At 39.1% G+C, this 72,089-nt stretch overlaps 2 protein-coding genes and 1 pseudogene across 2 annotated transcripts; 1 reads left to right on the top strand and 2 right to left on the bottom strand.

The window, feature by feature from the left end:
• Nucleotides 1-20,752: 20,752 nt before the first annotated feature.
• Nucleotides 20,753-21,763, top strand: LOC127122301 (uncharacterized). The gene is made up of 2 exons (XM_051052661.1): nt 20,753-21,043; nt 21,086-21,763. The coding sequence occupies exons 1-2, from the start codon at nt 20,753-20,755 to the stop codon at nt 21,761-21,763; spliced, it is 969 nt and encodes a 322-aa protein (XP_050908618.1).
• A 20,750-nt stretch (nt 21,764-42,513) lies between these two features.
• Nucleotides 42,514-43,350, bottom strand: LOC127122303 (expansin-A20; the record flags this gene model as incomplete). The annotated part of the gene is made up of 1 exon (XM_051052662.1): nt 42,514-43,350. A coding segment is annotated over one exon (837 nt), but the record flags the coding sequence as incomplete, so codon positions are not given.
• A 23,281-nt stretch (nt 43,351-66,631) lies between these two features.
• On the bottom strand, nt 66,632-67,653 carry LOC127122304 (expansin-A20-like; annotated as a pseudogene).
• Between the last annotated feature and the right edge of the window lie 4,436 nt (nt 67,654-72,089).

Raw genomic sequence — 72,089 nt, forward strand, 5'->3', positions numbered from 1 at the left:
TTCTTTTAGTAAGTAGTACATTAAATAAACATACACGCTTTTCTCATCCCTTATATCATGTTTGCACAAATAAATTTTCAAAAAAAAAAAACAACAACCTTTGCAACAAATGTGAAAAGGGCTCCCTAGGAGTACCTAGGATGCTTTGGGTGCCTAATACCTTCCCATTGCATAACCAACCCCCTTACCCAGATCTTTGACATTTTTACTAGTTTTTGATTCGATAAAACTTTTAGGTTTTTGTTCGCTTTCTAACCACTCCTTTAGATAAATAGAAGTGGGGTGGCGACTCGACTTGTATGATTTACCTTGGATTTAGTCAATATCTCTAATGGTAACGAATACCCCGCTACATAACCTAGATAGTTAGTAATTTACCAAATTACCCCCACACTCCGAAAATACTACAGTTCTCATATAACCACTAAATCACGCAAATAATTAAATAGTTTGCTTAAATAATAAGTTGGGGAATTACATTCCTTATCGCACGTAGAGATACATAGGAGCGAGATTAAACGTCTCGTTAAGCATCCTAATAAAAAAAACGTATGTTTAGTCTTTATCCTTTCATCATTTTAATAATTTGAAGAAATTAAATAACGTACGCTAACACTCTTATTCGCAAAGCTGGCTAAATGTTTCCAGTTGAGTACAACGGATGTGCAGGGTGTTAATACCTTCCCCACGCATGACCGATTCCTGAACCAAAAATTGGTTGAAGACCATATTTTTGTTTTTTAGGGTTTTATCTAGGATTTCCCTTTTAAAAAGATAAACTTCAATGGCGGCTATGTTGTTATTTCAAGCGTCTGTACGCTCAGGTATTTTTCGCGCCGCGAAATATATTCCTTAAACATTAAAATGCACCAATTATATCTACAAATTGGAAAACAACAAATCAGAACTATATTTTTTCCACTTCTATGATAATGAATTGTTTTTAGACAAAAAATGTTTCTAAAAGTCGAATTTGGGAAAAAAGAACAAAAGTTGAATTTATCAACAAAAAAAAGTTAGAGACCAACATTTATACTCTAATATTTTTTATTCTCATTGTTTCAAACCGTTTGAGTAGTTCGCAAGGCCTAAACTAAAAAAGGCCCACGAGCAATACAAAGTGGTAAAGCGTGTATAGTAGGTGATTAGATCTAATGGCTACCTACATATCGAGCCTTTCCTCATGCAGATTGTTTCAATCAATCTCATTATATAAAGAGACAAGTGAGTCAATTCAAGTATTCAAATTCATTCTCACTCACACATAACTTCTCATTCTCTCACTGACATGGGTGTTAGAGTGTTAACCTATAGGTTGTCCCATTCTCTGTCGTATAAGAAGCTTACTTCTTCGTATCAAGATCTTATTTCACCAGTCATCGGACATCCTGGTTCCACAACTGAATAGTGGCGCCTTATGTGGGAAATGACATTTGATTCCCGCAAAATTCCACGTCTAGAATTCTTCTGATCTAGAAATTCAAATTTCCTTTTCTAAAAGATTCAGATCTCCATATCTTGATCTTCTTTCTTGAAGTTTCAACCTCCTCCTCCAACATATCCATCATCAGATTCATCAATAATGGTGACATCCAAAACTACTTGATATGTCATTCAACGGTAAGTTGCTTTTGCAAAAGACGATCTAGCTCTACCACTTCCTTCTCCTCAAGAAAAATACAATCCAATTTTGGAAGTGTCTCTATCTAACTCTACACATAAAGATCTTGCTCCACTGAGAGTTAGTCAAAGAGAATTCCAAGCTCTCTCATTCTTCGGATCTAAACTATAAATTCACTGAGGTGAACTATCATATCATCTTTCTCAACTATCTGTTGCACCTGGATAAGAAATGCTCCTAGATCTTCAGTTGTTACAGGTCAACCTTGGAGTACAAGGATCCACCGGTATGCGGAACAACATCTATAATTTGGTGCATCAGTAGAACTCATGATTCTTAGAAGAAAATTTATTCAATGAGATCTTGCAACATGTTATGCCAACAAATAACACTGTACGAGAGGCAGTATCCCTAAACAATAAAGCCATTTTACTTAAGACAACAACACCACAAAAAGAGGCCTCAGGGTCACTAGTTATCGACCAACATCGAAGACATAAAACTCATTCACCTAATCCTAGAGGGAAGAGCGATAACCATACTCCACCCGAGGTTCGCAGTCCTCATAATTTACCAACACAACATTCTCAAAGGCCCATAAAAACCGTGGCAATTCTTTGTATGAATCCTCTCAGTTGCCGAATACCTGTTCAACAGCCTTTGTCCTCACAATCCACGCTTTCTTGTAAGGTGGAGTATAATTATATCTTGTGACGATATGAGATATTATTATACTCACCTTCACTGATCGGTCTTTGTTAACAAGCGGCAAAATGTCGTGACATATCAATGTAGCGTTTAACTTACGGTGATCTTGTTCAACATTAGTTGTAATGCAACTGTGAGGTGGGTCTATAGAAGCTATCTCCCAAGAGTCGCTTCTCTTTTTTTGAGATGCAGCCAACTGAAACTTGCAAAGGATATTACGACATTCGATGATATACCTTTTCGAATCAGTGTGTTTCACAATGAAATCAGCAGAGTTATTCATGTGAAATTTTTTGATAGCTCGCACACATTCTTCTTTAGTGTGAAACATGTCTCCCACTTTTAACTCACCCTTTGATTGTGGATACAGGTTATAAAAAAAACAATGTTGGATGTTTCATCGTCATGCAGATCCATGTTTGTCATATGTTGAGGCGGATTATATACATGACTTGGAGGTGATGGCGCTGGATGATCGTCATCTTTAATGTTGTTGTTTAATATATGATCAACCTGTGTCTCGGTCTCTTATTCTTCATCATCAACGATGTTGAAGTTTTGCTTCTGGGTCGGTGTTGTATGAGTTTTTTGAATCAAATTCATCAGATTCAACTTGATTAGTTATCTGAGATTGCTGGGATGGTATACTTGGTTGAAGAGTAATATATAACTCAATAGAGTTGCAACCAGAATATTCGTGACTAACAAACATGTATTCAACATCTTGATATGGGAAAAATTGCATTGACTGTTCTAAAAAAAATTGGATTTTGATATGTGATATGTGACACAAGACCAGATCCTATGCAGGATTCAATTCATTTTTTCAAATGCAATAAATTTGAATTTCTCTTTATCGTAAGTCGGATAGTATCGGTGTTTCAAAAACAAAACCCGTATAAATCAAACTCATATGTCTCACCATTGCAGTGAGCATTGATAGTATATTTTGGTGCATATGACATTGTAATATTTCTTGTGCGGATGAAAAGTAATTTTTGGGTGCAGATGAATTTGTGTCAAGCATGCAAGCTTGAGGGAAGTGATGTGTCAAGCATGCAAGCAAGACGGAAGTGATGTGTAAAACATGTAAGCTAGAGGGAAGTCATGTGTCAATCATGTAAGCCCCAGCGCCAGTCCAATTGGCACTAACTTGTATCCCGTGTACATGGGCGCCAGTCCAATTGACGCTACCCTGTCTTCCATGCAGACCTCGAAACTAAGCATGCAGAGCCATGCATGCGCCAATCTAGGTTAAGATGAAGCATGTATGCAAGCCTAGGAGGCGCCACTTTGATTGGCGCTAGTATGTGATAATTTCACATGGGCGTCATACCATTTGGCATGTGCATGCAATCACCATTATCCATGCATTCATACTTTTGCATGTCATACCTTATAAATAGCAAAGCAAGTCTCACATTTTTTCCTCACCAACAATCACTTCTTCCTCAACAACAACAACTTTTTCATCTGTAACAACCATTGTTTCAAATATTTACTCCGACAAGATGTCTCTCCTTATAATGGGTGAATTGCACAGAGGCACAGTTGTAAACATAGCAACTTATGTAAGCGTTTAATTCTTCTATTATTTGTCTAGAATAATTTTTAGTAACTATACTTAATTTGTTGTTTATCTTTTATAGGATTTTTCTAGGTTTCGAACTCGGGTCCACGAATTTGTACACATGGACCCGATGATTCAACCGTATGTCAAACTCGTCGGTTTTGGATATATAAGTAAAAGAATGTCTTGGTTGATGGATAATAAATTTATTCTTGCATTATATGAAAGATGGCGTCCCGAGACACACACATTCTGGTTTCCAACCGGTGAATGTACCGTGACGTTAGAAGATGTCTACATGTTATTGGGACTGCCTATCAAAGGTAAGGCGGTAAATGGTAAAACCAATTATGCGAATTCAATTTGCATGGACCTCTTGGATGCTGATTTGTTAGATGATAACTCGAGAGGTCAAGGTATACTCCTTTCACGCCTTAAGGCATATTATAACAGCTTATACTTAGATGAGAATTCTATCGAAGATGCTCGAATAATAAAAACTAGGTGTTACATTATGCTTTTAATCGGTTCATTTTTATTTCCCGAAGGTAGTGGTTCTAGTATGCATGTTATGTATTTACCTTTACTAAGACATGTAGATAGAATAGGAAGTTACAGTTGGGGGTCCGCTTGTTTGGCTTATCTTTATAGCTCTTTGTGTAAAAATGCATACAAAGACACATCTACATTTTCTCCAAGCATGGGGTTGGTCCAGACTACCGTCCCTAGCGCCCGTCAACAAAAACCCATTCACATTCCCGTATGCACAAAAGTAAGTTCTTAAAAATGGACTATATTCACTTACTTTACCAATTATCATCTCTAAATAATATTTTTACCTTTATGGTGCAGATGGTCAGTACGTGGTATGAGTTATAACAGATGTCCTAGACACTGTATTACCGAGTATCGCAATCTCTTGGATCACCTTCGACCGGCGTTTGTATGGCCATTAACCTAATTATTTTGTAAAAAAAATTTAATTTCTTCTACCAAATTTATAATGTAATATATGTTCATATTTTAGTTCATTTAGCGTCCATATCTAAATTTGGATCATGACCATGAAATCAACGAACAAGACGCAGACGTTTGGACTGCATGCACACCGATCATAAGATTCACCACTCTGGAGATGCACAATAGTGATCGTGTTAAATTATAGTTCGGTATGCTTCAACACATCCCATATCCCCCGAAAATCCTAGGAGAATGACATCTACGTAAAGTTAACGACTAGTGGAACTTTAGCCCATGGCAAAGCTTCGCTAGATCTGAGTGTTGCAAATGGAAGCACCGCGAAGACCATGTCTTAATAGACAATGTGATGCCAACTGAAGAAAAACCAAGTCGTAATTATATGGCTTGGTACAGATCTGTTGATTTGAGTTCATCGCTGAAGATATGTACCTATACGACCCACGCCAGGAAGCTTACACACTAGAAGGCTCAACATCTAACCCCCAACAACATTGTCAGACCGTCTACTCACAACCCCCTATTCATCAAACTTTCTAATCCACAAACACACAAACATACAACCCTAATATTCCATACACCCAACCACAATACCAAGAGCATACCTCGTACCACCGCCAACAACTAGATCATCATCAAGAGACCCAACATTGCTATGCACCCAACACATCACCCTACCATAGCCGTCTTATCCAAAACACTCAACGATTATTTAACAGCAATCGTCTTGCCTCCTACCATAGCCAAGAAGCCCAAACATCTAAAAACCAAAACCTTCAATAACCATATGTCTACCAAACACTACAACAATCATTTCAACCTTTCCTCGATGCATCATTCACACCAATGTCTCCCTTCAATCGTCTCGGTCGCCCTCCAACAACTCAAACACAACCCAACTACTCTGGCATGGGTCATGAAGTCAGCTATGGCGGTACCCCTTTGATGCATACACATGACTATGTTGATTTGTCTGACTATCTGAGGCAATCTCCTGCAGTTGGTGGTGATGTTCCTGGCCCCTCAGATACTCAAACACCTGGGGTGAATCATCAACATGGGTTAGGGCCACGAGTTCGGATAGCTAGGGGATATGGGACCGGAGGTCGGTTAGGTGATCCCAGTCATCGACATTAGTCTTTTTTTATGTAAACGGGTATTAATATTAATATGAATTGGTCCGATTTCGACTTTATCTATCATGTGCAATGTTTTTCAAAAAAAAATGCAAAACACACACATGTACCAGACCAATTGGTGTCTCCTTTAAAGCTTAACACATAGGCGCCAATTGGATTGGCAACAGAAGGAGCACTAGCCAATCCAACTGGAACTTCCACTCTAAGTTTAAGAGCAGTCGTAAATTCATTTGGTGCCTCCTCTTCAAAGTGGGGTAGATTGAGATTTTTTTTTTAAAACAAGGTTATTTTGGGATTTTTTTGAAAAACAAGGATATTTGGGTAAAAAATTTCACTGTTGTTTATGCATGTGAGAGTGAGCGGGGTTCTCTAGTGTATGATTGAGTGGTTATTTTTATACTAAAAGAGCAAATTTACCTCTTTAATTAGAATTAAATAAATAATGAAAGCAAATTAAAATAATAAGAGAAGAAAATAAATATTGACTTAAACACCAATTATTTTGAGATTTTTTTCTTATTTAAGAAAGGCAATAATCAATTTTTCTTTGATTTTATTATTATTATTATTATTATTATTATTATTATTATTATTATTATTATTATTATTATTATTATTATCTTTAATAAATTTGAGATTTAAAAAGAAAAAAAGGTAAAAATATAATAATAATAATAAAAACGATATTGAATAAATAAATAAATAAAAAGTTAACTTTTGACTTTGGATAAAAACAAAATAAAACAATAAAGAACACAAGAGGTACAACATGATTCAAACCAGAGAGCCCAGGCTTGTCATTCTCACACACTGTCAACTGAGCTATCTCATTCATTCCAAATAAAATGCGACTAAAACCCATATAATGGTAAAAATATTTGGACAAAATTGGAGTATGACAGTTACCCCTATTTAATTACCATTGACTCGAGAATGCAAAAGGTGAAGTCTTCGCCCGTTCTTGGTGGAGAATAATTTAATACAGGAGGACTCCGATTTTGTCTCTTTATGAGAAAATGTATGAAATTTAACTTCGTTGAGGATACGTGGGAAAACACCCATCCACAAGTTAATGTTATATACCTTCGACTTTTGATTTTGCCCTGATGACCCTTCGGTAGGATCTAGAATGAAATGGGTCATCTCCTTGAATGTAGCGAGGACGCCAAAGAGAACGGGACAAACAAGTGTCATATAGAGAGTGAAATATTCTAGACGAGGCTAGAGAGAACAAAATACTTCAGACGGACCAGAGAAGACAACAAATTATGGACGAACCAGAGAGGATAACATTTTATGGATGAACTAGAGAATATAGGATGTTCCAGAAGGACCAGAGATAATTGAAGTATTTCGGATGAACCATAGCTGATTAATGAGGAAATATTCCGGACGAACCAGAAATAATGAAATGATTCTGGACGGACTAGAAATGATGAAATGATTTCTGGATTAACTAGAGATAATGAAGAAGGATTCTAGACGGACCAGATGTAGTGGTGATATTCTTGATGGACCAAAAATAATGGAAATATTTTGGATGAATCAGATATAGTAGAGGAATTCCGGACGGACCAAATATTGCAAAAGGGTTCTGGACGGACCAGAGGTTATGAAGAAGTTTCAGACAGACCACAGATAAATCAAAAAAATTCTAGACAGGCCGGATGTATGAAGAAGGTCCAGACGACCCAGATGTAATGGGGATATTCTAGACGGACCAGATGTATGGAAAAATTCAGGACGAACCAAATGTACGGAAATATTTCGGACGGACCAGATAATGAGAAGAATTTTGGATGGACCATATGTATCGAAAATGTTTGGACATGCCAGATGTATGGAAAAATTCCAAACGAACTAGATAGTGAGAAGGGTCCTAGATGGAACAGATATAAGCAGATGTTATGGATGGGGCCAAAGAAAAAAATGAAGTGTCTACCAACACAGGGATCGATGTCTAGGTTGAATAAAAAAGGAGAGGCGACGAACTTGGGGTTGGAGTAAGAATGACCAACACGGGGATTGGAATATGCAGATCATTACTAATGTAGAGATTAATGCACAGATAACTAATTTGCTGAGGATATGTAAGGTCGGCACTTATGATCGAGTTAGTGTGGGGTCTTTTTAGATCGATTATTTGCAAAGGAGGTTTCCAGAAGAATTCACTAGGGAAAGAATCGGTGAGAAGTATCTTTCAAATGAGACTTCGTGGGTCCATCAGGGAAGTTAATAAGCTTATTTGAGATTAACAAAGTTGGTGATAATATCCAACAGAGAGCTATCATCGACCTAACTGGGGATTGATCCAGACCTTTTATGAGGAGTCCTGAGTCTTTAGCCTATGTTATGTATCTAATTTATGTATGCATATTATGCTATGTGATATATGCATGTTATGCTATGTTTTGTATGCATGTTTGAATTATATGATGTAATGCTCCATTTGTATGGATATGTTACGCGTGATATGATGCATGAATGTGATGTTTGATTTCTAGACGAGAACTAGACTTGAAAATGGTTCACCGAATGGGAATTGGGCTTTGAAACGATTCACTTGATGAGAATTAGGCTTCAAAATAGAGACCACTAGATGGGCACCAGGTTTTAAAATAATTTGTCAGACAGGAACTTGGATTTGAAATGATTTTCCAGATAGGAACTAGGCTTTGAAATGATTTTCCATACGGGAACTGAGCTTTAGAGTGATTTGCTAGATGGGAACTGGGATTTGAAATGATTTTCCAGACAGGAACATGGCTTTAATGGACTTACATGGTATAATGTTAGTGATAAACGGTCTTTAGCAATAAGGGCGGGTGCCCCATATGAACTGTGTTATGCATGATGATTAGGACTTATTTTTATGCATGAAGTCAGATGATTGATTATGTGATATATGTTAGAAATGCATTATGTGCGATGGCTAAAGTTTGTCAATGAAGATTGGATTTCAAGGTAAGTTCCAAGTAAGAATGGTCATTGGTGAGGTTCTAAGAAATGTTGGGCTTTTGTAAGGTGTCAAGCCACAATGTTGTGAGCCTGAAAAGGAATTTAGATCCCACCATGCTGTGATATGATATCGATATGGACTACCCCAATATTTGAATCTTGAAAGGCGTGCCTCTGATCATTAGGGTCTAGAGGTGATTTGACATAGGTTGGCCAATCTTTGGAATTTTCCCCTAATCAACAAGATCTTCAGATGATCTGCCCATGAGTATAAGGATTTTCTCTTGATTGGAAGGATACTTAGGTGATTTTCCCTAGTCGAAAAAGTGTCTTGAAGCGGTATTCCCCTGATCAGACCATTATTGAAATTTCCTCGATGTTAAGTACTGATTTGCGAGTAAAAGTGTTCATTTTGAAAAGTAATTCTAACGCAATGCTCATACAAGTTTTAAAATCGAAAATCGTTATAGAAAACATATATGATATGTACGGTGGGTGATATTTATCCATAAGGTTGGCACGAATGAAAATGTGAAATTGTGATAGAGCAATATGGTTAGTGATGATTTAACAAACATTTGGAGTCAGCTTAACAATGATTTTGCTGAGTATGATTTCATAGTGAACCTAACTTCAATTAGGTCTTTTAAGGGTTGTAATGTGACTTGGTTCACGGTTTATAAATAAAGGATATAAGGCTCAATATTTGATTTAACCCACCCTACTCATTTGATTTTCTTCATTCCTAAATCCAATTAACTCAACGTATGCATTCAATCAGCAAGAGAATTTTAGTAGTCATGATGATGGAGGTAGATATAGTGATTCAAGCACTTGATGAGATTCTTGAGGTGACAGACACCTAATTCCATTTACAAGTTTGTTTCCAATTTTTCTAATACTTTTAATCCCTATTTTTGCATGGACCAATTCTTTTGAGTTTGCGGTCCATCGTGGTGCGCTAACTTTTGTCTTTTTTTAGGTGTTTTTTTACTTAGCAAGCTCTTTTTTTGGAACAATTATTGTTAGATTTTGCTTTTTTATTTAGAAAGGTTGTGACTGCCTTGTTAACTATTGTGAGTTTTATCTTTTCTTTGCTTCCTCGATGTTGGATGGCGTGTGCGAGGAAGAGGGTATGCTCGAACCTCTTATTGAAATGATTAGATGGAATAGTTCTCTTGAGCTTAGAATGCTTCATTGAATTAATTGAAATCTACCCCGCCCCAGATATGGAGGATTCAAAGAGCCTCAATGAGGCTCAACTGATCGTCATTCCAGCCTTACTACCTCCACACCTATCTATATCAAAAATGTGATGGCTTATGAGGGTTTTATCTCATAGGTGATAATGTATTTGTTCAGCTGATCCCTAGATACCCTAACCTACTTCAAATGAGTCAGTCTGTCTTTTGATTGAAAAACTCGTATCGCATGGACTTGAAGCCCCAATGAGCTGGTCCTTTATGTTTTGAAGAACTTTATAAATTCTCGTACACGAACCGGCTAGTTCCGATCAAATCATGTTGGACGTTCGGCATTTGACAAGTTAGCCACGCCACTTGAAGTCAGAGATTTTTATTTTTACTTAATGGCCGAATCCGATTAGGCCATAGGTTTTATTACGTTACTCGGACGAAGTCGGTTATGCCAAAGGCTTCAAGTGAACTTGGACTTCAATTAGGCCATAGGTTTTATTAAATGTTACCCGACCGAAGCCAATTATGCCAGAGGCTTCAAGTGCGCTTGGACTTCAGTTAGGCCAGAGGTTTCAGTAAATGTTACCCGGTCGAAGCCGATTTTGCCAGAGGCTTCAAATGCGCTTGGACTTTAGTTAGGCTACAGATTTTATTAAACGTTACCCGGCCAAAGACGATTATGCCATAGGCTTCAAGTGCACTTGGACTTCAGTTAGGCCAGAGACGTTACCCGATTGAAGTTGATTATGTCAAAGGCTTCAAGCACGTTTAGACTTCAGTTAGGCCATATGTTTTATTAAGTGTTACCCATCCGAAGTTGATTATGCCAGAGGCTTCAAGTGCGCTTGTTCTTAAGTTAAGCCAAAGGTTTTATTAAACGTTACTCGGCAAAGCCTATTATGCCAGAGGCTTCATATTACATGCTTTACACAATATATTTCTCCAACCATGGGTGCCTCATTAAAAACCCTCGCTCATGCAAGGAAAAAGAGTGCATTCGCATAATATTATTTATGATATTTATTACATAGACTAATTATGATAAAACTTAAGAATGATTACACTCCAGGTCCCAGCTCTTTCTACACCTTCTAAATCTTCTAACTTGTAAGCCTCGTTATTCACCCTCTTACCGACACTAAAGGAACCTTCCCCATCTGGGATCATCTCACATTTTACCTAAAGCCCATTATCTTCATTATTATCATATTTTCTTTACGATATCCTCCATACCAGGCCTTTACCTCGAACTTCCTGGAAATTCTTTATGTGGTTGTCATGTTATCCATGCCTACTAATCTGATTTCTTCACTCGGAGTATGACGTCCCCAAATCGGCATGGTGTTCCCGGTCCATAACTTTCTGATCCTACCTTTCTCCCTGCTTACTCTGGACAGTATAATTATGCTTGTTGTCTCTTTGTGTCCCATATAGTGAAGTGATCCATAGCCTCTACTGGAAACTTAATATGTCTGACAGCCACGAGTATTGAGCTTGAAATATTCGGTACCTGTATACAAAACCTCCACGGTGTACTTAAGAGGTCATGTACAAGAGGGTGGTGCATAATGCTTAAATTGACTCCAACATTTCCATCTTCATCTTTTGATATTTGAAAAACCCCAATTTGAGTTGGGTGAACTGATCGAACATTGTTCTGCATCCTTCATGTATTTACCCTGCATGTTAGATGGTTCTTTGGTAGTTCATCTCTCAAATCAATATTAATTTAATTTAATTTTAACTTATCACCCTTGATTGATTCGTCAGCATAACTTCTTCTTTTCAATCTTAGACTATCTTTATAACATTTCCTGGCTATTCCTTGATCATCTGTCACTATTCCAACTAAGTCGTCTTCTAGAGGATACTTTAATGTAAGATATAAGGTGGACAACACTACTTTCAGAGCATTGAACGAGGTCCTTCCAATAATAATGTTATATGGGGATGCTGCATTGATAATTAGATACCTTACCCAAATATTTTTCACATGGTCTTTACTGCCGAAGGTGGTCATTATGGGCAGATTCCTTAACACATGTGCATGCTCTCCGGAGAATCCATCCAAAGTACCTTTGAACGGTAGTAACTCAGTGGCATCGAAGCTCATCCCTTTGAATGCTTCCCAATATAAGACATCAACTGAGCTTCCTGAGTTTATAAATACTCAATTTATGCTCCAATCACGGATATGTACTTTAATCACCATGGGATTGTTTTTGTGAGCCAGCACTCCTTATGAGTCCTTTATGGAGATTCTGATCACAACCAAATCCTCTTTTCCTTCTGATGACGAATTTTGTTCAATGTGCATTACTTACCGAGCATACATTTTCCTAGTCGAGCTAGTTTCTCCTGATCCTGTGAATCCCCCTGCTATCATATTCAGCGTATGACAGGTTACCCTGGCTTCACGGAACTCTTATGTATTCTTTCCCTTCTTCTGTGCATAATTTTCCAAATTTTGGTCCTCTTGGGGAGGAATTCTTTTTCCGGGTTGACCTCCCACGTACTTTACAGACGATAGCAGTCGACCTCTCTAAACTAAGATCTCAATTTCTTTCTTCAACTGATGACAATTTTCCACGTGGTTTCCTCCAAGTATGTGGTACGCATACCATGCACTTCCGTCTTTTCACATCATAGTATGCACCCCTTTTGGGCATACTGGTCTAGGGAACAATTTGAGGTGACAAACCTCTTTTAAGATATCTTCGCATCTAGCATTTAGTGGCATGTACTCCTACTCTGTTTTGAATGGTCGATAGGATGCTCTTGCTATTGGCCGATCTCTGGGTCCCAACTTAAAGTATTCCTTCATATGTCCAACTCCTTCTTCCTTGGTCTGCACTTTCTCTTTTGCATCTTGGGATCTTTTTTCCATGTTACTTTCTATAACACCCCCCAAACTACTACTACTCAAATACAATATACAATTACATAATCATAGTAAATTAAAGCATGCATACACAAGGGCATCACATTTACTTCTTCAAGAAACAACACATACTATGGTCACATACAAGTAACACAGATTATAAATCAAAACCAAATAACCAACATGCAAACTCATACAACAGAATAACATCTCTCTTCATAAATGGTAAGTAGTGATGATTCCCATAAACCATCTACCACAAAATATCGTGTTGGGCTCTAAGGCCACTCAACATTAAAACCAACATGTCCAAATAACAAAATAAAAGAGAGCACAACAATATCTCTCAACATCAAAACAAATACAAATAATCCCATAAACCCAAGTGTTACATGACTAGAGCACTATAGACTACCTAGTCAAAACACTACAAGAACTAGCCTCCGAATCCAATCCTTGTGCGAAGCACAACTATCTCTAGTACCTGAGCGATTGTAAGACCCCGATTTTGACCCTAAGATCCCTCATGATATCTCATCATATCCATAACATTGGGATCACACTTTGGCACTCTCCTTCCCCCCTCATTCATTGGGTTTGCATTGGGAGAGTTCACCAAGCACTTTATATTGTATCATAATTTGCTTTTCATTATTTTACTAACCAAAATGCCAACAATATGTCATTGTATAGTTTAACTCTTTTGTAGGTAGTGTGTATGCTTACCTATGCTCTATCAAGCTCATATTTAGGGTTTAAGACCCTCAATGCAAGGAGATCAATCAAGAAATGGTTCACAATGGCTCTAGATATCATATATGAATCCCCATGATCTTCATATGTTATTTTGATCTGTTGGTTCTATGAATTGGCATCAATTTTGGTAAAACTTAGTGTTATCACAAGATGTCACGCTTGTAGTCTTGACATGTGATATCAGCTTTCTGCAGATTGGTTGATATGGTTGTGCAGGATTTATTCCAGATGTCAGACCCGATGTTATGACATGTGCATAAAGAAAATTCAGTCTAAATGTTATGTATTTTCTTGTTGCGCTTTTCATGAAAGTCATTGTGTGCTTATGTGGAGATTGCATGCATTATTCAAGGATTAATTCTATTTAACGCCAGAATATATTGCTTCCCAAAAAGGAATGATTCGCTGCTATTTCTTAGGGAATACGCAATAAATAGAATTAGGGTTTCATGTTGCCCAGACCCATTTAGAAAGCTTCTATTTAAAGACTATGTAAATCCTGTTTTAGTGACGGAAAAAACACGAACGTGAAGTGAGTGAGGATTAGGGTTTTAGTCTTGTGTGAGTTTGTGAATTGTAAGCCATTCATCCATCTTGTTGATGTGTGAATTGGACTGAGTATTTGAGTTGTAATTTGTCCACTCTAAGATTTGAAGTACGAGTGTATTTGTTTACTTGATTGAAGCTTTTAAGCAAGATCAAGTGTGTGTCCTTGAAGTGTGTCTTCTTTCTTTTTGGTATTTGTTCTAGTATCACTACTGTGATTGAGGGGGAGTGAGTAGGGTCTCATGTCTAAGAATTCTTAGATAGAAATCACACGGGTAGAGATTAGGTGAAAAGACTGTAACTTGAAGTTATTTACTGAGAGTCTTTGAACTAATTTTGTTTAGTGGATTTCCTTCATGGCTTGGTAGCCCCCAGACGTAGGTGTGTTTGCACTGAACTGGGTTAAGAATTGCTTGTGTCGTTTTTCAATTGTTTCCTGATTTTTATTCTGTTCATATTTCACTTGTTGTTCAGATATTAGTGTCGTGACATTACCTTCGACATCTCATATCTGATACCAGAATTTCAATTGGTATCAGAGCAGGCATCCTGCTCTGGTTCTGGGTGAGATCTTGGGACGTTACTTTCTGGTACTATGGATAGAGACGGAGGATCTGTAAATAGACCACCAATTCTTGATGGATCTAACTATGATTACTGGAAACCTCGGATGGTAGCCTTCTTGAAATCTTTGGACAATAAGGCTTGGAAAGCTGTTCTGACAGGCTGGGAACATCCTTTCATTACTGAGGATGGAAAAGTTACAACTGATAAGAAGCTTGAGGAAGAATGGACCAAGGAGGAGGATGAAATAGCTCTTGGAAACTCTAAAGCATTGAATGCTATATTCAATGGGATTGATAAGAACATCTTCAGACTGGTGAGCAATTGTGAGGTGGCTAAAGATGCTTGGGATATTCTCAAAACCACTCATGAAGGTATCTCTAGAGTGAAGATGTCTAGATTGCAGCTGCTTACTACCAAGTTTGAAAATTTGAGGATGAAAGAAGATGAAAGTATTCATGATTTCCATATGAATATTCTTGAGATTGCAAATTCCTCAGGTGCCCTAGGTAAGAAGATGTCAGATGAAAAGCTTATGAGGAAAATTCTCAGGTCACTTCCGAAAAGATTTGCCATGAAAGTGACAACCATAGAAGAATCTCAAGATATCTGCAAGATGAGAGTGGATGAGCTAATTGGATCCCTCCAAACATTCGAGTTGGGAATGAGTGATGGATTTGGAAAGAAATTCAAAAGCATAACCTTTATGTCCAACACTGAAGATAAAAAGGAAGAAAGTAGTCAGGATACTGATGAAGGTATGTCAAATGACTTAGTGCTACTTGGAAGACAATTCAACAAAATCTTGAAGAGGATGGATGTGAAGTCAAGGTCTAATGTCAAGAACAACTCATTTGACATCAGTAGGTCAAATGATGCTGGAAGAAGAACAAGATCTGAAGAAAAATTCAAACAGGGCAAAGGAATTCAGTGCCATGAATGTGAAGGGTATGGTCACATTAGAGCTGAATGTGGGACCTATCTCAAGAAACAGAAGAAGAGTCTTGCTTCTACTTGGTCTGATGATGACTCTGAAAGTGAAACAAAAGGAGAATCTGCCAATCTTGTGATTGCCTTTACTGGGAGATGTGATCCTGATGAAGATTCCAGTGATGATGAATTAACCTTTGATGAATTAGCTACTTCTTACAGGAAGTTGTGTTTCAGAAGTGAAGAAGTGTGTCAACAAGTGGAGAATCAGAAGAAACTAATAACCCAATTAGAGGCTGAGAAGACAGAACACTTAAATACCATTTCTAATTTGAAGATTGAAGCCTTGTTCCTGAATTCCAAACTGGATGAGATGACTAAGTCTGTCAGAATGTTAAATAGTGGATCTGACACCTTAGACAAAATCCTCTAGGATGGAAAGATGATAGGAGACATGACTGGCCTTGGGTTCAATGAATCTTCTCCTGATTGTAGTTCCTCTGATAGCAAACCAAAGATGTCACATCAGGTGTCTCAAAATCACGAGGGAAGACAACATAAGCACTCAAAAGGAAAATACCAAAGATGGATATGTCATTACTGTGGGAAATGTGGTCACATAAAACCAATCTAATTTAGGTTGTATGGTTATTCCAGTCCTACTCATCAACCTAGACTCAACAACACATCTCTTCTAACAGAAAACAGTGGGCTCCTAGGGTTGGTGCTACTAACTTGATAGATCACACTTCCTTCAGAGTCTCAGCCAAATAAGATTGGTACTTTGACAGTGGATGCTCCAGACACATGAATGGAAGCAAAAATTTGCTGGTTGACCTTCAATCTCATGTCACCAGCTATGTAACTTTTGGTGATGGAGCAAAGGGTTAAATCAAGGGGATTGGAAAGCTAAACTGCTATGGAGTTCCTAACCTTGACAATGTGTTGCTTGTTAAAGGATTGAATGCAAACCGTATCAACATCAGTCAACTATGTGATCAAAGTCTCAATGTGAACTTCACAAAAACTGAATGCTTGGTTACTAATGCAAAAAATGAAGTGATCATGAGAGGAGTCAGATCTAAGGACAACTGCTACATGAGGATTCCTAAAAAAACTAGCTATTCATCAATATGTGCTCTAGCTAAAGAAGAAGAAGTGAAACTATGGCATCAAAAATTTGGTCATCTGCATCTTAAAGGGATAAAGAGGATCATATTTGTTGAAGTTGTTAGAGGAATCCCAAAATTGAAGACTGAAGAAGGAAGAGTATGTGGTGAATGTCAGATTGGAAAGTAGACAAAGATGTCACATAAGAAGATCAAACATGACACCACATCTAAAGTGCTGGAACTTCTCCACATGGACTTGATGTGGCCTATGCAGGTGGAAAGTCTTGGTGGAAAAATGTATGCTTATGTTGTGGTGGATGACTTCTCCAGATATACTTGGGTGAATTTTATAAGGGAAAAATATGATGTGTTTGATGTGTTCAAAGACCTTTGCCAAAGACTTCAAAGAGAAAGAGAGAGTCATGTCATCAGAATCAGAAGTGATCATGGGAAAGAATTTGAAAACAGTAAATTTGCTGATTTTTGTTCATCTGAAGGGATTGGACATGAGTTCTCTTCTCCCATTACCCCTCAGCAAAATGGTGTGGTGAAAAGGAAAAATAGAACTCTCCAAGAATCTGCTAGAGCTATGATTCATGCTAAGAAGTTTCCTTACCACTTTTGGGCTGAAGCTATGAACACTGCTTGTTATGTTCACAACAGAGTAACCTTGAGAAAAGGGACCTCAACCACTTTATATGAAGTCTGGAAGGGAAGAAGACCTACTGTCAAATACTTCCATGTGTTTGGTTGTAAATGATATATCTTGGCTGATCGTGAACAAAGAAGGAAAATGGACCCCAAGAGTGATGAAGGAATATTTCTGGGCTACTCAACAAACAGCATAGCCTTTAGAGTCTTTAATTCCAGAACTAAAGTTATGATGGAATCTATCAATGTTGTTGTTGATGATCAAGAGACTGATGTCCCAGACGATGTTGAAACATTTCTGAATGATGCCCCAGCTGAACCTTCTGATAAAAGTAGTGAGAGTGAGTCCACCCAAGCTAAACCTGAAGCTGATCAAGTAAACAAGGGACCCTCTATCAGAATTCAGAAGGATCATCCTAAAGATCTCATTATAGGAGATCTAAATAAAGGAGTCACCACTAGATCAAGGGAAGTGATCTCACATGCCTGTTTTATGTCAAAGATTGAGCCTAAGAATGTTAAAGAAGCTTTAATTGATGAATTCTGGATCAATGTCATGCAGGAAGAGTTAGGCCAATTCAAGAGAAATGAAGTATGGGAATTAGTTCCAAGACCTGAAGGAATAAATGTTATTGGAACAAAGTGGGTATACAAGAATAAATCTGATGAAAAAGGTGTGGTTACTAGGAATAAAGCAAGATTAGTAGCTCAAGGATACATTAAAGTTGAAGGAGTTGACTTTGATGAAACATTTGCACCTGTAGCTCACCTGAAATCCATTAGATTATTGCTAGGAGTGGCATGTATTCTGAAGTTTAAACTGTTCCAAATGGATGTGAAAAGTGCCTTCTTAAATGGTTACTTGAATGAAGAAGTATATGTTGAACAACCAAAGGGATTCACAGATTCAAATCTACTAAAGCATGTGTATAAGTTGAGGAGATCTCTTTATGGGTTGTAACTAGCTCCTAGAGCTTGGTATGAGAGACTCACAATGTTTCTCATTGACAATGGATACAGAAAGGGAGGCATTGATAAGACTTTGTTTGTCAAAGATGAAGGAGGAAATCTCATGATTCCTCATATCTATGTGGATGATATTGTGTTTGGTGGGATGTCAAGTAAGATGGTTCAACATTTTGTTGAACAAATGCAGTCTGAATTTGAAATGAGTCTTGTTGGAGAACTAACTTATTTTCTTGGCCTGCAAGTCAAGCAGATGGAAGATTCTAGCTTTCTATCTCAAAGTAAATATGCCAAGAATATTGTTAAGAAGTTTGGAATGCAGAATTCAAGCCACAAGAGGACACCTGCTCCTACTCATCTGAAGTTGGCTAAAGATGAAAATGGTGTCAATATGGATTAAAGTCTCTACAGAAGCATGATAGGAAGTCTGCTATATCTTACAGCAAGCAGACTTGACATTGCTTTTGTTGTAGGTGTATGTGCTAGATATTAAGATGAACCAAAGGTGAGCCATATAAACCAAGTGAAAAGGATCCTGAAATATGTCAATGGCACTTGTGAATATGGGATGCTATACACTCATGGATCTGACTCTGTGCTGTCTGGCTATTGTGATGCTGATTGGGGTGGAAGTGCTGATGATAGGAAAAGCACATCAGGAGGATGTTTCTTTTTGGGGAACAATCTAATATCATGGTTTAGTAAGAAGCAAAATTGTGTTTCTCTGTCTACTGCTGAAGCTGAATACATAGCAGCTGGAAGTAGTTGTTCTCAACTGGTGTGGATGGAACAAATGCTGACTGAATACAATGTCACACAAGATGTCATGACATTGTACTGTGACAACCTGAGTGCTATAAAAATCTCAAAGAACCTTATTCAGCACAGCAGGACCAAACATATTGATATCTGTCACCATTTTATTAGAGAACTTGTGGAGGATAAGACTGTCGCCTTAGAGCATGTTGCTATTGAGATGCAATTAGATGATATTTTTACAAAGGCCTTGGATGCAAATCAATTTGAATTCCTGAGAGGGAAATTAGGGATTTGCATTTATGAAAAATTGTAGCAATTAATATGGAGTGGAAAAAGTAATCAAACTATTGTCTATTTTCTTAAAATAAAGTGCCCCCATTATGGTAAATCATTACCTTGTATTGGAAATACCATCTATTCCATCTTCACACGCTACCCCCATAAGCCCATTACCTACTCCAACTCTTCCATCTTCCTTTTCCTTCTCCACAAACCTCTTCTAGGGCAACCTTACTTTTTCCAGAAAAACTCCAAAATGTCACAAAATCAAGATACATCTGCTTCAAAAAATAATAAGTCTACTCCAAAAGTTAGTGTTCCTCCCATGGGCGTCCCTGATGATGAGATTCTGGATGTTGCTCCTCTCTCTGTTATTCCCGACACGGACATTGATTTGAACCAACCCATCTCCATTGATGCCTCCGCTTCTGCTTGTTCCAATCAAGGTAATCCCTCTAGTATCCCGTCTGGTTTAACTCCTGTCACTAAGCATAAGGAAGGAACACATTATATTGATCATGTTATAAGAGACCTAGTTACTAGAATTCTTAATGAAGCCCACTCTGTGAAGGGGGTCTCTACTCCCCTTGCTCAAATGTATCCCCCTCCTGAAGTTGAACAACCTAGTGGTAAAGGTGATGATTCATCCAGTTCTGAAAAGGACTTGGCTGCTAAAGGGTTACGCTCTCTAGGGAAAACCGTGTCTGACAAAGGGAAAATTGTGGCCTCTAACACTGCTAATGCTTCCCACTCTGAGAAGCATGATGATGCAAATGTTGTGATTGATCTAGAGGATGGTAGCCTTGATAATCAAGAGGAAAGCTTGATTCATCATATAAAGCTAAGTGTGGCTAAACGCACGAAGACTCGCAAAGGAAAATCTGTAGCTGAACTTATGTCAGCTAGAAAAGCTAAGAAGACTGCTGGTATTGGTCCCTCCAAACCATGGAGCAAGGTTGAAATAAATAAGAGGAAGGTCAGAGATGATTCTGAACCTGAAGAGGATGTTGAGGAAGATGTCCCTGACATCTCGCCTGCGAAGAAAACTACTGTTAGGAAGTCTCCTGTTAAAGTTCCTGTTGTTCATTTGGATAACATCTTCTTCCATCTTGAGGATGGAGTTGCTAAGTGAAAATTTATGATTCAGAGAAGGGTGCCTGTGGAAAGGGAATTGGGAAAAGATGTTGCTGATGTCAAGGAGGTCATGGACCTGATAAAAGTTGTTAGGCTTTTGAAGACTGTTGTTGGGTTCTCTCAGTGTTATGAAGGTTTAGTCAAGGAATTTATTGTTAATATTCCTGAGGATATTTCTGATAAGAACAACAAGGAGTTCTGCAAGGTGTATGTGAGGGGTATGTGTATAACATTCTCTCCTACTGTTATTAATAATTTTCTAGGCAGAAATAATGAGGGTGCAGGAGAATTAGAGGTTACAGATAATTAGGTCTGTAGAGAGATTACAGTTAAACAGGTGAAAGTTTGGCCTTTTAAAAAGCATTTTCCTGCTGGGAAGTTGACCATCAAGTATGTTATCCTGCATAAAATAGGAGCTGCTAACTGGGTCCCTACCAACCATATCTCCACCATTGCTAATACTCTTGGGAGGTTTATTTTTGCTGTTGGGACAAAAGTGAAATTTGACTATGGTAGATTTATGTTTGATCAAATCATCAAGCATGCAACTACTAATGCAGTTAAGCTGCCAATTGCTTTTCCCTCTATGATCTGTGGAGTTATCTTGAACCAACATCTTGGTATTCTGTGCTCAAATGATTTACCTAGTAGGAGAAAGCCAGCTCTGTCTGTGCATTACAAACTCTTTGAAGGCAGTCATGTCGAGGATATTGTCATGACATCTGCCATGAAGAGGCCAGCCTCAAAAGTTGGAGCAATTGCTGAGCTTAAGGAGACATGCAAAGAGCTAGGTGAAGGGATTAGGGTAGCCACAACTAGAAATCAGTCTTTGGAAGCCTTTATTGAAAGCTTGGAGCAGGCTAAGGGTGAAAGTATTGAACATGCTAATGTCAGCCATGAAGAAGAAGCTGAAGCCCACACCTCTAGTGAGAGGTCTTCTAACAATGATAATGCGAGTGGTAATTCTGCTTCTGGTGATGCTGAAGAGGCTGCAAACTCAAGCTCTACTGAGTAGCTCTGTTGGCTTTGGTCCCTCTTGTTTTGTTGGTTTTCTTGGTTTTGTTGTTTTGGTGGATTTCTTTGTGTTTTTTTTTGGTTTGTTTCTCAGCATTCTTCAGCTGTGTATATACTTGGTGATGTAACTCTTTAACTTCTGGGTTTTCTGTTTATGACTAGATATTCATTTATTTTGTCTCTTTGGTCTCTTCTGGCTAAAAAGGGGGAAAAGTAGTTGTAGATGTAGCTGAGAATCTTAGCTTAGCTCTGTAGTATTGTTGTTGCTCTGTTTGTCTGATACAGGGGGAGAATTCTGGTGTTTATTTGTTTGGTACAGGGGGAGAATTCTCTATGTGGTTGTTGCTTGTTGTGGACTGGCTTAAGGGGGAGCTGTTGTGTTCTGGGAAGTTGCATGGACTTGAGGGAGAGTATAAGCACTTGTGTGTCCTGATGTTTGCTAGTTGGTTCTTGCTAGTGTTGTATGTGCAAGTGCTTGTGTGTTTACTAGTTGTTATTTTTTCTAGTGATGTGTGTATGTTTTTTTCTGCTGTTGAACTGATGCTTTGATTTATTTCTTGTGAACTCGTGATATGTTGTTTCTTTTAGCCAAAATTTGCCAAAGGGGGAGTTTGTTGGTTCTATGAATTGGCATCAATTTTGGTAAAACATAGTGTTATCACAAGATGTCACGCTTGTAGTCTTGACATGTGATATCAGCTTTCTGCAGGTTGGTTGATATGGTTGTGCAGGATTTATTCAAGATGTCAGACCCGATGTTACGACATGTGCATATAGAATATTCAGTCTGAATGTTATGTATTTTCTTGTTGTGCTTTTTCATGCAAGTCGTTGTGTGCTTATGTGGAGATTGCATGCATTATTCAAGGAGTAATTCTATTTAACGCCAGAATATACTGCTTCCCAAAAAGGAATGATTCGCTGCTATTTCTTAGGGAATACGCAATAAATAGAATTAGGGTTTCATGCTACCCAGGCCCATTTAGAAAGCTTCTATTTAAAGACTATGTAAATCCTGTTTTAGTGACAGAAAAAACACGAATGTGAAGTGAGTGAGGATTATGGTTTTAGTCTTGTGTGAGTTTGTAAATTGTGAGCCATTCATCCACCTTGTTGATGTGTGAATTGGACTGAGTATTTGAGTTGTAATTTGTCCACTCTAAGATTTGAAGTACGCGTGTATTTGTTTACTTGATTGAAGCTTTTAAGCAAGATCAAGTGTGTGTCCTTGAAGTGTGTCTTCTTTCTTTTTGGTATTTATTCTAGTATCATTACTGTGATTAAGGGGGAGTGAGTAGGGTCTCATGTCTATGAGTTCTTAGATAGAAATCACACGGGTAGAGATTAGGTGAAAAGACTGTAACTTGAAGTTATTTGCTGAGAGTCTTTGAACTAATTTTGTTTAGTGGATTTCCCTCCTGGCTTGGTAGCCCCCAGACGTAGGTGTGTTTGCACCGAACTGGGTTAACAATTGCTTGTGTCGTTTTTCAATTGTTTCCTGATTTTTATTTTGTTCATATTTCACTTGTTGTTCAGATATTAGTGTCGTGACATTACCTTCGACATCTCATATCTGATACCAGAATTTCATGATCAATAAATCATCAAGAGTTTAAAGTTGGTTTGCCTTGGAAACCTTAATTCATCTGGGTATCTTGTGTGACTTCTTCAACAAGTTTCTTCAACAATTGATCAAATATTTCAAGGGATACTTCACATTACATCATATAATACATATATTATCCTCCATGAGTCCCAAAAGTCAAGAGAATGTCAAGATAGCAAGTTGGTTCATGGTGGTTGACCAGAGGAAGTCAACTGGTCAAAACTGGGGTTCCCTAGACCCTATCTCCTACAATTTTTGTCATATGAAAATGATTCCAAGAGAAACGTTACTCTAAATGACATTCCAAACAACTTTCATGTTGAAGCCTAGAGACAATGTTGCTTGGAAAGTCATTTTCTATGATAAAAGATTATAGGTCATTTTGTCTAAACCCTAGTTTGGAGATCAACTTCCCAAGACCATAACTTGCTCATAGTTTATGATATGAAAGCCATTCAAATTTCATGATCAAATTCAAGATGCCTAATTCAACTTTGATGTTTGGAGGTCATTTTGGGCCAATACCATTGAACAAGTGATTTTCCTCAACTTCTAAAATGCATAACTCCTTCATGGAAAATCCAAATGAGGTCAAATTTGTGACCAAATTTAATAGGTTTGAAAGAGCTACAACTTTGATGAAGGAAAGTTTCTCATTTGAAGTCCACATAAAAAGTTATTCAAGGAGGAAGAAGTGAACATTTGACTTGGGACTTGGAAAATTTTCAAATATGTTTGATTTCCCAAACTTCAACCTCAAAATTCATCATGATCCAAGCTTCAAATGAAAAATGTTTCAACATGAAAGTTGTTCTCCTTGATCTTACCTTTCCAAAACATCCAAGATCATCTCATTTGCATTTAAATTGAGGGACTTGCGCATGGCTTCATTATGGAAATTGTTTTGGCAAGATTGGATTTCAAATGATCAAATTCATTTGCATGCTTACATATGATGCATTAAGTACTCTTTACACGTGAATGGGAAGTGGATTGCATCATTCTCAAGGCCCGAACTATTGTCCATGCACCCATGCAAGAAGGTTTCCAAATTTGTCCAATTTTCAAGTGGTGCAAATATAAAGTGCATTGCCTATTTAAACAAGTTAAGGCTTCAAATTCATAATCAACACCTTGCCCAAGCTTTTCTAAACCAATTCAAACCCTCACTGCCATAGAATTTTCTTAAATTTCTCTTGAAATCGAGCTTGAACTTCATCTTCCCTTTGGAAGTTCAAACACCAGAAATTCAAAGGAGGAGAGAGCAATCAAATCCAGATCAAGATCAAGTGGAATTAGATCAACTCGAAGGTGATTTTTCAGAAGCTTCTTCTCTTAAATTCTCTCTTAATTCTCCACTATTCTTGTTGATTTTTGGTTTGCTGAAGTCCTACCAATGTAGGCAACAAGATTTAGTTGCTTTGAGGTTAAATCGAAGCAACTCAGTTCATGATCCTCAAAATTCAAATCCCTGTATCTTTTTATATACTTGGAGTTGGACAAAATTGAGGCCAGATTCGAGCTCGTGAGCATTTTTTATTTAAATCCATGTCTTGCTTTTTCATTTTGGTGATGGTTGAAGGTGGACCACTCTATTGAGGTCCGCCGGAGAAGAAGACCGGAGCTCTGACTCCGGCGATGTGTTGGAAGCATCTCAACCATATGATCCTTTTAAAATGTTTTAATCTTGGGCGTTGGTTGTGATTACCATGCGTGTGTCTCATTTGACTAAAGTGCATATGGAAAGCGCACTGATCACCATCTGATCTGCCACTTCAATTAATGAGGGAGATCAGATGGTCCACGTTTTTTTGAATTTCTGAATTTTCCTTTTATTAGCTTATTTTTCATTAATTCATATTAATTTCATTATTGATCAAAAAAATATGGGCCTTTCACCAAAAAAATTCAAATATTTTTCTCTTTCGTTTTCTGAATTAAAAATATTTTTTAGATCAACGTTGATATTTTTCATGATTTAATTGTTTTTGTGCATATTTTTAATTATTTAAAAATACTTATGACTTTTCAAAAATAATGAAATTTTTTCTCCAAGGTCCTTTGATCTTGTTTGACCTATGATAAATCTCTTGACCTTTTATTTGGTGTTTTGAAGACGTTTTAGGTTTTTGATCAAACATAATTTAATTTAATGCATTTTAATTTGATTTTTAATTGTTTAATTGTGTAGAAATTATGTTGATCCATTTTTATTGACTTGTGAAGTTTGACTATGTGCTTGGGCCTTGGTCAAGGTTGATTTGACTTTTGTTGGATTAAAATCATTGGATTTAGGGGATTGATGAAATGTACATTTCATCTCCCAAAATGAATGAATGATTTTAATTTGATAAAATTCCTCCCATGACAAATTTGTGTTTGTCTCATTTCCCCTCCCTCTTCATCTTCAATCCCACTCTATCCCATCCCTCTCATTGACCAATGACATCTCAATATCCTAAGGCTAACTGGTTCGTTAATAACTTTGCGTTATATGAACCAATATAAGAATGGGTGAGATTAGGTTCATCCTTTGGTCATTTTTTTGTGGTATGTTTTAGGGGTATGGTTCATTATACCATATCACTAACATACATTAACACCAAAATTTCTATTATCCGGTCTCACATAGTTGTGACTTCTACATAAGTCCAATTACGATTGCTTGGCATAACGCTAAATTTTGACCCAAAGGCATAGCATTATAGTAAGTGAGATTGTAAGTCTCCCCCCTTTCATGGTATTGTGTGGAAACTTGGCCTTTTTTCCTTTCTGTGGAAGATGTCTTGGTTCAAGGATCCATGCTTGTGAATAGAGGGTTCAGTGTTCTTCAAAGAATGACTTAAACAATTAAAAAGAAAAACTCCACTAACATCTAATCAACTAACATTTGACTAACTTTTAATTTCAAGTCATTTACTTTGTGCACTTTAAATTCAAGCCATTTATCATTTGCCATTATACATATCATTTAACTTGTTTATTTTAATGTCATTTTCCCTTTGCTCACTTGAGCCATATATTGTGATTGTATATATTTGTTTGTGTATTTTGTTTGTGTTGGTGGTCTTAGAACCTTAAATATCTAATAAACAACAAAAACCCTAAAAAATGCTTGTGTGGGCTGTTGGATTTAATCTGAGCTTTGGACTTAGAATTAGGCAACATTCCCTATGCAAAAGGAGTTGGCCAATGCCAACGTTTCTGAAACCAATTTCTTGTGATTTGAATTTTCATCTGATGCAAGTATGGAGATCCACTTGAGTTCATATGCTACATGGTCTTAATGCAAATATTACTTTGAACTTGTGTCTAATGCCTTATTCTGAGCTATTCAAGGAGTATGTCATCTGATACATGGGGAAGATTATGAAGAAGACTATGAAGTTGTTAGCTTGGATGTGGCTATTTTTATTTGATGCCTGACTCTTCATTGTGCCACTTGCTTATTGATTGTGCTTGATTTAAAGTCCAAAGGAAAAGTGGGTTTCTATATGACATTCTTGTCTATTGGATTGCATCCCATTGATCAGATCTTTTCAACTCTTAACTTTTAAATTTTTGCTTAGGATTATTCTCTTCATCTCCTCCCACTTCTTAAATTTCAAATCTCTACCCCTTTTTTTAAAACCTCTTTGCTTGTAATTTCAAAATTAGACCTTATTGCAAATTAGAAACTTTGATCTTATGCCATTGCATTTTCCAAACTCTTTTTCTTAATCAAACTTGTAAATGAATCTAACCATATTTCCCTTTTTCCTTTGAAAACAATAAAAGAGTGGTGGCGACTCTGGTTTAATTGACGTTAAGTTTATCCATAGCTTAATGGTCATGAATTTACCGCTACAGAAATTAAGTGGCGACTCTATTGGGGAGTAGTCCTCAGTGGGTTTAGCCTACTTTTTTATGTGTATATATTTGTGTATTTGATGTTTGTATATTTGTTTTGTGTGATATAATCTGCTTGTTGTGCTTGGTGATCTCTGAGTGGTGAGATAAGTTCTAACCTGAACTTGAGTGCAATTAAGATAGGAGGATGGTATAGTCATGTTCGACTTGTGTGGAGTAGTCCTTAACAAGTTGGCTTGAGACCCATCTACTCAGTGGATACCCTTTAGGAGTCATGAATGTCACACAAGTTATTTTTGATCAGGAATTACTTTCTCTAATTTGGGGTCCGAGAAGCTGAGGCCCATAGAACATTTAACCCAATTTGTCCTATTTAGGACGTAGTGCAGAGACTTTTAAAGTGTAGACTTGATAACAGTTGTTACGTGATACTACACTCAGACAAGTTTCTCTTGAGAATATTATGGGTTAATGAGTCAGTCATCCTAACCTATAATATTTGATAGATGGAATTAAGACTCTGGGAACTTTTTAGAACATGATCTACATGTTTTATCCTTGGTACACTCCTTTGGGGTGGTTCTTAACTTGACTTCATGCTCGTGACTCACAATAAACCCTTGATTCTTGGTTGATCCAATCAAGTCTTGTCAATATCAATGGAACTTGGGTGTGGATAAGGTGAAAACCATAATCCACCAAAATGGATGATTGATCTTGATAATGACTTGATTCATCCCTTGACCTTTATTTGTTTGCCTTGTGTGTGATCCCTTACTTGTGATTGTTTCATTCATGCATTCATGCCCATCATGGCATTCATCACATGAAAAATAACTTCAAGGAACTGAGATTTTATTTGCAAATATTTTCAGACCATGGATTGTGGATGAAGGAACACTAAGAAGTACAGTTTCAGATGTCCCGATCTGAAAGAGATAAGGAAGTTGTCATCCTTTGTATTAGATCCCTTGTACTTCAAGCAACGTCATGGGAAGCTTCTATCTGTGTTATCTGCTGATGTGGTTGAATGACTCTTAAGTGTGTTGGTTCAGTTTTACGACCCTCTCTACCGTTGCTTCACTTTTCCCGATTATCAGCTTATGCCTATGTTGGTATGCTCACCCCTTGGGAATACCCGTTTCTGACAAGGTGCCTTTCAGTGGAATGGAGGAGATTTTCAGAACTCATTTTATAGCTGGAGCTCTTCATCTGAAGAAGTCTAAGATTGAGGCTCATTGGGTGAAGAAAGGAGGAATGTTTGGGTTGACTTCTGAGTTCCTTATTGGGAAAGCTACTGCCTTTGCTCAAGCCGGTAGTGTGGACGCTTTTGAAGCCACCTTTGTGTTGCTCATTTATGGTTTAGCTTTGTTCCTTAACATTGACGGTTTTGTTGATGTTAATGCCATTAAAATCTTCTTGATTGGGAATCCTGTACCTACTCTGTTCGGTGATATGTATTTCTCTTTGCATCTAAGGAATTCTAAAGGTGGTGGAACTATCGTGTGCTGCGTTCCTCTTCTATACATGTGGTTTATTTCGCACTTGCCTCAGACGCCTGCTTTTGTGGAGAACAAGTAATGTCTACGGTGGTCTCAGAGACTTATGTCTCTCACTAATGATGATATAGTTTGGTATGACTCTGCATTAAGTAGCTTGGATATCATCGATAGTTGTGGTGAATTCTTTAATGTGCATCTCATTGGTACACAAGGAGGAATCAACTACAAACCTACTTTAGCTCGTCGTCAACTTGGGTTACCCTTGAGAGAGAAACCTAATAACACTCGGTTAGAAGGTCTTTTCTATCAAGAGGGTAAAGATCCCCAACATTTGAAGCACAAGATAATGCATGCTTGGCATAATGTGCATAGGAAAGGAAGATCCGAGCTTGGTCCACACAACTGTGTAGCTTTGGAAGCTTACACTCTTTGGATGAAGAAGAGAGCTTTGGAGTTGAAAATGGTGTATGCTTGTGAAAGACCTATGTCTATGGTTGTGGTTGAGCCATTAACTCTCCCTAACCAAGATGTAGATGAGTTGGAAGACGCACCCGCCAAGATGAAGCAAGAGAAAGATATGTGGGAAGAGCGGTTCCATGCTTTGAGCCGAAAGCATGAGGAGTTACAACTTGAGTCTAAGGACAAGGATGCACTTATTGAACTTCTTGAAGACCGAGCAGTAAAGGGACAGAGAGAGCCAGAGGGTCCATCTTCCTCTAATATGCCTCAACCTTCCAGTGCTTGGAAGAAGATTGTTGACCAGCTTGTCCTCGAGAAGGCTCAGATGAAGACTTCTTTTGAGTCCGAGATTCAACGCATCCGAAGGAAGTACCCTCCAGCATCCAGATCATCTGACACCACTATTGCTAAGGTATCCTTAGGATGATTAGTTTCCTTTTCTCTTGTATTTGTGTTTTGGTTTCTGAAATTGTACTCAGTGTAATCCTTCCAAATTTTATGAATAAAAGAGATTTTTTTTATGGTTAATCAAATTGTTATTGTTATTATATACTTGAAAATAAAATAGTATATTCCTTGAAAATAAAAACAAACAAAACATTACATTTCATGCATCATTTGCATAATAGGTTTTCCTCTGCCAGATGTCTTATTGGTTATTCTTCTGTGCCTCAGCCAAGATGACTCACCGATACATCACTCACGCCAATCAACCGAGAATCATGGAACATTTGAAACAAGAGAACCGAGAGCTGAAGGACGAGATTGCTCGTTTGACTGCCATGATGGAGTCTGTTCTAGCTGCTCAGAATCAGTCTTCTCCAACGCCTACAACTCCTCCTTCTCAGAGGATTGTCATTTCAGAGGTTACTACCTCAACAGTCCATGCCACTCAGTTTGCTATAACTATGCCTGCAGGATTCCTGTGGGGAATGCCACCGAAATTTGTGTCTGAAGGTTTGCGCCTACATTTGCTTCTATGCCTGCATCTAGTCCGGTCATGTCTATTCCGCCTCCATTTGTTCACACTCTGCCTCATGTTGAGGACATTATCTACCATTCTGAGCCGTCTGAAGGCCCTGGTGTTTATGAGAAGATGGACGAGATGAAGGATTAGTTCCTTGAGTTGCGAAAGGAATTGAAGACTTTGAGAGGAAAATATTTGTTCGGTAAGAGTGCTACTGAACTTTGCTTAGTGTCGAATGTCAAGATCTCGATGAAGTTCAAAGTCCCTGACTTTGAAAAGTATAACGGAAACACTTGTCCACTCAGTCATCTCGTCATGTATGCCAGGAAAATTTCAATGCAAACTGATAATGATCAGTTATTGATTCACTATTTCCAAGACAACTTGATTGGTGTTGCTCTGAGGTGGTACATGGGGTTGGATAGTGCAAGTGTTCGCACATTCAATGATTTGGGTGAAGCTTTTGTGAAGCAGTATAAATACAATGTGGACATGGCGCCTGATAGAGACTAACTGAGGTCTATGTATCAAAAGGACAAAGAGACATTCAAAGAGTATGCCCAGAGGTGGAGAGAGCTTGCTGCTCGGATCAATCCTCCGTTAGAAGAAAAAGAAATGACCAAGATTTTCCTTAAGACCCTGAGTTCGTTTTATTACGAACGCATGATTGCTAGTGCCCCCAGTGATTTTACCGAAAAGGTAAACATGGGGATGAGATTAGAGGAAGGTGTGCATGAGGGACGTTTGTCTAAGGAAGAGGTATCATCGAGCAAGAAGTACGGGAGCGGTTTCTCTAGAAAGAAGGAAGGTGAAACCAATGCAGTGTCAGTAGGGAGGCAAATGAGGCCTCATGTCAAAAGAAATCTGCAACCCCGTTAACATTATTATCAAGTTTCATCCGTTATTCCAGTATTTTCAAACAATCGATCAATGTCAGTTCAAAACAACGTCAACAACAGCCACAATAAAGAACAAACAACAACAACACCAACACCAATAATCATCAACAATAGAACTTTTAGAGGAAGGTCTCTTTTGACCCTATTCCTATGTCATACGTAGAACTTTATCCATCTTTGGTTCTCAAGAACCTACTTCAACCAAGAAATCCGCCACAAATCCCAGAACCACTTCCATGGTGGTATAAGCCAGAACTTCATTGTGCCTTTCATCAAGGAGCTTCCGGGCATGATATCAAAAACTGCTACCTGTTGAAGTATGAGGTCCAGAAGCTAGTAAAGAGTGGGATGGTGTCCTTTGAGGACCGCACACCGAATGTGAAAGCTAACCCATTTCCTGCTCATGGTAATTCCTCTGTTAATATGGGTGATGGTTGTCCAGGAAGTTTCCGAGTGTTTGATGTGCGACGTATTCGTCGGTCCTTAGTAGAGATGCATAAGACTCTGTGTACCATCAGTGATTGTGAGCACGACCATGATGGTTGTGCAATTTGCAGTGTAAACCCCCGTGGGTGTTTGATCGTCAATAGAGATATCCAGAAGTTGATGGATGAGAATGTAATCCAGATTCAACAGTCGAAGGATATAGATGATGTGAATGTTATTGTTCCAGTGTTCAAGACCCCAGAGCGGGTAGTGATTTAGTTTAACAGCAGTAGCAGTAACAGCGTCAATAGATCGGTATCGCCGTTAGTAAAATGGTTAGCGGGCCCCATCCTGTATGCATCCGAGAAGCATTGTAAAAAGTGTTGGAGCAAGCGCATGTCGAGTATGATGTGACGGTGGATCAATTCGACCATATTGTGGCTAACATCACTTCCTACAAAAACTTGAGCTTTTGTGATGAAGAACTTCCCGAGGAAGGCATAAATCACAATCTAGCACTACATATATCGATGAATTGCAAGGAAGATTCATTGTCAAATGTGTTGATTGATACCGGTTCTTAGTTGAATGTACTCCCCAAGTCAACTCTGTCAAGGTTAACGTATCAAGGCGCACCTATGAGGTGCAGTGGTGTGATCGTCAAAGCTTTTGATGGTTCTCGCAAGACTGTTATTGGTGAAGTGGACCTTCCGGTGAAGATAGGTCTGAGTGATTTCCAAATTAATTTTCAAGTAATGGATATCCACTCGGCCTATAGCTACTTGTTGGGAAGGCCATGGATACATGAGGCTGGAGCTGTGACATCCACTCTGCACCAGAAGCTGACATTTGTGAAGAATGACAAGCTTGTCATTGTTGGTATGGAGAAAGTGTTGTTGGTAAGTCACCTGTCGTTTTTTTCATATCTAAAAGCTGAGGATGAGGTTGGAACTCAGTTCCAAGCTCTATCTATTGCTGAAGTGAAGAAAATTGGGGCACCCATGTCCTCTTTTAAAGATGCTTAGAAGATTATTGAAGATGGTAGTTCAGATAAGTGAGACCGTATGGTAGAGGTCGCCGAGAACAAGAACCGAGCCGGATTGAGATTCCAGCAAGGATCACCTCATGTTAAAGTTAAAGATATGCAACCGAGTTTCCATAGTGGGGGTTCATCCATGGTAATGAACAACACTCAGCTGCTGTGATCGAGAGTGATGAAGATGAAGATTGCACCAATTTTGTGACGCATGGAAAGGCTTGCCATAATTGGATCGTTGTTGATGTTCCTGTTATTGTCCATCGCTCTAACTAATTTGCTTTTATCATTTTAGAAAATCCTTCTCCTATGCCTAAGAGAGAAGTGAACATTGTTGGGCATATTTCAAATTAATCATCAATAAAATGCAATTCTATTCATCCACATCTATGATGTTTTATTTTTACTTTTTTCTTTTTTGAAAATGGTAATCACAAAAAAATAAAATAATAATTGTCCATCTGCATAATATTTGGTCAGAATTCACTTCTCTAAGATTAAAATATCAAATCATTATGCAGGTTGGTTTCTAAACCCATTGAATACAATGATCCTACTCCTTCTCCAAACTTTGAATTCCCTGTGTTTGAGGTTGAGGAAGAGAGTGATGAAGAAGTGTCCAATGAATTGTCTCATCTACTTGAGTACGAGGAAAAAGCCATTCAGTCGTTCGAAGAGCAGATTGAGTTAGTCAACTTGGGTTCCAAGGATGATGTGAAGGAAGTCAAGATTGGGTCTCAACTATGTCCAGAGGTTAAGAAGGGGTTGATTGGTCTTCTTCGAGAGTATTCTGATGTGTTTGCTTGGTCCTACCAAGACATAGCTGGTTTAGATTTTGAGATTGTGGAGCATAGATTGTCGTTGAAGCCAGAATGCCCGCCAGTCAAGCAGAAGTTGAGAATAACTCATCCTGATATGGCAGCAAAAATCAAAGAGGAAGTGCAGAAGCAGATTGATGTCAGTTTCCTTGTTGCTGCTGAGTATCCATAATGGGTGGCCAACATTGTGCATGTTCAAAAGAAAGATGGAAAAGTTCGTATGTGCATTGACTATAGAGATTTGAACAAAGCTAGCCCGAAAGATGATTTCTCTATTCGACATATTGATATGTTGGTAGACAATACAGCTAAATTCAAAGTCTTTTCATTTATGGACGGATTTTCCGGATATAATCAGATCAAGATGGCACCCGAAGATATGGAGAAGACCACATTCATTACACCTTGGGGAACATTCTATTATAGAGTGATGTCTTTCGGTTTAAAGAATGCTGGTGCAAGTACCAGAGACCTATGACCACTCTTTTTCATGATATGATGCATAAAGAGATCGAAGTCTATGTCGATGACATGATTGCTAAATCTAGTAATGAAGAAGAACATGCCAAGAATTTGTTGAAGCTATTCCAGTGTTTGAGGAAGTACAAACTCCACTTGAATCCTAATAAGTGTACGTTTGGTGTTCGTTATGGTAAGTTGTTGGGCTTTATTGTCAACGAGAAGGGTATTGAAGTTGATCCTGCCAAGGTCAAAGCAATACAAGAGATGCCTGCGCCCAAAATTGAGAAGCAAGTCAGAGGTTTTCTCGACCGCTTAAATTATATTTCAAGATTCATTTCGCATATGAAGCTTGTATTATGCGGCTTGAAGAGGCCATTGATCTCAAAATCAAGATTTTGGACGTCTATGGAGATTCGGCTTTGGTTGTGAATCAAATCAAAGTTGAATGGGAGAGAAATCAACCTAGTTTGATACCATATAGAGATTATGCAAGGAGGATTTCAACTTTCTTTACAAAGGTTGAGTTTCATCATATCCCTCGAGATGAAAACCGGATGGCAGATGCTCTTGCAACGTTGGCTTCAAGGATTATGGTGATGTTTTGGAATGAAGTTCCTAATTTGACTGTGATGCGTCTTGATAGGCCAGCTCATGTGTTTGCTATTGAAGAGATCAAGGATGAAAAGCCGTGGTGTTTTGATATCAAATGTTTTCTCCAAAGTCAGATTTACCCGTCTGGGGCATCTTTGAAAGATAAGAAAACTTTGAGGAGATTAGCCAGCAATTTCTACCTGAATGGTGATGTGATTTACAAGAGAAACTTCAATATGATTCTGCTCAGATGCGTGGATAGACACGAAGAAAACTTATTGATGACTGAAGTCCATGAAGGTTCCTTTGGTACTCATTCCAATGGACATGCTATGCAAAATAAGATGTTGAGAGCGGGTTACTATTGGCTGACAATGGAATCTGACTGTTGCAAGTTTATGAAGAAATGCCACAAGTGTCAAATTTATGCAGATAAGATTCATGTTCCTCCGACACTGTTGAATATCATCTCCTTTCCGTGGCCTTTCTCCATGTGGGGAATTGATATGATTGGCATGATTGAGCCTAAAGCTTCAAACGGACATCGTTTCATTTTGGTGGCTATTGACTACTTCATAAAGTGGGTTAAAACGCCATCATATGCAAATGTAACCAAGCAAGTTATTATGCGGTTTATCAAGAATCAGATTATATGCCGTTATGGTGTGCCAAGTAAGATCATTACTGATAATGGATCGAACTTGAATAATAATATGGTTTAAGCTCTTTGCAAAGACTTCAAGATTGCACATCATAATTCTTCTCCCTAAAGACATAAGATGAATGGGGTTGTCGAAGCTGCAAACAAGAATATCAAGAAGATCATTCAGAAAATGGTTGTAACGTACAAGGATTGGCATGAGATGCTCCCATTTTCTTTGCATGGGTATCGTACTTCCATCCGCACTTCAACAGGGGAAACCCCTTTCTCACTTGTTTATGGCATGGAAGTTGTGCTCCCCATAGAGGTTAAGATCCCATCATTGCGTGTCTTGTGGAAGCCAAGTTGACACAAGCTGAATGGTGTCAGACCAGATATGACCAGCTGAACTTAATTGAAGAGAAGAGGTTAACTGCCTTATGTCATGGTCAGTTATATTAGCAAAGAATGAAGAAAGCATTTGATAAGAAGGTCAGACCTCGTGTATTCAGAGAAGGTGACCTTGTGCTCAAGAAAATATTATCTTTCAAACCAGATTATAGGGGCAAATGGACTCCTAATTATGAAGGCCCATATGTTGTTAACAGAGTCTTTTCAGGCAGTGCTTTGATACTTACAACTATGGATGGTGAAGAGTTCACGCATCCTATGAACGCCGATGCAGTCAAGAAATACTTCGCCTAAAAAAGAAAAGAACAACTCGCTAAGTTGAAAACTTGAAAGGGCGACTTAGGCAAAAATGAGCGTCTCGGTGGATTAAAAACTCAAAAGGGCGATCCAGGCAAAAGTTAGAGACATAAAAACAGAAAAATTATCCAGAGGGATTATGGCAAGTAATCGCATCCTGTTGATCTTCAGTCTTGAAGACATTCTTGAGCACCACGTTTGGTTCTGATTCATCTTTAACCCAAAGCCAAGAGCACATCGGATATGAAGGCGGTAGAAGGATTAGTGATCATTGTATTCAATTTAGCCCTTTTTCATGTAAATTACCATTTTTCAACTTTTGTAAAGATCTATGGAGTCTTGTCATTTACAGACTATCATTCTATTAAATAAAGTTGAGCTTTTTATCCAATTGTTTCTACTCTTATTTATTTCAGCTAATTAGAATTAAAATTTTATGATGATCGTGTTGAAATTGAATTTTTAAATCAAAATCATGTTTTCTTAAAATAATAAAAGCAGTTACTTTTTTAAGAGCAATCGATTTCATTTAAGGAATATCAACATCGGTCTGAGAACATGTGAGCCCTCAAATGTGAAGCATTGTTGGTTTTCCCCGAGTAGTTGGTATGATTTCCATTTCATCCTCAACAGCATTTCAGCATCTCCAGCCGAATTTTGTTGGTTTCCCCAATCGAGTTTGCATTTGCCTCCTGTGAGTTGTAGGTGTGTTTTCTCAGCGATTTGCATAGATCCAGCACAAGATTCTTGTTTCCCATCAAGTCTCCAGCGGATTTCATTCGACACTGATCCTAGAATAGTATGTCTGACCCTCTGCAAGGTTGTCTCCCATTTGATATGGTGTTGACCTAAAACTCCCCGCATAATTGATGATGCAGATTCTCGGCAGATCTTTTCCTCTGCCGCAGCTAGGATTTGATCCTTTAAGGTGGATGGTTCGCGTTCATCCCCTACCTCTCTTTCTCCAGTTGATTCCTTCCTGTCTAGATTGGCAAAGTGTTGTATTGATGATTCCGATCGGTGATGTTTGTATCCTCTATGATCGTTTCGTTAGCATAACCATCATATATACATATACATATACATTCATAGATTTCATTATTACATTATTTCACTCTGTGATTCATTATTCCTCTGATCCTATGCTATGGTGGTAACCTTTCCCCCCGCGCAGATTCGGCGTGTCTGTCCTCTTTCAATTGTAGAGTGTCAGCCCCTTAAGCAGGAAGACTTTAACCTTTCTCATTCCCCAATGAGTTATTCCCTCGTGGACGATTATTATTTCAGCTTCCTCCCCAGTTGATTGTCTGGATGGAACCACTCCCCCTGAGTTATATACTCATTGGGTTAAGTCTTTGATTGACCTTTTCTTTCTAGCTCTTAGTTAGATAGACGCTTTTGGTCCCCCGAGAGTCTGTTACCCAATAAATGGTAATATTCTTCGCGATTTGTCAAACATAAAAATATAATTAATTAATTCTTTTCTCATCCCTAAACTCTATTTTTACCAAACATCATTTTATACTAAAACACATGCACACATAAAAAAGGGCTCCCTAGGAGTACCTAGGACACTTTGGATGCTAACACCTTTCCTCTGTGTAACCAACCCCCTTACCTGTAATCTCTGGAATTTTATTAGTTTTGACTTGAAAACTTCTTATCTTTGGGTTTTGTTCGCACTTTTACCATTTCCTTTGGAAACAATTAAAGCGCGGTGGCGACTCTGATTTTATTGAAGTTAAGTTTATCCATAGCTTAATGGTCATGAATTTACCGCTACAGCGATGTCGCGATAGAACATCATTTCAACAGAAGGGTGAGAATTCAAATCATTATAGGAAAACATAATAATATGAAATGTATAACAAACATACATATATTATTAGAATTCGTCACAGTTCATACAAACATGCATCACATCATCTTATTAAAGAATCACATGTTCACCATCATACGACATGGCTCAACAATCCACAAGTATTCATTTATAAATACTAAATGATGTACAAAAGTCATATTTCACAACATATCGATTTCATGTACATATTATCATCCATCATCATTTACAAATCATCATCAAATATGTATACAACTTTCACATGATTCCATAATCTATACAAGTCACCATTTCATCACATATATCTCAAATATGCACACATATCACATCAACAATGAATAAACAATTCATATCAAATGGATCACCTAAAATCCATGTATATGCATATCTACCAAAATCATATCCACACAATCATATCAGATAATCACACAAATAACAATTCACACCGACACGTGCGACTCAATGTGTGACTCAATGCGATATGCATGTTGTCGCAGCCTGAAAAATACAGTGTGCAAACAAAACAACCGGCGAGAAAGAAAAGACAGAAGAGTCGCCACCGTGCGTTATTTATCCCAAAGGAGGGAAAGGAAACGCTCGAAGTAAACCTGAAGAGAGGAAAGGAAAAGACAAGGTCTCGCAACCAAATCTTGGGTTCGGGAGTCGATTATGCGAAGGGAAGGTATTAGCACCCCTACGCATCCGTAGTACTCTACGGGATCCACTCTTGTTGTTCTTGTCTAAAGGGTGTGGGTATATCTAATGTACTATTTACTAAAAGAGGGGTCAAAAGAAAATGACTCGCACGGATGTTGCATCCACTTCATACGTATCTCATCTGAATATGAGAATCAGAGTCTTTGTAGCTCAGCTACCTAAGGGTTAAGGATAAGTGTGCTCGCTAAGACATCGCGTCTTATGCCTACGTATCTCATCGGGAATGAGAATCAGAGCAAAACGTAGTTCAAACTAACTACGGGAACAAGGGTCTCGATTGCAACTAGGGCAAGAGAAAAGGAAAGTCTCGATCGCAACGAGGGCGAGAGAAAGGATCGCAACGAGGGCGAAAGCAAACAAGGATTAGTTGTTAGTTGTTAGTTAAACTCGGCAAGACATCGCATCTTGTGCCTACGTATCTCATCTGAACATGAGAATCAGAGTTGCCGTAGTTCGGCTACATAGGGATTGCCATCTGAACATGGACTTACAAAGGAGGACACCAGTTGTGTCAAAGCAGAGTGGGCGATGTGTTCACGTCCTAGCAGTAGGTGTCGCAGCTCGCTGAATCGAGTCTTAGGCAGTTACCTCTTTGCAATAGAACAGACCACATGCCACAAGATCGGAGACGCTCGGAAAGGTCTAGAAGTGGGGAAGCTCTGCCCTAGAGTTGTCATGCAATATGTATCTAAGTGTTTAGGATTTACAAATGGGAATATCTACCTAATGTTAGCATGCAAAGAATATGGGAATTCTACCTATGTTATCATACAAAAGGATATGGGAATCCTACCTATGTTATCATACAAAAGGTTCTATCTAATGGGTGCTACCTAATCGGAACAAGAATTGACGAGTGGAGCAAGGAGAAATGTTAAGGATAAGGGTAGATGGCGATGCATGAAGCAATCGACTTACATGGTTGATGGCGATGCATAAAGCAATCGACTTACAAAAGGGTGGATGAATACGTGCTGGTTCTGTTAGGTTTTGAAAAATGATTACTCGACGTTGGATCGAGGTTTTGATCTTGCTTTGAAATGGTTATCGAATGTTCATTTTAATTCTTGTATTAACAGATGAATAAAGAATGAAAGAATAAATATTATACATTTCATGGGAGAGGGATACATTTGTTATGAATGGGGGTTGTCAAAAATCATGAAATAATTAAATCGGGCCCAAACAACAAAATGACTCGAAATATGAGTGTAAGTGCAAGAGAACCGGCTCATTGTAAGAAAGCCCAAGAGTAAGCTATATGAGGTTGATGGCGATGCTTAAAAAGCAATCGACTTACAAGGGTGTGGAAAAATGGGCTCGACATTGGATCGAGAAAATATGATTTTTATAATTTTAAAATGGTTTTGAATGGGTTTTTTATCAATGAGATTGTGATGATTTTTCATGATTGTAACATAACTCACACATAAAGGCAAGTAATTTGTACAAATGAATGAACAAACACAAATATAATAATTCACATAAACCCCAAAAAAATAAAAAAAATAATCACATAAGTCAAATTAAAAATAATAAAAAATGAATAAATGATAGAAACATGTTAGTTAAATGGTAAGGCTAGATAATTAAATGTGAGAATTAAAGAAAATATGGAAAAATCAAAATGTTGGAAAACCAAGGCAACATACCCGGGTATTGAACCCACCCCACTCAAGACTATGATACTACCCTTCTCCACCAGACCACTCATGGTTATTTATTATTTTGATGCTACTTTAAATATATAAACCAAAATAGATTAAACATTAGAATAAAAACTAAAATAAAAAAAGTCTGTTGGACTACCAGTGGTTAAACCCAGCCGCCTGGCTGTTGGGTTTTTCAATGGGGAATAAGTTGAAAACATAAACATAATTATTAACTAAACCTAGGAATTCTAAGCAAAACCTTTAATGTTTTTAAAAAACCTATTCTGTTTAAAATAAATTAAAAAAGAAAGAAAAATTGGAACAGTAGCCGACTCGTTCTCTCCCTCACTCTCTCCCCAATCTCACAAACTCACTCTTTCCACCCAACAAAATCCTCGTACGAACTCGCTTCTCTTGTCCCTCTTACGAAATCGCTCGCAATCATCTCTCAAGCCTTTCTCTCGAAGTCTTTCTACCTCAAAGTCGCTCATCAACGAACCCTCTCACGCTCTCAAACTCAAAGAATCACTCTCTCTCAACTCTCACGATATCTCCATTGACAAGCATATGAAAAGGATAAAAAGAAAAAGGAGAAGTTCTTACAAAGTGTCACGGCGGTGGTGAAAGGCGTGAAGAAGCTGGCCTCCCAATCCAGGTAATCGATTTTGGGATTTTAGGGTTTTTGTTTGAGATTTTCTGCCTCCAAGTTTTTCTGTCGTTAATTCCCCCTCTCTCTTACTGATTCGTTTTCTATTTATGCTTTGCTGATTAGGGTTTCAATGGGTATCGTGGAGTTCAAAAGGAGCATCCTGCAAAATCTCTTTTTTGATGCTTAGAATTTGGTCCATCTCGTTTGATACTTGGATCTGGAACAGGTAACTTGAGCATGTGCCTTCTTCTTTGTTTTTGTCTCTATTCTGTTTTGGGATTTTTCTGGAATTTAACTGCCTTGCTGTTTTACTTTATCCTTTTTACTGCAGTGAATTTTTTTGTGAAAACTCAAGAGCAGTTTCGGTTGAGTAGAAACGAAAACGAAACGGTTTGGGATGAACAGGTTGTATGGTGCTTGTGGAATTGATTCCTGTTGGTAGTTCCATCAAAGAGGACGAGTATGTCTTCCGGTAGCCCTACCACAAAGTAATGCATTCTTAGGAATAGGATATTCATCTCTCAGTGATATTGAGTCTGTGTATGTTCACTGCAGGTTACCATGTTCCCATGAGCATTTTGGTCTATAACCATGGAGTTGGTTTGTTGTATTTTTGTAACAGGTGAATTGGTTCATAGATGCATTGGTTCTATTATACCTTGGTCTTATGGTTTGAAAATATGCAGGGCTTTCAATAAGACCAAGTTGCTTGTTCATTTGGCTTGGAGCAGCAGGGCTTAAATGCAAGACCTGTTCGATGTAAATGAGGTTTTGTACCAGCTGGACGAATCAAAATCAAAGGCGAGGTAGTCATGATCAAGGTTGACTTATCCATCAGTTCATGCTTTTTGATGATGAAATATTATAATGCATCCTTGCCCTGTGTCTGCTTGAGGTTCAAGGCAATGCTAACTGATTTTACATGTTGTTGTTGGTGTTGGTGCAGGTTGAGCACTACAATGGTTTTGCTAGCAGGATAGTGCATAAATCTTGATTGAAGTATGTCATGTCACACATTTGGATTCATCAGTTCCTTTTGGCATGATGTCGTTGCTCCATGTTTAGCACTTTGGTTCTGGTTTGGGTATGTTTATGTAGGTTCAATGACTGGACTGATTCAACATATCTGCTTCTGCCTTCATTGGGACTTAATGCAGGATGGTATTGATGATGGTCGGCTATAGTAGTCCTCTTGTTTGAGATGCAAGGTGCAGGCTATAACATGATAGAGATGTATGCCAACACTAGCTGATGTATCATGCACCATCTGTTGCTGATCATATTTACGACCTGTACACATAAGACAATGAATGACCTTGAGCCCTCTAATATGGAATAACCGTCTTTCCAAGCATGCACAGGTAACAGCTTCCAAAATAACATTAAGGTCTCGGAGGATTATGAGCATTTCTACTGTTTGCAATGAGCACATTCAGTTGAGACGTTGTTCGCCCTGGTTGTGGTGGACCTTGTGGTCGTGACCTTTGAGCTTCTTGTGATGATGGCATAATTAATCGCTGCCTAACGTCTTCAGTAAGCTGCTGACCTGAAAGACTTCCACGCATTCTTGAAGTATGACGCCAATTATGATCTGGTTGTGAATTGAATAATTCGTCAGTCCTAGAAACTTCCTGTACCGGTGGTCCTCTTTGCTCTCCATGTCTGGCAACATGTGATGAAGCCATAACCTTTGCTTGTTGGCTATTTGCTGCACCTCCAGCTGCATTAGCTTGTGAAATCCCTTGTTGAATGTGAGATCGTTGGGCATTTAATGGTTGCATTGGTGGTAGGCTCATGTTTGCTTATTTGGGACTACAAGTCTGAAGGCCATTTGATGTTGTTGCTGACCTATTTTGTAGTTTTCTTTTGCAGCTCAGTGCAGGTCCATTGGTTAACTCCCCTTGGTAGCTTAGTCATGAGCAAATGGAGGTTAATTGGTGAAAGGTTGTAATTTGGAAACACTTGAATGGTTGTGATTTGTTTTAGCCTTGTTAGTACAGTCATTTACAATGCCATTTGCGGGTTTAGGTTGGTTAATTTGTTTGGCATGTGGAGTTAAGCTAATGATGGTTGGTTCTGTTGATTTTAACAAAAGTTTGGAGTACTGGCAGCAAGACAAATGGAATGGTTGTTTTCCTTGAAATGTCTGTCCAAATTGCCAGTTTGATGGTGCTACATTGTAAGATGCGAGTGCTTTTCCAGTGCTGCTGGTTACCTCAAAGGACAAAGGCTGATGTTGTAGGTTGACATTGCAGTGCCAATTCATTCCCCAATTCCTTGCCATTGGTATCCATCCTGTTCTAGATCCCTTCACTTTCACAGCAAACACTTCACCTTCTTGCCCCACATTAGTAATTAGAACTTGATAGAAATGAGAACTTCCACTCATTGTAAACTTCATCCCACCACTTCTTTCACACTTCACTCTTTTATACTGAACCGGAATAATATCGGCTTTTGTTTTGGCAATTTCAGAAAATGCAGGTTGTGACAACTCAAAATGTTGTCTTGGAAAGTTACACCAGCCACCATAATCAACTGAGAGACCGTAATTAGGAGGACAGAAATCAGTGGCGGTAACAATTACAGAAGGGCTTCCAAGCACACACCACAAGATATGGTCAACACATCTGATCTCGTAGCAAGCCCCACACGTAGTCCCTCTGTTGAACAAAGTCGTGCTTAATCCAACACTGTGCTTTCCGTAGCTAGCTTTGTGAAGATCTCCGTAACCACAAGCTCCTTCTATAATGAGGGATCCCTCTGTGTTTCATACATTCTGCTCTTATTGTGCAGGCCTTCACGAAGTATGCACAGAATGGACTCAAATTCGTCTCGGTTCATAGAATCTCCTACCAGCATTAGGTTTTTACCTCTCAGTCTTGCTAAGAAGTCCTTGGCACTAAACCTAGGAAGATCACAACCATAAGGGGATTCTTTTGGATATTCCATTTGCTTGTTTTTTTTTGTAAAATGATTAGATTATATGTAACTGAAAGTGAGTGAAAATTTGAATGGTTTATGTAATATGTGAAAATGTTTGTAACTTTGGAATTGAGCAGTGGTTTTGAACATGTGAATTGAAATGGTTTAAATTGGTTCCAAATGAATAATAAAAAATGGATATGGATTTCGGATATGGATTTAAAAAATAGGGTTGGGTTATTGGATTGACTTTGGTCAAAGTTGACCAAAAAGTCAACTGTTGACCAAAGTCAACAATTGGTCAAAATGGTAAGACTTGTATTTTTTTGTCTAGACTCAAATGTGATGTCTTAAAATAATGTGGGATGAATTGAAATGGTTTGAAATTTGTTTTACAATTGGTTTATTTTATGACTTGAATGCTTGACTTTGAAAAGAACATGACTTGACTGGTAGTATGTGTTAACAAGGCCATGAAATGATGGTATAAGATTAGGATTTGAAAGGGATATTTATGAATCAAGTGGCATGATTGGCAATTGGCTTGTGACACAAGAAGGTTGGTTGTTTGGATGACCAAGACCATATGTGTATTAATAATCACATGAACAAACACCATGACTTTGGACCAAGACCAATCCTCATATAAAACCAAAGTAAGGTTAGGCCAAGCATGCTAAACAAACATAAAAAATTCAAGACCAAAATCGGGGTATGACAGTTGCCCCTATTTAAGCGTCTTCAACTAGAGAATATGAAGCAAAGTGTTCTTCATATGATCATAGTGGGAGATGATTAAATACTAAGAAGACCCGGATTTTGATCCTAAATTCCTATGAAATAGTTAACAATGCCTGTCAGAATCGGCAAAGAAACAATCTCAAAAGAAGAATCCGTCTGATACGGTGAAAATCGGCCTGAGTACCGAAACAGAAAGTTGACCTGGATACCCAAAATAAATGGTAACACAGGAATACCCATGGCCTGAACGCTGCACATTAGTCTGAACACTAAGCATCAGAATATGAGAGTATCAATGTTGGTCTGATCACCGGAAATCTGGTCTGAACACCACTTCGATCTGGAAATCGGAAAACTGGCCTGAATGCCACAAGTACTTCGACTTGATCGTCGGAAACTTCTTCGATCTGAAAATCGGAAACTGGCCTGAACGCCACTTCGGTATGGATACCGGAAATTGGCCTGAATGCCACAAGTACTTCGACCTGATTGTCGGAAACTTCTTCGATCTGAATATCGGAAAAACTGGCCTGAATGCCACAAGTACTTCGACCTGATTGTCGGAAACTTCTTCGATCTGAATATCGAAAAAACTGGCCTGAATGCCACTTCGGTCTGGATATCGGGAACTGGCCTGAATGCCACAAGTTGCATCGACCTGAATGTCGGAAACTTCTTCGATCTGAAAATTGGAAAAACTGCCTGAATGCCACAAGTACTTTGACCTGATTGTCGGAAACTTCTTCGATCTGAATATCGGAAACTGGCCTGAATGCCACAAGTACTTCGACCTGATTGTCGGAAACTTCTTCGATCTGAATATCGGAAACTTCATGCCTGTCAGCATCGGCAGAAATAGGGAACAATAATAATTGAGGCGGCACGTGGGCCGACGACCCATGCTGGGGATAATAAGTCATGAACAAGCTTCAGTCTGAGCACTGGAAACAAACTTCTGGCTTGTCACTTGGGATACCGAGAATGTTTTTATGCTTACATGCGTATGTTTGAATTTTGCGATGGCGTAATGCTCCATGAAAATGGAAATGCTACGCGATTTGGGAGGATGCAATGCAATATGATTCTACATGCAAGGATGCGAAATGCTGGGGAAAATGCCAAGCCGAAGCAAGGAATCCTGTTGGGGAAATGACCGGCCGCGCGGTGTTCTGGCAATGGCGAGATACCGAGATTCTGACTGGGGAGAGAACGGCGCTGCAAACCTGTTGTTGGGGGAAGCGATAGTGGTTCTGGCAACCATAATCTACGAGAGGTGACTCAGCAGGGGGGGGGGGGGGCAACCACCGATACGGTACCGAGGTTATACTTCCAGGAAAGAGATCATCGATCTGGGATCGAAATCCTCGATCTGGCATCGAACTCTGAGGAGCGGCTGCTTCTGTTGGGGAGATACAGTCTGGTACTGTCAACTCCGCTGGGAATATACAGTCTGACACTGTCAACTCTACTGGGGAGTGTATAGTCTGAAGCACATGCTTGAGAAGCACCGTAGTGAGAATCTGCTGGGAATCTTAAGGAAATGCCCCGAGTGTACCTGTTCTGAATAGATGATTCAAAGTACTTAAAATTTACAGCAATTTTAATTGTTCATTGAGCATGTACCTGTAAAGCTCTTATGTTTCATGATGCAATGTTTATCAAAAATTCGGACGTCATTTTTGCAAACAAAACAGTAAAATAAAAATGAAAACCGAGATATACTGAATAACATGATTTTATTGATTGAATGGCCTCTGAATAGGCATTTACATATGGAAGCAATCCCTGGAAAGAGGTAATTGCACAAAAGATAAAATATAAATTAATCTAATGGCAATGTGAAATGGATTTCTATTGGGTTCCAATTCTGCTATGACTTGCCCGTCTTCAAGATCCTCCGGATGATCAGCCTTCTGAAAAGGTGATTAGATTGTTTTCTTCCTTTTGAAAGTTTCCAGTCATTGACATGAGATGAGATTCAGAACTAACTCAGAACGCAGTCATTCGCTTAATCCCTAACTTTTGCCTGGATTGCCCTTTTCGGGTTTTCAATCCACCGGGGTACCCATTTTTGCCTAAGTTGCCTTTTCAGGTTTTCAACTTATCGGGTGTACGATCTTTTCATTTTTAAATCCCTAATTTTTGCCCGAACCTTTTCATTTTCTCGGTTCGTCGGGATGCCCATTTTTGCCTGGACTGTTCTTTTTACCGTCCAACGGGTCTATTTTATGCGAAGTATTTTTTAAATGCGTCTGAGTTTACCGGGGAAGTGAAGTCTTCACCATCCATCGTTGCAAGCATTAAGGCCCCACCATCGAAAACCTTGGTGACGATATACGGTCCCTCATAGTTAGGAGTCCACTTGCCCCTGTGATCTGTCTGAGGAGGAAGGATCCTTTTCAACACTAAATCTCCAACTTGGAAACATCGAGGACGCACTTTCTGGTCAAAGGCTCTCTTCATCCGACTCTGATACAACTGCCCATGACAAATGGCTGCCATTCGCTTCTCTTCGATAAGACTCAACTCATTGAACCTTGTTCGAATCCATTCAGCTTCGTCTAGCTTGACATCCAACAGGACTCTTAGAGATGGAATCTCCACTTCAACAAGTAGGACTGCTTCCATACCATACACCAGGGAGTAAGGGGTTGCCCCGGTCGATGTACGTACTGAAGTGCGGTACCCATGCAAGGCGAAGGGTAGCATCTCGTGCCAATCTCTGTACGTAACGACCATCTTCTGCACAATCTTCTTTATGTTCTTATTTGTTGCCTCAACAGCACCGTTCATCTTAGGACGATAGGGGGAAGAATTGTGATGCTGAATGTTGAAGTTCTGGCACAACTCCCTCATCATTTTGTTATTGAGATTGGAACCATTATCAGTAATGATTCTCTCGGGAATCCCATAGCGACAAATGATTTCCTTCTTAATGAAACGGGAAACCACATGTCTGGTGACATTCACGAACGATGCTGCTTCGACCCACTTGGTGAAATAGTCGATGGCAACAAGGATGAAGCGATGCCCATTAGAAGCAGTCGGCTCAATCTTTCCAATCATGTCAATGCCCCACATTGCAAACGGCCACGGCGAAGACATCACATTCAGAGGATTCGGCGGTACATGCACCTTATCAGCATAAATCTGGCATTTATGACACTTCCGAGCATATTTGTAACAATCAGATTCCATGGTCATCCAGTAATAACCCGCTCTTAACAATTTCTTAGCCATCGCATGTCTGCCGGCGTGAGTACCGAAGGAGCCTTCATGAACTTCTTGCATTAACATGTCTGCTTCGCGTCTATCCACGCATCTGAGCAAAACCATGTCGAAGTTCCTCTTATACAGCACATTGTCTTTGTTCAAGAAGAAACTGCCTGCCAATCTTCTCAAAGTCTTTCTGTCATTGTTGGATGCCCCTGCAGGGTACTCTTGATTCTTCAGAAAGCATTTGATGTCGTGATACCAGGGCTTGTCATCGACTACCAGTTCAGCAGCAAACACATACGCGGCCCTATCAAGGCGCATAACATCGATCCTAGGAGCATGGTTCCACCGACCCACCTTGATCATGGAGGATAGAGTAGCAAGAGCATCTGACATCTGGTTCTCATCACGAGGTATATGATACAACTTTACTGTTGTGAAGAAAGTCAACAGTCTTCTCGTGTAATCTCTATAGGGGACCAGAGTGGGCTGGAGAGTATTCCAATCACCATTCACTTGATTGATCACTAGAGCTGAATCTCCGAAGATGTCCAGAGTCTTGATTCTCAAATCAATGGCTTGCTCAATACCCAAGATACAGGCCTCATACTCAGCTTCATTATTGGTGCACTCGAAAGTCAGACGAGCGGTGAAAGGCATGTGGGCACCTTTCGGAGTTGTAATGACAGCACCAATTCCACTTCCTTTCGCATTGACGGCCCCATCAAACGTTAAAATCCACTTTTCATCTGGATCAGGTCCCTCCCCAACAACTGGCTCTTCACAGTCTTTCATCTTGAGGAACATGATGTCTTCATCTGGAAAATCAAACTTCATCGGCTCGTAGTCTTCAATCGGTTGTTGAGCAAGATAGTCTGACAGAATACTCCCCTTGATGGCTTTCTGGGATGTATACTGGATATCATACTCTGTCAGTACCATTTGCCAACGAGCGACCCTTCCGGTGAGAGCTGGCTTCTCGAATATGTACTTGACTGGATCCATTTTGGAGATCAGTAAAGTTGTGTGAGTCAGCATATATTGTCTCAATCGCTTAGCAGCCCATGCAAGTGCACAACATGTCTTCTCAAGCATTGAGTATCTCGACTCGCAATCTGTGAACTTCTTACTCAAGTAGTAGATGGCATGCTCTTTTCTACCTGTCTCATCGTGTTGACCGAGAACACAACCCATGGAATTGTCGAGTACTGTCAAGTACATAATCAGCGGTCTCCCGGGGACTGAAGGCATGAGGATAGGGGGATTCTGCAAATACTCTTTTATCTTTTCAAAAGCCCTTTGACAATCGTTGTTCCACCTGATAGCCTGATCTTTCCTCAACAATTTGAAAATTGGCTCACACGTGGCTGTTAGGTGAGAGATGAACCTTGCAATGTAGTTCAACCTTCCTAAGAAACCACAAACTTGCTTCTCTGTTCTTGGCTCAGGCATTTCTTGTATCGCTTTTACCTTGTCAGGATCCACCTCAATCCCTTTTCCACTAACAATAAAACCCAGTAGCTTCCCAGATCTCACCCCGAAAGTGCACTTGTTCGGATTAAGCCTCAGCTTGAATTTCCTTAACCGTTCAAACAATTTCTGCAGATTCACCAAATGTTCTTCTTCTGTCTGAGATTTGGCAATCATATCTGTAGCGGTGTATTCGTCGCTATATGATTTATTGATTAAACCATAAGCAAAGTATACAATGAATCGAGTCGCCATCGCACTTTTATTTATCCTAAGGACTGGTTAAAAAGCGAACAAAAACCTAAGAAGTTTTACACGTAGAAAACTAATGAAAAAGATCAGAGAATCTGGGTAAGGGGTAAATTACGCAATGGGAAGGTGTTAGGCACCCATCACGTCCTAGGTACTCCTAGGGAGCCCTTTTCACACTTGTTGTATAAGAAAATGTTTATTTGTTTTGACATATTGTGCAAACATGAATGGGATGATGAGAAAAGAATATACAAGTTAATTATTTTTGTGTTCGGACGGATGAACCCGTTGCCTACGTACCTTCCATCAAAGGTAAGGATCAAAACGCCGTAGTTAGCGCTAAAAGATTTCCAAAAATTAGTGAGTTCATTTTAAAACACAAGCACTAAGGCTTTTCATTACCAATGGGAGAAAACTCAACCCGAATCAGTAATCCACCATGCGAGGACGGCTTCAACATACTAGTGAGGGGTTAACCCTATAATAAGTATGGAAGACTTACAATCAACTCACTAAGGATAAGGTAAGATTTACATCAACCACTATGGTAATTAAAACCTAAGGCTAATGCATGAAAACATATTAACAATGGACAAAGCCAAAACAATTGAATGTATGAAGTTAATTGATTATGATTATTCACAAAATATGGTCAAGGTATGATTAAGATTGATTCGAAGAAGTGTTATGAAAAGTGAAGTTTGAAAAATCAAGGACTTAGGGTCCAAGTTTCTAATTTGAAAAGAGATGAGAATGTTTGCACAACAAGTCAAAGTTTTTTTGAAAGTCAAGTGTGAAAAGGTTTTAGGACAAAGAGGGTATGGATGATGGAATGTAAAACTTCTTAAAAAAATTCACCTCTTGAAATCATATAGAAGATGATTCAAGTGTGTCCTTAGGAATGAGGCAACAAAGCAAGTAAGCAACATAAAAGCAAGGTGATACCGGATGCCATCAATGGTCTTATACCAATCTCACAAACAAAAGCGGATATCGGATACCAATAAATGGGTTTACACCAATCTCCTAAAACAAAACGATGATACCGGATGCCATCAATGGTCTTATACCAATCTCACAAATAAAAGCGGATATCGGATACCAATAAATGGGTTTATACCAATCTCCTAAAGTAAAACAAAACTTGGATGTCGGATGCCAATCTATCTGGGCTTATACCAACCTCCAAAGGATGATCATAGGAATACAAATGCCAACAACATGGACTTACACTTGCATCCTCACATACAACAAACAAACAATGCATTAAGCAATAGGCATGAGTGACCAAGTGAAATGGTCTTACACTCTATCCCTTCCAAATCATAGGAACAATGGCCAAAGAACATGGTCTTACAATTGTCCTCAATGGGTAAACTCAAACATGGATCACAAAGATATGCAATGATGATCATGCAATAATGAACAATCAATGATGATAAGTGCACAAAAGTATGCAAGCAAACATGTACATATGCAACAATCAATCAAACAAACAAAGTCATTTAGCACCCACTATAACCAAACAATTAGGCTCAATCAAAGGGTTAGACTTAAAAGTCAACTGGAATAGGGTCAATGGCGCTCTTAACCTTGACATTGAGAGCCAAGGTGAAGCAGATGAAAGGATATGAGGGGTGTGCCTCATCACTCTTATCCCTGGTCAGGGAGAGCATTGAATAATATAAGGTGGGGGAGTTCAGAAAGATGGAACTCTCTCCCCAAAGTATAGACTCTATGATCTTGGGTTTTACTCAACATGCATCAAACACAAGTAGTGTGAGCAATGTGAGTGACTCACAGAATAGTAGGAGATAGGCTACATATCTCTTTTGTCTACCAATTGCCTCACATGAGGTCTTTACCTGCTTAGGGACAAAAATAAACAATCACAAACATCGCCTCTTAAGGAGGACTTCAGACAGTTGCCTGGCTAAATAACAAGCCAGGTCTTCCAGACTACATGGAGACAAGAGAGTCTAAAGCGACTATGGTACCTGAAATCAATCAAATATAATCAGTATCCAAGTCACAAAGTCAAAACAGACAAATTATGAACCAACAGACAACACAATCAATCATGTGTGCAAAGCACAAACTCAAATGAAATGAGTTAACATCCTACAAACTGAAACAAGTTAGTTCATCACAATCAAATAAATCAACATCAATCGACTTGAATTAAATTCCTTAAAGCATTTGCTTCTTTAACCTGAAAAAACAACTCAAATGTGAGAAGTAAGACCACTAGGACAAGCCTAGGGTCAAAAGGAGGTAAAAAAATCCAAAACAGCAAGTAAAAATTGATCAAAATCAAGATTTAACAAACAAGAATAAATTCCAGTTGGCCCCATATCCAAAACATTCACCAATTGCATTTTATACACATAACATGTCAAACTATGCATTTTGGAATCACAATGGAGCAAACAGAATGATCACAATCAAACCAATATCAAAACAGCTCAATAAATTCCACAAAAATTCCAGCTCAAACAGGACATATTCAATGAGCCACATATCAAATTTCATGTTATTTGGACAAATGGAAGTAGGGGAATTAAAATCAGGAAGTCATGGTATGCAAATACAACTTCAAATAAGACCACAAATCATGTGCCAACTTCAAATGAATTCCAAACAGTGAAAACAAATGATAAATGAATGGGACCAAAGCCCAAATGAAGCCAAACATGTTAAGAAACGCTCCACCAAATTTCATCTTCATATGATAAGGAATGAGAATTTTACAAGCTATGTAAGTTGATCACTCAAGAAAAGTTCACAAAATGGTAAACAGCAAACAAAAATACCAATCAAATAGGAAATTGATCAACAAATCCTACAACAAGTCATGGTCAAACTAGACATATAGATGTAATCACATGCAAAAATCCAGGGCAAATGGCATTCAATAAGCATGGAAACAAAATTCATGAAGTTGGCATAACATAGTGTGACACACATTGTCACACTCAACTTGATCACATCATATCTCTCTAACCAGGAACTCAAAATTAGCAAACTATACATCAAAATCACCAGGAAAGAGTCAAGATCATGCCTATAAAATTTCACACATTTTGGAACAAGCATCATTATTTTATGAATGAAATGGCAAAACATACACACATGGCATACATGACCAAAGTCTCTAGGCAAAATCAAAAATCAATCAGGCACAACTTTGATTATCATACCTAAAAAAACTAGAGAAAATTTGGAGATCAACACAAAAATCCTCATTCAATTTGGATCAAAAATGGATTAATTATGAATTTTTGAAGTTTGATTGAAGAATGAAATAATTATTTAAACATTAAAATGAAATTAAAATGCAGCGTGGCAGTTTGGTAATTACTGCGCCCACTTAATGAAACTCTGCGTTTCATTAAGTGATGTGTCGTGCGCTAATTGGACACATGGCAAATAAACGCCCAAAAGCATGCAGAGGCGCGGGCAATGGATTGAACAACACTCTGGACGCGAAATTTGAACGTCTTCCTCGTGTTCATCATCATTTCACACTGTTCATCATCGACATGAACATTTTCTCACGAAAACTAGCAAACTATATATGGACGGATTCGTCTTTCAACCGGGATCATGAATCTAACAAGCATATGACCTAATTCTAATCATGCTTAACGAATCGAGCAAAAACAAATTCGATCATCAATCTTCAAATCGAAATAACTTCATCAATACTGCATGGTTTTAAGAGATCTAAATTGCATGATAATCTACATTCCAAGATCTACAGAAGCCATATCTTAATTTAAGCAATTGTGATGTTCGATTTCCAACCTCAGTTTGAGTGCAAGTGTTGATTTGATGGATTCCAGCCTCAAGATCCTGAAACAGATGCGCAGCAAGGTATGGATAAGGATATGGAATCAAGATTTCAGCTCGAAGCAGCTTGAACTCACGGCAATCTTCAACTGTTATTTGCAAGATTCAAATGCCATAGCCATAATTCTTCAAGATTCCTCTACTGTAAGCTTCAACAGAAGTTTTCTTCCACCTACAATTGATGATTCACAAGAGAAAAAGCAGAAAAAAGGAAGAATTCTTGATGAATGATGAAAAAGAGTGTGAGTGCAAAAAAAAAATTGAGAGAATTGGTGAATTTTTGGAGTTTGATCTGAAATTGTGATTGTGGATTCTGAACTTTCTGTTAGGATTAGGCCTTTACAGTTCCTCTTAATCCATGCCTTAATCATGTTTAGCATAATTGGAGTGATTAGCAAATGAAGCTTCTTATGGAATTTGGCCAATTTGCCCTTTTTCATTTAGAACCAATGGAACAGTGATTTTCCTTTTGCAGCAAGTCACAAATTGCATTTGGAAGTGAATAGAATTGGTTTCATGTGAAAATTCCATGTACTTTGAAATTTGACTTTTCTTCCCACCAAAAATTAAATGGTTCACTTCAAAAATGACCTTTTTATGTGAAGGTTTTTGATGAATTGTGATGATGGATTTGGATAGTACACATCAAATGTGGTTTGCTCAAAAAAGAATCACCCAATTTGGCCAAATGGTTTGAAAGATATGCCACTTTGAAATTCCAAAATTCTTGAAAATGATTTGATCATAACTTGCCAACCATAAATGAGAAATGAGTGTTCTTGGACTTTTTGGAAAGGCAAGAACAAGATCTTCAACTTTCATGTTGGACAAATTTTGATTTGAAGCTTGGTTCATGATGTAATTTTGAGGAGAATAACTTTCCATTTTGGGCAGGTGAAAATTACAGGTCATTTCCATTTTGGGAAACTTTTTGTTTGACCTCAAATCCTTCACTGTGGATGTTTGAAATGTTAATTGAAGCTTATATGGACATGAATGAGACCTTTCCAACCATCTCACACCTTCCAATTCCTGATTAAATGCACAGTTGACCACAGTTGACTTTGCTAGGGTTTTGGCTGACTGAGCCATGCTTTGATGAATTTCAAGCCTCTTCCACTTGAGATTTTGATACCAAATGATGTCACAACTTATATGAACTCTTGATGAAGAACCATAGTGCCCAAATTCTTCAAGAATGGCCACTATCCATTGCTCAATGGCTTGCCTGACTGATTGACTGATGATTGCTTCAGCTGCAAGTAACAAGGTTAGATGACAATATTTTTGTACTTTTGGTTAGTAAACAAATGAAAAGCAATGATATACAAATGCAATACATGCTTGGTGATCAAAAAACCACACTCACAAAATACCCACCTACTAGGAGGGAAGCAAAGGTGCACAATGATCCTTGAGGCAATGAATGATATGGTATGATGTCTTGAGGGATCTTAGGGCAAAAATTGGGGTCTTACAATATCGTCCACATAAACCTCGATTTCATGATGAATCATATCATGGAACAGAGTCACCATAGCTCGTTGATATGTTGCCCCAGCGTTTTTCAGACCAAACGGCATCACCTTATAGCAGAAGGTGCCCCATGGGGTTATGAAAGTTGTCTTCTCCATGTCTTCTGGTGCCATCTTGATTTGGTTATAGCCAGAAAAGCCATCCATGAAGGAGAATACCGAGAACTGAGTTGTGTTATCCACCAAAACGTCGATGTGAGGTAATGGGAAATCATCTTTAGGACTGGCTCTGTTCAGGTCCCGGTAGTCGACACACATCCGTACCTTTCCATCCTTCTTTGGTACTGGAATGATATTTGCGACCCATGGCGGATAATTGGTAACCGCTAGAAAACCTGCATCCAATTGTTTTTGCACTTCTTCCTTTATCTTGACAGCCATCTCTGGTCTTGTTCTTCTGAGCTTCTGCTTGACCGGAGGACAACCTTCTTTGAGAGGCAAACGGTGTACCACAATATTTGTGTCAAGCCCTGGCATGTCCTGATAAGACCAAGCGAAGATGTCAACATATTCTTGCAGCAATTCAATCAACCCTTTCTTCACATCATCTTCCAAAGCAGCCCCTATCTTGATTTCTTTCTTGACGTCCTCGGTGCCAAGATTAATCACTTCAGTAGACTCTTGATGCGGTTGAATGACCCTTTCCTCCTGTTTTAACAGCCTGGCAAGTTCTTCAGGGAGTTCACAGTCTTCATACCCTCTTCTTCAGCTTGGAAGATTGGATTTTCGAAGTCGAAGCGAGCCATAGCAGAACTGTTATCAATAGGATCCGGTGATGTGCATCTGCATGAGTGATGGTTTGTGCTTATGAGTGTGAACAGTGAGTGAAAACTAAACAAAACATTGCCAAATATTTTTATTCTTTTGAAATTTTGAAAACTGCAAAAATAGAAAGACAGTGAACAAAATGTTTGAATGCAAAAGACGTCCTTCATTTATGATAAACAATGCAGGTATTCACATAGATGAGCCCTACAATGAGTCATTACGCCCTGGGCGGAACGGAAGACTTGGACATGCATGAATAAAACAAAGAAAAATTACTCCTTTAGAAGAGTGACTTGGACAATTTCCTCGGAAGACCAATTGTTGATGACTTCACCAGGGATCCTCGGACGCACCCAGTTGTCGATGTCGCAATCACTATCCCCATTTTCATCGTTAATCGCAGAGATCTGGCCATATTGGATGACGCCAGCACTAGAGAAAGTAATCGGCCCCTGACGAGTCTGAGGTGCTGAAGTTGTAGAAGTCAGCGCTGGTTGATACCCAATCCCGAACTTGTCGTCCTTCATTGGTAACTCCAACAGACGCCCCCAACCAGGAGCAACACCTGAATCCACCAAGGCTTGCGCCTGCTTGAAAGATGAGATAGGGGCTCCTGCTTTAGCCCCTTCCACCGGAGCTGCATCCTTGATCTGAACTGACTCAAAGGCCTGACTGAGAGTCTCATGAATCTCACCTTCTACCTCTACGTACTTGAAGGTAGACAGGTTACTTAACAGTATGTCCTCCTCACCACAGACGGTGACAATTCTTCCATTGACTGGGAACTTGATCTTCTGATGCAGTGATGAGGAGACTGCCCCAGCATTGTGGATCCAAGGACGACCCAGAAGGCAACTGTACGAGGGACTGATATCCATCACATAGAATACGGTGTTGAAGGTTTGTGATCCAATCTGAATTGGCAATTCTACCTCTCCAAACACCGACCTCTTAGAACCATCGAAGGCTCTCACCATGAGATCGGAAGGTTTCAAGATCAAACCTTCTACTTCTAACCTTGACAGGGCTCTCTTGGGTAGCACATTGAGAGAGGAACTTGTATCCACCAGAACGTGAGATAACACGGTGTCTTTGCATTCCATTGAGATATGCAAAGCCTTGTTATGATTGCGTCCAGCTGGTGTTAAGTCAGAATCAGTAAAACCCAACCCGTTGCTTGCATGAACATTTGCAATGATCCCTTCTAGCTGGTTTACTGAGATCTCCTGAGGCACGTATGCAGCGTTAAGGACCTTCAGAAGTGCCTCCCTGTGTGCTTCTAAACACAACAGGAGTGAGAGAATGGATATCTTAGACGGCGTCTGAATCAACTGATCGACTACTTTGTAGTCGCTTTTCTTTATAATTCTTAAAAGCTCGTCTACATCCTTCGCAAAAGTGTGCTCAGAACCAGCTTGGGGTGCAGAGGTACCCTCATTCACGACTTGCTTGCCTTTGGCCTTACCGCGGCATCAGCACTATCAGCTTGGCTAACCGGTGGTGAGAACAACCTACCACTCCTGGTGAATCGCTCGATTCCACCAACATTGCCCACTGCGGGACCTTCAACTTCGAATTCAGACTTTTGACCCTCTTCTACCTTCAAAGGTCGTTCCACCCCATGATCGTGTGTGTATACACTCCCCCCATAATGCCAAGGAATGGCCCTATCGCTTGTGAAAGGTAAAGGACCAGGGGTTGTGATTGTCATAGCGGCCGGTCGCACTGGTGGCACTGGTTGCGCTTCTGGCACACTGATCTGATTAGTCGGGTAAAAGATGGTGATAGTAGCGACATCATAGTCATACTCGGGAATTTCATTCATTAAAACAAAAACATCCGGAACACCGGAATCAAGTTCAGTTACATCAAGATCAGACACATTGTTTGGTATATCAGCAACAACATTTGAAAAATTAAATACATCAATGGGAAATACACAATCAGCAGGAACAACATCTGTGAATTCTTCAACAGCATCTTCAAATACCTCTTCAACTACCCCTTCAACAAACTCTTTGACAGACAAGTCTTCAACTTGGAGGGTACCATTGTCAAGCAAGACCTGGATACCCTGCTGCAGCTTTAAGCAATCCTTACCCTGTGTAGCGCAATCCAAACAACCTTTCCCACAACCGGGGAAAACATCGTCCTTTAGCAAGCATTCCTTAATTTCCAACAACGGAGTCTTCAACTTCAACACATCCTTAACGGACTTGGCTTCTTCTTCCAGCATATTCATGTTTGCACCACCATGCTGTGGCATGGGATTGTTGACGACATTAGGAGCCGGTGCAAGGTTGATAGCCTTTGAATCTATGAGGTCCTGAACTACGTGCTTAAAAGCTTTGCAGTTCTCAATATTATGGCCAGGTGCCCCAGAGTGGAAACTACACCTAGCATTGGCATCGTAACCCACCGGAAGTCTACATACAGGAGGAGCCAGAGTGCGTAACTGCACAAGTTGTAGCTGTTGAAGACTAGCAAGCAGTTGAGCGCACGACATTGGAAGAGTGTCGAAACGCCGGTCCATCATCCTCTGCCTCTGTTGATAGGCGGGTCTGTTACCTGGTTGTTGTTGTTGTTGTTGATACTGAGTTTGCTGACGTTGTGGTTGTTGTTGTGGTAGTGGTGCTGCAGCCGGGATAGTCACAGCTGCAACATACGGTCGCTGATGATAGTTTTGAAAATTATTCCTCCTGTTTTGATATGAAGACACAGAATTCACACCCCCTTCCCTCTGCTTCTGCCCTCCCATAAATGGCTTCTTTACTCCTGATGAAGATCCACCTCCATTGTGGCTCTTGTAGGTCTTCAGGTAATTCTCTACCCTTTCTCCGGTAGAGACCACATCAGCAAAGTTGGAGGCATTGCACCCCACCAGACGCTCCAGGTAAGGTCCAGGCAACGTATTCATGAACATGTTGACCATTTCCTTTTCCAACATGGGAGGTTGAACACGGGAAGCTGTCTCCCTCCAGCGTTGAGCGTATTCCCTGAAGCACTCATTGCTTTTAAGAGACAGGTTCTGGAGTTGAGTTCTGTCCGGAGCCATGTTTGCATTATACTGGTATTGCTTCACAAAAGCTTCTGCCAAATCCCTCCAGCAACGGATGTGGGCTCTATCCAACCTCATGTACCATTCCAGGGATGCCCCAGGTAGGCTGTCCTGGAAGAAGTACATAAGTAGCTTCTCGTCATCAGAGTATGCAACCATCTTTCGGAAGTAGGCTTGCACATGGGTCTTCGGGCAAGAGCTACCATTGTACTTGTCAAAGATTGGGACTTTGAACTTCGGTGGGACCCTCACGCCTGGGACCAATCCCAAGTCAGAAACATCTACCCCCAGGGGGTTTTGTCCTTCTACCGCCTTCAACCTCTCCTCTAATCTCCTGAACATGGGATCCATGCCATGGCCCAAACCAAAGTCTTCTGGCAGCAAGAACTGATCATCTTGATCATCGTGGATGGGTTGTTGATCGTGGTTGTTATGTGGGATCGGGACAGGCCCCGGTCCATTAACCTCTGCAATTGGGGGATCAGTCACGACCTCTGGTTGAGTAGTTACGGGACTCCTTTGTATCATTTGTCTAATCTCTTGCTGTCCTTGCGCTACTCCCTGAACCACATCCATGAATTGGTTCATGCGGACCCTCATCTCAGCAAGTTCTGCATGTAGACTTTCCATTACTTTCTGCTGGTTTCTGCGGGTTCCGTACCGGTGAATTGCTGAATCAGCTATCCTGCTGTGGAACACCAAATAATAGGAGAACATCGCAGCGGTACTTGTTATGCAAGATATGAAAATGACTATGTAAATGCAATGACATGTTTATCAAATCCAAAAGGTATTCTACCCCCTTGATTCCAGTCTCACATCAGATGAATAGTGCAAGAAGACCGAGTCATGGATAAACTTCTGAGATCAATATGCCATAAAGGGAAACCATCATACAAACAAGTTCAAGGAAAGGGGCCTTAGCCGAAAGTACATCAAAAGAGGATCTCCACAACAACCCTGTGGATCATCACCACATAACAACAAAGCAATAAGTAAAAGGAGGAGCAATAATTAGAACTCAGCCTCCTGTGTACAAACCATGAGGACTGCTCCTCACTTCAGCCAGCAATGCTATCGTGTCAGGATGATTTGGGAATTCTATCAAACGCCGGATAAGCAGATTCCTTTGGTGAATAACTCCATCCAACTCGTTGATGTGCTCTCTGTAGTAATTCCCATCATCTTCTCCGAATACCTCTTCAAGTCTGGATTTCTTCAAACCTGCTAACACCTTAAGTTCTTCAATCTGTCCTCGAGCCTCATTGAGTTGATCGGGGATGTAACCATTAGTAGAACGGGCGCATAGAAGCTCATTGTTCTTCTCCTTCAGCAAAGTCTTCAATTTCTCCATCTGGCCAGTCAGTTCGGTCACCATCTCCTCCTCCTTTTCCTTCCGAGAAGTTGAAAATGCATCCCATCGCTCTTGCCACCCTGCCAATTTTCCATGAGCATCCATTAATTGTTGCTTGACTCGCTTCAACTCAGAACTGGATGATCCCAAGGCCTTGTCTGTCTTCCTGAAGAAGTCCACCTCCACAGCTAATTTCCTTTCTGCTTCCCCTTGCAATCTGACGGCTTCCCCCTTCTGATATTCTGCCTCATGGAATTGATGCATATAGTCTTGCAACTTCACACTTAACTCCGAGTTTTCAATTTGAAGCTCCTCCATGGATTTCTTCAATTTGTCATACTCCTCTCGGCTCACCATTGTTGACTGCGCAGGAGTAGGTGGATACAAAGGTTCTTCTATAGGAAACGGCAGACCCAACTCTTCGACTCTTCCTTGAAGCCACTCTCCATACTGAGGGTAAGTTCTACAATCTTCTTTTCCAAGCACAGTTCTTCCTCTCTTGATCACCTTGAGCCAGGCCTCAGCTGCCTTACGGGATACAGTCAAATCAGGCGAAGAATGGAAAAACAGTGATTCTTCCACGTCCTTTTCCAAAGGCGGAGTTCTTAAAGCATATCCAAACTGTCTAACCGCTAGAGAAGGATTATAGTTGATTCCTCCTCTTCTTCCTACCAACGGTACATTTGGGAAGTTCCCACAACTGTGAATAATATCCGCCCGAAGCAAGCTCCGGTCAGACCACCAAGAAATATCTTCAGCTCTCAACCCCATCAATCTCTTCGACCAACTCAACGAGTCCTCGACATCAACGAACGCTCCTGACTTGGGTAGGTGAGAACTGAACCACTTATAAAACAAAGGCGCACAACAATTCACCAATCATCCTCTTCTATTCTCATTCCTGTGATGCACCGAATGAAAGAAATCTCCCAACAAGGTCGGCACTGGATTACCCAACACAAAAAGGCGTATTGCGTCTACGTCCACAAATTTTGCAACATTAGGGAACAGGACAACCCCATACACACAAAGAGCCAACACAGCATTGAAACCCCTCTGGTCACCATCTTCAAGCTTCTTCTTTGCTTCTCCCAGTAAGAAACTTAAATGAAAACCACTGACTCCTCCCTTCTGACACATATTAGCCTTCAAGACTGATTTCCCCAAATACGTGGCCGAAGCAACCATGCTGAGATCGGGAAGAAACTCAGAACTGTAGAATAACAACTGTGACTTGATAGGAACTCTGAGAAAACTGGAAATCTCCTCCAAAGTAGGGACCAAAATATAATCCGGGAATGCGAAACACCTCAATGGAGGGTCATAAAACTGCAGCAGTGTGAATAGAGCATCATGTTGATCCTTGGAAAGAACCGTGACGAAACTTAGAATCAAACCGTAATCCTTTCGGAATCCTTCTAGAGAATCAGGATCCATTAACTTCATCAATTGTTGAATAGGCTCCAGACAGACCACCGGAAACTTGTAGGCGACATGTCTCTTTCTGCCAATATCCATCTCTAGAAAACCAGAAAAACCCGACCGGAATCAAGAAGAAGATGTAAACCCCCTAGAAATGGATAAACATGTGTTAAATGATATGAATGCAGAATGATGTGATGCAATGCAGTGACATGGAAATCAGGACTGCTGTATCTGCTTGAACATCTGTCGGGTTGCACTGTCTGAAAAGAAACCCACTGAGGAATGTAATACAAGACCAAAACTCTGCTCCAGAAAACCGGGTTGGTTGGAGGTTAAGGTTTCCTGAATTTAGCCCGCCCCTCACTGGTAGGTTCTAAGAACAGAAGTTTGTCAGCTTTAGCCCTTCAGTTGAGAATAATACGTTTACCACTGAAGGTTTGGCATTATTACGGGATAAAAGACCTCTGCTGACTCCCCTCAACAGGATATCCTAAAGCAAGTTCCCAGTCTCGGGGTCCTCGGATTGAGCAGCGAGAATGCGCCCACCAGAGCTAACATAAACGCGTCTCGGAGGAGAGGCCTCGACTAAGTTCTCGGGAAATGGTCACCAGAGTCGATGATTTCTAAAGGAATATCTGTCGTTATGGAACACCCATATGACAGAATATATCCAACAGAAACCTCGTATGGAATGTGGGTCTCATGAACGACTTAACGTAGCAACATACCACGCAAGCCTCATGACTATCCACTCTAACACCTATGTGTACACTCAAGCCTGGGTAGTGGGCTTATCTCTCATAGAACAGTCCCAACCCAACAAACAAACAACCCACAGATACAACAAACATATGTACACGAATGCAATAAGATAAAGTAGGTAAATGCGGAAAGTAAACGACTGTGCAAAAGCATAAACACCCAACAAACAAGAAATCTACAAAAGCTAGGAGGGACTCGCTTAGGGAAACCGGGTCCCCAGCAGAGTCGCCAGCTGTCGCAGCCTGAAAAATACAGTGTGCAAAAAAACAACCGGCGAGAAAGAAAAGACAGAAGAGTCGCCACCGTGCGTTATTTATCCCAAAGGAGGGAAAGGAAACGCTCGAAGTAAACCTGAAGAGAGGAAAGGAAAAGACAAGGTCTCACAACCAAATCTTGGGTTCGGGAGTCGATTATGCGAAGGGAAGGTATTAGCACCCCTACGCATCCGTAGTACTCTACGGGATCCACTCTTGTTGTTCTTGTCTAAAGGGTGTGGGTATATCTAATGTACTATTTACTAAAAGAGGGGTCAAAAGAAAATGACTCGCACGGATGTTGCATCCACTGCATACGTATCTCATCTGAATATGAGAATCAGAGTCTTCGTAGCTCAGCTACCTAAGGGTTAAGGATAAGTGTGCTCGCTAAGACATCGCGTCTTATGCCTACGTATCTCATCGGGAATGAGAATCAGAGCAAAACATAGTTCAAACTAACTACGGGAACAAGGGTCTCGATTGCAACTAGGGCAAGAGAAAAGGAAAGTCTCGATCGCAACGAGGGCGAGAGAAAGGATCGCAACGAGGGCGAAAGCAAACAAGGATTAGTTGTTAGTTGTTAGTTAAACTCGGCAAGACATCGCATCTTGTGCCTACGTATCTCATCTGAACATGAGAATCAGAGTTGCCGTAGTTCGGCTACATAGGGATTGCCATCTGAACATGGACTTACAAAGGAGGACACCAGGTGTGTCAAAGGAGAGTGGGCGATGTGTTCACGTCCTAGCAGTAGGTGTCGCAGCTCGCTGAATCGAGTCTTAGGCAGTTACCTCTTTGCAATAGAACGGACTACATGCCACAAGATCGGAGACGCTCGGAAAGGTCTAGAAGTGGGGAAGCTCTGCCCTAGAGTTGTCATGCAATATGTATCTAAGTGTTTAGGATTTACAAATGGGAATATCTACCTAATGTTAGCATGCAAAGAATATGGGAATTCTACCTATGTTATCATACAAAAGGATATGGGAATCCTACCTATGTTATCATACAAAAGGTTCTATCTAATGGGTGCTACCTAATCGGAACAAGAATTGACGAGTGGAGCAAGGAGAAATGTTAAGGATAAGGGTAGATGGCGATGCATGAAGCAATCGACTTACAAGGTTGATGGCGATGCATAAAGCAATCGACTTACAAAAGGGTGGATGAATACGTGCTGGTTCTGTTAGGTTTTGAAAAATGATTACTCGACGTTGGATCGAGGTTTTGATCTTGCTTTGAAATGGTTATCGAATGTTCATTTTAATTCTTGTATTAACAGATGAATAAAGAATGAAAGAATAAATATTATACATTTCATGGGAGAGGGATACATTTGTTATGAATGGGGGTTGTCAAAAATCATGAAATAATTAAATCGGGCCCAAACAACAAAATGACTCGAAATATGAGTGTAAGTGCAAGAGAACCGGCTCATTGTAAGAAAGCCCAAGAGTAAGCTATGTGAGATTGATGGCGATGCTTAAAAAGCAATCGACTTACAAGGGTGTGGAAAAATGGGCTCGACATTGGATCGAGAAAATATGATTTTTATAATTTTAAAATGGTTTTGAATGGGTTTTTTATCAATGAGATTGTGATGATTTTTCATGATTGTAACATAACTCACACATAAAGGCAAGTAATTTGTACAAATGAATGAACAAACACAAATATAATAATTCACATAAACCCCAAAAAAAATAAAAATAATCACATAAGTCAAATTAAAAATAATAAAAAATGAATAAATGATAGAAACATGTTAGTTAAATGGTAAGGCTAGATAATTAAATGTGAGAATTAAAGAAAATATGGAAAAATCAAAATGTTGGAAAACCAAGGCAACATACCCGGGTATTAAACCCACCCCACTCAAGACTATGATACTACCCTTCTCCACCAGACCACTCATGGTTATTTATTATTTTGATGCTACTTTACATATATAAACCGAAATAGATTAAACATTAGAATAAAAACTAAAATAAAAAAAAGTCTGTTGGACTACCAGTGGTTAAACCCAGCCGCCTGGCTGTTGGGTTTTTCAATGGGGAATAAGTTGAAAACATAAACACAATTATTAACTAAACCTAGGAATTCTAAGCAAAACCTTTAATGTTTTTAAAAAACCTATTCTGTTTAAAATAAATTAAAAAAGAAAGAAAAATTGGAACAGTAGCCGACTCGTTCTCTCCCTCACTCTCTCCCCAATCTCACAAACTCACTCTTTCCACCCAACGAAATCCTCGTACGAACTCGCTTCTCTCGTCCCTCTTACGAAATCGCTCGCAATCATCTCTCAAGCCTTTCTCTCGAAGTCTTTCTACCTCAAAGTCGCTCATCAACGAACCCTCTCACGCTCTCAAACTCAAAGAATCACTCTCTCTCAACTCTCACGATATCTCCATTGACAAGCATATGAAAAGGATAAAAGGAAAAAGGAGAAGTTCTTACAAAGTGTCACGGCGGTGGTGAAAGGCGTGAAGAAGCTGGCCTCCCAATCCAGGTAATCAATTTTGGGATTTTAGGGTTTTTGTTTGAGATTTTCCGCCTCCAAGTTTTTCTGTCGTTAATTCCCCCTCTCTCTTACTGATTCGTTTTCTATTTATGCTTTGCTGATTAGGGTTTCAATGGGTATCGTGGAGTTCAAAAGGAGCATCCTGCAAAATCTCTTTTTTGATGCTCAGAATTTGGTCCATCTCGTTTGATACTTGGATCTGGAACAGGTAACCTGAGCATGTGCCTTCTTCTTTGTTTTTGTCTCTATTCTGTTTTGGGATTTTTCTGGAATTTAACTGCCTTGCTGTTTTACTTTATCCTTTTTACCGCAATGAATTTTTTTGTGAAAACTCAAGAGCAGTTTCGGTTGAGTAGAAACAAAAACAAAACGGTTTGGGATGAACAGGTTGTATGGTGCTTGTGGAATTGATTCCTGTTGGTAGTTCCATCAAAGAGGATGAGTATGTCTTCCGGTAGCCCTACCACAAAGTAATGCATTCTTAGGAATAGGATATTCATCTCTCAGTGATATTGAGTCTGTGTATGTTCACTGCAGGTTACCATGTTCCCATGAGCATTTTGGTCTATAACCATGGAGTTGGTTTGTTGTATTTTGGTAACAGGTGAATTGGTTCATAGATGCATTGGTTCTATTATACCTTGGTCTTATGGTTTGAAAATATGCAGGGCTTTCAATAAGACCAAGTTGCTTGTTCATTTGGCTTGGAGCAGCAGGGCTTAAATGCAAGACCTGTTCGATGTAAATGAGGTTTTGTACCAGCTGGACGAATCAAAATCAAAGGCGAGGTAGTCATGATCAAGGTTGACTTATCCATCAGTTCATGCTTTTTGATGATTAAATATTATAATGCATCCTTGCCCTGTGTCTGCTTGAGGTTCAAGGCAATGCTAACTGATTTTACATGTTGTTGTTGCTGCTGGTGCAGGTTGAGCACTACAATGGTTTTGCTAGCAGGATAGTGCATAAATCTTGACTGAAGTATGTCATGTCACACATTTGGATTCATCAGTTCCTTTTGGCATGATGTCGTTGCTCCATGTTTAGCACTTTGGTTCTGGTTTGGGTATGTTTATGTAGGTTCAATGACTGGACTGATTCAACATATCTGCTTCTGCCTTCATTGGGACTTAATGCAGGATGGTATTGATGATGGTCGGCTATAGTAGTCCTCTTGTTTGAGATGCAAGGTGCAGGCTATAACATGATAGAGATGTATGTCAACACTAGCTGATGTATCATGCACCATCTGTTGCTGATCATATTTACGACTTGTACACATAAGACAATGAATGACCTTGAGCCCTCTAATATGGAATAACCGTCTTTCCAAGCATGCACAGGTAACAGCTTCCAAAATAACATTAAGGTCTCGGAGGATTATGAGCATTTCTACTGTTTGCAATGAGCACATTCAGTTGAGACGTTGTTCGCCCTGGTTGTGGTGGACCTTGTGGTCGTGACCTTTGAGCTTCTTGTGATGATGGCATAATTAATCGCTGCCTAACGTCTTCAGTAAGCTGCTGACCTGAAAGACTTCCACGCATTCTTGAAGTAGGACGCCAATTCTGATCTGGTTGTGAATTAAATAATTCGTCAGTCCTAGAAACGGCCTGTACCGGTGGTCCTCTTTGCTCTCCTTGTCTGGCAACATGTGATGAAGCCATAACCTTTGCTTGTTGGCTATTTGCTGCACCTCCAGCTGCATTAGCTTGTGAAATCCCTTGTTGAATGTGAGATCGTTGGGCATTTAATGGTTGCATTGGTGGTAGGCTCATGTTTGCTTATTTGGGACTACAAGTCTGAAGGCCATTTGATGTTGTTGCTGACCTATTTTGTAGTTTTCTTTTGCAGCTCAGTGCAGGTCCATTGGTTAACTCCCCTTGGTAGCTTGGTCATGAGCAAATGGAGGTTAATTGGTGAAAGGTTGTAATTTGGAAACACTTGAATGGTTGTGATTTGTTTTAGCCTTGTTAGTACAGTCATTTGCAATGCCATTTGCGGGTTTAGGTTGGTTAATTTGTTTGGCATGTGGAGTTAAGCTAATGATGGTTGGTTTTGTTGATTTTAACAAAAGTTTGGAGTACTGGCAGCAAGACAAATGGAATGGTTGTTTTCCTTGAAATGTCTGTCCAAATTGCCAGTTTGATGGTGCTACATTGTAAGATGCGAGTGTTTTTCCAGTGCTGCTGGTTACCTCAAAGGACAAAGGCTGATGTTGTAGGTTGACATTGCAGTGCCAATTCATTCCCCAATTCCTTGCCATTGGTATCCATCCTGTTCTAGATCCCTTCACTTTCACAGCAAACACTTCACCTTCTTGCCCCACATTAGTAATTAGAACTTGATAGAAATGAGAACTTCCACTCATTGTAAACTTCATCCCACCACTTCTTTCACACTTCACTCTTTTATACTGAACCGGAATAATATCGGCTTTTGTTTTGGCAATTTCAGAAAATGCAGGTTATGACAACTCAAAATGTTGTCTTAGAAAGTTACACCAGCCACCATAATCAACTGAGAGACCGTAATTAGGAGGACAGAAATCAGTGGCGGTAACAATTACAGAAGGGCTTCCAAGCACACACCACAAGATATGGTCAACACATCTGATCTCGTAGCAAGCCCCACACGTAGTCCCTCTGTTGAACAAAGTCGTGCTTAATCCAACACTGTGCTTTCCGTAGCTAGCTTTGTGAAGATCTCCGTAACCACAAGCTCCTTCTATAATGAGGGATCCCTCTGTGTCTCATACATTCTGCTCTTATTGTGCAGGCCTTCATGAAGTATGCACAGAATGGACTCAAATTGGTCTCGGTTCATAGAATCTCCTACCAGCATTAGGTTTTTACCTCTCAGTCTTGCCAAGAAGTCCTTGGCACTAAACCTAGGAAGATCACAACCATAAGGGGATTCTTTTGGACATTCCATTTGCTTGTTTTTTTTTGTAAAATGATTAGATTATATGTAACTGAAAGTGAGTGAAAATTTGAATGGTTTATGTAATATGTGAAAATGTTTGTAACTTTGGAATTGAGCAGTGGTTTTGAACATGTGAATTGAAATGGTTTAAATTGGTTCCAAATGAATAATAAAAAATGGATATGGATTTTGGATATGGATTTAAAAAATAGGGTTGGGTTATTGGATTGACTTTGGTCAAAGTTGACCAAAAAGTCAACTGTTGACCAAAGTCAACAATTGGTCAAAATGGTAAGACTTGTATTTTTTTGTCTAGACTCAAATGTGATGTCTTAAAATAATGTGGGATGAATTGAAATGGTTTGAAATTTGTTTTACAATTGGTTTATTTTATGACTTGAATGCTTGACTTTGAAAAGAACATGACTTGACTGGTAGTATGTGTTAACAAGGCCATGAAATGATGGTATAAGATTAGGATTTGAAAGGGATATTTATGAATCAAGTGGCATGATTGGCAATTGGCTTGTGACACAAGAAGGTTGGTTGTTTGGATGACCAAGACCATATGTGTATTAACAATCACATGAACAAACACCATGACTTTGGACCAAGACCAATCCTCATATAAAACCAAAGTATGGTTAGGCCAAGCATGCTAAACAAACATAAAAAATTCAAGACCAAAATCGGGGTATGACACATGTGGATCCCATCCGTTATCATTTCCGGATTAACGAGCGTCTCTCAAATAGACTAGATAACCACCTCCAAAGCTCGATTCGGCCTTAAGCTTTCAAACCCCATTCGGTGTTAGGTTTGGGACAAGTGAATTATCTACGCGAGATTACCCAATATTGCTTTTTCATAGACTCATGCTAGTGTAAGTGTGCAACAACAACAAGACTCGTGTAATTAAGACGATCGCAACCCCTTAATCATACATAAGCATACTGTAAGACCCTAATTTTGACCCTAAGATCCCTCATTCTATTCTCATTATATGCATTAGCATTGGGATCACATCTTGGCATCCTACTTACCCCTCATTCATTGAGTTTGCATTGGGAGACATCACCAAGCACCATTTGATTGTATCATACTTTATATTTTATCATTTTTACTAACTAAAATACCAAAAATATGTCTTTGTATAATCTAACTCTTTTGTAGGTAGGGCACATGCTCACCTTTGATCTATCAAGCTCACATATAAGGTTTAAGACCCTCAGTACAAGGAGTTCAATCAATAATTGGTTTACTATGGCTCTAAACATCATATATGTGTCCCCATGATCTTCACATGATATTTTGATCAAGAATTCATCAAGAGTTTGGAGTTGGTTTGCCTTGGAAACCCTAATTCATCTGGGTGTCTTATCTAACTTCTTCAACAAGTTTCTTCAACAATTGATCAAATATTTCAAGGTATACTTCACATTTCATCATCTTATGAATATATGATTCTCCATGAGTCCCAAAAGTAAAGAGAATGTCAAGCTAGTAAGTTGGTTCATGGTGGTTGACCAGAGGAATTCATCTGATCAAAACTAGGGTTCCCTAGACCCTATCTCCTACACTATTTGTCATATGAAAATTATTCCAAGATAAAAGTTACTCTAAATGACATTCCAAACAACTTTCATGTTGAGGTCAAGATCTATTTTTGCTTGGAAAGTCATTTTTTATGGTGAAAGATTATAGATCATTTTGTTTAAACCCTAATTTGGAGGTCAACTTACCAAGACCATAACTTGCTCAATTTTTATGATATGAAAGATATTCAAGTTGAAAAATAAAATTCAAGATGTCTACTTCAACTTTTATGTTTGGATGAAGAGCAAATTCAACTTTTATATGCATGTGATATGAGGTCATTTTCGACCAATGCCATTGACCAAGTGATTTGCCTCAACTTCAAAAATGCATAACTCCTTCATACTAAATCCAAATAAGGTCAAATTTATGACCATTTTGAAATACTTTGATATAGATACAACTTTGATGAAGGAACTTTTCTCATTTGAAGCTCATATAAAAAATTAGCCAAGGTGGAATAAGTGAACATATGGCTTGACACTTAGAATTGTTTTTGATACGTTTGATTTTCCCAAATTCCCCCTCAAAAATAATCATGATCCAAGATTCAAATGAAAAAGTGTTCAACATTAAAGGTGTTCCTATTGATCTAACCTTTCCAAAAAGTCCAATTTTATCCCATTTGGACAAAGTATGAGTGACTTACACATGGCTTGAATTTGGATCACCATTTGGCATAAGGGAACTTGAATCTTCAATACACAAATGCATGGCCTTTCCATATGACTTCAAAAATGTTTGTACTCATTTTTGGACCTGAAGGGATGATTACATGGGCCTATCACACGCCCATGCATCCATGTAATGAACATTGCTATTTTTGGAACTTTGATTCAAGTGTGCAAATAACAATCATTTGGCCTATAAATATAGACCCTTGCACTCTGAATTGAGGACCCTGCGCGCCAGCTTTGAATCCCTAGCTCCAAACCCTCTCATTTAAAGGATAACCTTGAGGATTTCCATTGGAAATCAAGTTTGAATATCCACTGTTTTGAGATTCAATTCTCCAAGAGTCCTGTTGCTTTTGTTGATTCAATCTCATTCCATCAAGTGTTCAGAGCAAGGCCAAGTGAAAGTGGAAGCAAGGTCGTGTTCATACAGACCTACATTGAAGGTAATTTTCAGAATTTTTCATCTCTTCGATTCTCACTCAATTCTCCATAATTCTTCTTGATTTTTTGTTGTCTAAAGTCCTTCCAATGTAGGCAACAAGATTGAGTTGCTTTGAGGTCAAATCGAAGCAACTCAGATCATGATCCTCAAATTTCAACTCCCTGTATCTTTCAATATACTTGGAGTTAGGAGAAATTGAGGCCAGATTCGAGCTCCTGAGCATTTTTACTTTAAATTCATGTCCTCCTTTTTTATTTTGGTGATGGTTGAAGGTGGACCAGTCCAGTGAGGTCCACCAGAGAAGAAGACCGGAGTTACAGCTCTGACGGTGCGTTGGCACATCTCAGACCATAAGTCCTTGTATTTTGTTTTAATCGCGTGTGTTGGTTTCAAATACCATCCCTGCAGCGCATTGACTTATGATCATGATGGAACGCGCGTTGAGGACCACTTGATTTGCCACCTCAATTAATGAGGGAGATCAAGTGGTCCACATTTTTTGTTATTTTCTGATTTTCATTTTATTTGGTTTATTTTCATTAATTCGTATTAATTTTAATATTGATCCAAAAAATATGAGTTTCACCAAAAAAATTTTAATAAATTCCTCTTTCATTTTCTGAATTAAAATTATTTTTTGGATCATTATTAATATTTTTCATGTTTTAATTATTTTTGTGAATATTCTTAATTGTTTAAAAATAGTTTTAAGTTTCCAAAATTAATGAAATTTTTTTCTCTAAGGTCCTTTGACCTTGTTTGACCTATGATAAATCTCATGGCCATTTATTTGGTGTTTTGATGAGCTTTTAGGATTTTGACCAACCATAATTTAATTTAATGAATTTTTTAATTGATTTTAATTATTTAAATGCAAAATAAATTGTGTTGAGCTTTTGATATTGACTTGTTAAGTTTGACTTGTGTTGTTGGGCCTTGGTCAAGGTTGATTTGACTTTGTTGAGTTAAAATCATTGGATTTAGGGGATTGATGAAATGTACATTTCATCTCCCCAAATGAATGAATGATTTTAATTTGATAAAAGTCCTCCTTTGACCAATTTGTGTTGATTCCATTTCCCCTCCCTCTTTATCTCAATCCCACTCTCTTCTCATTCATTTCATGGACCTATGATATCTCTATATCCTAAGGCTAGTTGCTTGCAAAATTAACCTAATATGGATGAGATTAGGTCCACCCCTTTTGCATTTTCTTTTAAGTGTGGTATGTTTTAGGAGTATGGTTCATAATACCATATCTCTAACATGCATTAACACTAAAATTTCTATTGCCCAACCTCAAATAGTTGTGACTTCTACATAAGTCCAATTACGATTGCTTAACATAGCGCTAAATTTTTGACACAAAAGGCATAACATTCTAGTATGTGAGATTGTAAGTCTCCCCTCTTTCATGGTATTGCGTGGGAACTTGGCCTTTTTTCCTTCCTTTGGAAGATGTCTTGGTTCAAGGATTTATGCTTGTGAATAGTGGGTTAAGTGTTCTCCAAAGAATGACTTAAACAAAACAAAAGCAAAAGCAATACTAACTTCTAATCAACTAACAACTAACATTTAATTTCAAGCCATTTACTTTTATGCACTTTAATTTTAAGTCTTTATTCATTTTCCATTATTCATACCATTTAACTTGTTTACTTTAATGCCATTTTCACTTTTCTCATTTGAGCTTTATCTTGTGATTATATTGTTATTGTATATACTTGTTT

Source organism: Lathyrus oleraceus, chromosome 2, assembly GCF_024323335.1.
Source record: "Lathyrus oleraceus cultivar Zhongwan6 chromosome 2, CAAS_Psat_ZW6_1.0, whole genome shotgun sequence".
NCBI lineage: Eukaryota > Viridiplantae > Streptophyta > Magnoliopsida > Fabales > Fabaceae > Lathyrus > Lathyrus oleraceus.

Bases quoted from the DNA above. Each gene is read 5' to 3' on its own strand.
- LOC127122301 (XM_051052661.1), top strand. From the start codon at position 20,753: ATGATTCAGAGAAGGGTGCCTGTGGAAAGGGAATTGGGAAAAGATGTT. The intron at 21,044-21,085 runs GTTACAGATAAT...ACAGTTAAACAG, and splicing joins AGGGTGCAGGAGAATTAGAG to GTGAAAGTTTGGCCTTTTAA.